At 42.6% G+C, this 72,089-nt stretch overlaps 3 protein-coding genes across 7 annotated transcripts; all 3 read left to right on the top strand.

The window, feature by feature from the left end:
• Nucleotides 1-9,782: 9,782 nt before the first annotated feature.
• On the top strand, nucleotides 9,783-12,716 carry rpl14 (ribosomal protein L14). The gene is made up of 6 exons (XM_021572404.1): nucleotides 9,783-9,941; nucleotides 10,575-10,676; nucleotides 10,983-11,077; nucleotides 11,469-11,568; nucleotides 12,426-12,479; nucleotides 12,625-12,716. Exons 1-6 carry the CDS (start codon nucleotides 9,939-9,941, stop codon nucleotides 12,685-12,687), a joined length of 417 nt encoding a protein of 138 aa, XP_021428079.1. The 5' UTR covers nucleotides 9,783-9,938; the 3' UTR covers nucleotides 12,688-12,716.
• A 3,920-nt stretch (nucleotides 12,717-16,636) lies between these two features.
• On the top strand, nucleotides 16,637-48,226 carry LOC110496477 (SNF-related serine/threonine-protein kinase). Of its 3 annotated transcripts, none has more exons than XM_036953069.1 (8): nucleotides 16,637-16,691; nucleotides 35,563-35,898; nucleotides 37,317-37,535; nucleotides 37,695-37,941; nucleotides 41,425-41,566; nucleotides 44,651-44,863; nucleotides 45,410-45,544; nucleotides 45,746-48,226. In XM_036953069.1, the coding sequence occupies exons 2-8, from the start codon at nucleotides 35,776-35,778 to the stop codon at nucleotides 47,103-47,105; spliced, it is 2,439 nt and encodes an 812-aa protein (XP_036808964.1). In that variant the 5' UTR covers nucleotides 16,637-16,691; nucleotides 35,563-35,775; the 3' UTR covers nucleotides 47,106-48,226. The 3 variants fall into 3 exon arrangements, with proteins under 3 accessions (XP_036808964.1, XP_036808963.1, XP_036808962.1); XM_036953068.1 differs by lacking the exon at nucleotides 16,637-16,691 and adding an exon at nucleotides 16,729-16,900; XM_036953067.1 differs by lacking the exon at nucleotides 16,637-16,691 and adding an exon at nucleotides 33,168-33,441.
• A 1,918-nt stretch (nucleotides 48,227-50,144) lies between these two features.
• On the top strand, nucleotides 50,145-54,775 carry LOC110496479. 3 transcript variants are annotated; one of them, XR_005037497.1, is made up of 6 exons: nucleotides 50,145-50,807; nucleotides 51,729-51,805; nucleotides 51,933-52,049; nucleotides 52,282-52,395; nucleotides 52,579-52,809; nucleotides 52,957-54,775. XR_005037497.1 is itself a non-coding variant. In XM_036953071.1 (2 exons), exon 2 carries the CDS (start codon nucleotides 53,066-53,068, stop codon nucleotides 53,714-53,716), a length of 651 nt encoding a protein of 216 aa, XP_036808966.1. In that variant the 5' UTR covers nucleotides 52,413-52,809; nucleotides 52,957-53,065; the 3' UTR covers nucleotides 53,717-54,775. The 3 variants fall into 3 exon arrangements, 1 of the variants encoding a protein (XP_036808966.1); XR_005037498.1 differs by having other exon boundaries at nucleotides 52,746-52,809; XM_036953071.1 differs by lacking the exons at nucleotides 50,145-50,807; nucleotides 51,729-51,805; nucleotides 51,933-52,049; nucleotides 52,282-52,395 and having other exon boundaries at nucleotides 52,413-52,809.
• Nucleotides 54,776-72,089: the final 17,314 nt, after the last annotated feature.

The following is a 72,089-nucleotide window of genomic DNA, read 5'->3' on the forward strand; positions in this document are numbered from 1 at the left end:
TTTATAGATGTAGACAGTGCAACATCTTCTACAATTGAACATGTAGTGTAACTACTAGCCAATGAGGCTCCCTGAACTAATGCCTAAGCTTTAGCTCACAGGGCAAACACAATCTTGTGGTGCGCAGTAGACCTCGGTTATAACACTGTTCGGTCATATAAGAACATATGTTTGGGGATATGATTGCCAAATTAAATTCAAATTTAACTGAAATGAATATGAAAAAAGTATTGAATCTGTAAACTAGGATTCTTAGGCTACGTTTACACAAGCAGCCTAATTCTGATACTTTGCCCATGTATTGGCAAAAGATAAGAATTAGGCTGCCTGTGTCAATGTAGCCTTTGTCCTTTAGTATCTAGTTAATGCAATATCTGCACAAGTAGCATTCAGAACATATTTTCCTACTATTTAAAATGTATACTGATGTGAATTCTAATGTATAAATGATGGAAGTTCACTGTTGAAAAACATAATCAGTGATTAACATTGGTACTACTCTGATGCTGTGACAACTTTTCCTGCATTGCAGAAAGCAGTTTCAGCATATCTGATTTAGCTTGGGACTTCAGTTCAGGCGGCATTTCACTTAGCGTTGAAATTATAATATAGCTAAGTAAGGCGTCACCATCATCACTACCTCCATTGCTACTGACCCCATGCTCTCTGGTATTATCAGCATTCTTATGGTTCTTGCTGGTGGCTTGTTCTACTCTGTGCTGTGTCCTCTTCCTTGGTTGGGCTGGTCCACTGGTAGAGCTGGAGCTTGGTTTAGGCGTAGTGGGGCCGCCCCCAGACTGTTTCACAGTAGATGTGGGTCTGAAGGGTCTGATGTGTGTGGTTACAGAAGGGGTAACGGTGCTGCCTGCTGCAGGGGTGAACAATGGGTTGAAACGACAGAGGTCTCTGTCTATCGACGCCTCACCACTGCCTCCAGTCTCTGCTTGTCCTCTCGCTACCAGACTCTTGGTGACATAATAGAAACCAAGTGTTTGCATTAATGGGTACACACACACACACACACGCTATACCATCTACTGCATCTTGCCATCTTGATGTAATTAAATGTATCACTAGCCACTTTAAACAATGGCACTTTATATAATGTTTTCATACCCTACATTACTCATCTCATATGTATATACTGTACACTATACCATCTACTGCATCTTGCCTATGCCGTTCGGGCATCACTCATTCATGTATTTGTATGTACATATTCGTATTCATTTACACTTGTGTGTATAAGGTAGTTGTTGTGAAAGTGTTAGGTTAGATTACTTGTTAGATATTACTGCATGGTCGGAACTAGAAGCACAAGCATTTCGCTACACTCGCATTAGCATCTGCTAACCATGTATATGTGACAAATAAATTTGATTTGACACACACACACAGGATTAAGTAAACCACATTAGGCCTATTCTCTGTGACATCAACATGCTATTTTAATCAGGAAGAAACTCTCTAGTACAGGTAGGAAGAATATACAATTAAGTCACAAGTAAGGCGTCACCATCATCACTACCTAACCCTAACCTACTGACCCCATGCTCTCTGGTTTTATCAGCATTCTTAAGGTTCTTGCTGTGGGCTTGATCTACTCTGTGCTGTGTCCTCTTCCTTGGTTGGTATGGTCCACTGGTAGAGCTGGAGCTTGGTTTAGACGTAGTGGGGCCGTCCCCAGACTGTTTCAGAGTAGATGTGGGTCTGAAGTAGGGTTGCAAATGGAGGATATATTACTGGAAAGTTCTAGAGTTTAACAGTAAACTAACAGAATTTTATGTAATTTATCACAAGATATCTAGTGGCCCTTGGGTGCTTTAGATTATCACAGGCGTCTGTAATTATCTCTGTCCCTCTGTGTGGCATCATCACATGTAAAATGTATTAAATAATTGAATAAGATGATTTTAAAATAAAAAAACAGAATGACAAAGCTGTAAAACATCCTAAATATAAACCATCAATTTAGTGAATATCGATGGTGTTTAATATGGGTTTCAGCATGAAATTAACTTTATATTTCGTTTTTTTTAAACTTGTAGTTATTTCTCTTTGTCAGTAACCGAGTTTCAATCCAACCTCTTTTTTTTCGAGTAGTAGGCCTACATGTCGGATAAGTAATGTCAGGACAGGCTTGATGGAAATTGATTTTTTTCTGTCAGTAAAATGTATGATGCGAGAAATGGCGGTTGGAAACACTAAATAAATACATGATGATGAACTTCACAGGTTGTTGAAAGTGCACAGTGCATGAGCTTGATGCTCCTTTCCAATAAATATAAAGGGTCTTATTCTGGTGACGATGCATTTACAGCTGTATGACCAATAAAATCTATAATAATCCCATGTAAACTACCCACACTGTATCTACTAGTTATTGATAAAGTGCAAATGTCAAGACCACAGTAGGCACATTTGTTATTTAACGCAACCATTTTTGAGGCAAAACTATAAAGCGATGGTAGAGTTGAAAATGCAATGGAAACACATTGAATTTTACATTTTAATTTGGTAAGTGAAAATGTAAGCGAAAAATATCTTCTTTTTTTGTCATGTGTGCTGTCATTGATTTTTATCACAAGTCAGTTTGGTGGAAACACCACTGGTGGGAAAATGAGCATATGTTCTTTCTGCGGATTTTAGAATATTCGTATGAAAATCTGTCGTCACTTGAATGGAAACCGATTTATAGATATAATAAATGAATAATATATAAACGATGAAAGGTTTTACAAGTTATTAAAGTATAAATTACCAAAATTACATAGATTAACAAAAGAATCTATGGCATTTACCAAAATTACTGAAGATTCCGATAATTTTAGGAATTTACCGGTAGCTTTGCAACCCTAGTCTGGGGTGTCTGATGGATGTGGTTACAGGAGGGGTGAAGGTGCTGTCTGCTTCAGGGGTGGACAAGGGGGTGAAACGACAGGGGAATCTGTCCATCGACCCCTCACCACTTCCTCCAGTCTCTCCTTGTCCTCTCGTGACGGCTAACAGAACCTTGGTGACATAATAAAAAAAACAAGCGTTTGCATTAATGATCACACACACAAAAACTGTACGCTGACCATTACAGGATTAAGTCAACCACATTAGGTCTGTACTCTGACATCAGCATATTTTTTAAGCAGGAGATAACTCAAAAATACAATTAACTCACAAGTAAGGCGGCACCTTCATCACTACCTCCCATACTACTGACCCCATGCTCTCTGGTATTATCAGCATTCTTAGGGTTCTTTCTGGGGGCTTGATCTACTCTGTCCTGTGTCCTCTTCCTTGGTTGGACTGGTCCACTGGTAGAACTGGAGCTTGGTTTAGATGAAGAGAGGCCGTCCCCAGACTGTGTTAGGGTGGACATCTGTCTGAAGGGTCTGATGTGTGTGGTTACAGGAGGGGTAAAGGTGCTGTCTGCTGCAGGGGTGGACAAGGTGGCGAAATGGTGGTATCTGTCCAACGACGCATCACAACTGCCTCCAGTCTCTCCTCGCCCTCTTGCTACCAGACCCTGCATTAATGGGACACACGCACACACACACACACTGAACATCACAGGATTAAGTAAACCACATGAATAAATAGTCAGTGATATTAGCATGCTGTTTTAAGCAGGAGAAAACTCCCTAGTATAGGTAGGAAGAATATTGTATTAAGTCACAAGAAAGTCCTCTAAATGTTCAGTGTGATTCTAATTGTGGTACTTCATTCAAACACACAGCTCACCTCTCCTCCTGGAATGTTGGTCGGTTGGGCTTTGTGTTTTATGAAGGGGGAGAGCCAGTTCAACTCCTGTAATATCTTCGGATCTTTTAGTCCAACACTTGAATTGCCGCTCTTGATCTTTGTATTATGCGCTCTGACATAGTTTTTCCTCAACTTTTTCCACGTTGTCCTGCAAAAGCTGAAGTCCATTTCTCTTTTACCTTTATTGAGAATATGAGCTACTATAATCCAATCATTATAATTAATTATTGGATCTCTTGAACTGTAAAGATTGGGGTATTTCTTAACCTCCCTGGCAAGCTTAATCTCAGACAAACTCATTTTCTTCTCCAACTGACGTGAGGTAAAACTCTGGTAAATGCGAGAGTGATGGATGTGGATTCTTTTTATACCTGAAGTGTGTCTATATTAGCATATCACTTATAATGAGGAAATGTATTGTGTTTGCATTCTACAGTAAGGGGGTAGGCCTATGTGGGTGTTTTACCACTTTCAGTTCCAGATTGGCAGAATCCTGGGCCTAAAGGCATTTTCAATGCAGTGTGGATAATGAAACAAATCCAGACATGTCAGTCTGTGGCTGCCAGTGTCCTGTTGGTTGAACACCGCAGCTCCTCCTCCTTTACCCTGAAGTTTCTTTTCAATCAAAACTTTTAAGATTTCCTGGAAGAGTCCAAATCAAGCTCTCTCCTCCTACACACCCAAAGTTTGCCTGAATTCCAAGTTTCTTTCTTTCATAACTGTACATGTGACCCAGCACTTCTTTTCAGTCTTATGTTGCAAAATTTGAAATGGTGTTTTTTACATTGGATAAAAGTACAGACAGAGCAGGAATGAAAACTTAGACAGCAGTGGAAGAATGCAGTTGTTGTTTATTTATCTTGTAAATCAGGTTACTGGGTTTGATTGAATATGTTCGGTATTGTTCATAGTTAAAACATATCCCACTGTCCACAGACGTTAGTTCAACCTCTATTTTTGATTTACATTTGGTTGAGTTTTCGACTAACGTGAATTCAATTTGAAATAAAATAAAAATATCACCCTTTCATTGTATTTGGGTTGAAAGGTGGGTGAAAAAAATGGGAGATTTCCTTACATTGACTACTTTTTGCAAATCCAATCAGTTTTCCAAGTTGATTCAACATCATCACATTGAACGTTTTGGTTGAAATGATGAGGAAAGAACATTGATTCAACCAGATTTTGATTGCTCTCTCTCTCCTGGGAGAAATCACTCTGAAATATATTTAAAAGAAATGGCAGTGGGATTAAATCAGCCGGATCAACTGCACCAATAAAGGATAAATAAACTAAATAAACAAATCCAAAATGCTTTATACCACAATCAATATTACAACAGGCTACTAGCCTACTACTGAAAAGACCCACTGAACAGGTGGGCCCATGGACTAGGCTTTTCCTCCTCACTTTATTGGGCCAGTAAACGAAAGCTGGCTGGGTCTAATCCCCGAGCTGACAGGTAAAAATCTGTTGTTTTGCCCCTGAACAAGGCAGTTAACCCAATGTTCCCTAGTAGGCCGTCATTGTAAATAAGAATTAGTTCTTAACTGACTTGCCTAGTTCAATAAAGGTTACGTTCATAAAAATAAATCAATGCAGGTTGGCCTTAAAACTGGGGCTCATCTGGGATCTGAACCTGGGACATCTCACTCCCTAAGTGAGAATCCTACCCTTAGACCAGGCTTTCCTAGACTCAGTCCTGGGGCCACCCCTGGGTGCATTTTTTGGTTTTTGCCGTAGCATTATACAGCTGATTAAAATAATCAACGATTGATGATGAACTGGCTATTTGAAGAAAAAAAAAAGATTTCTTCACTATTTTTTTCACTTACCATGAAAGTACCCTATGGTGCCAAGAGAGACATCCAATAGCCACTGCTAACCTAATACCAATGGAATTGATAAGGGCAAGCTCACCATGTTAAGAATTGCATGACCAGATCAACTAAAACTAGAGGTAGTTCTAAACAAGGTGAGTGGATTTGGATTGGGTCAATTCCATGTTGACTGAGATCATTAAATTCATAGACATTTGGGAAACTGTTTGTCCTCTTTCCGGTGCAGTAAAAGTGAATATTCTAGACTCAATCTCAAAAAGCATATCATCAAGCTGTGATATGTCTGACCCTAAGATGTGCCCTACAAAGGGTTCAAATTACACCTACAGTGACACAGTATGAGTATGAACAAATAGTAAATGAAACTATGGCCTTGTCTAGACATGACACGTCATGCACCTACACCAGGGATAGTCAAACAAAAATGTTTAAAAACACATCCCTACCCTCCCAACCTTGAGAGCAAAACATTTGTGGCACCCCCTGTGACAGTGAAGACAAAAAAAAATATGTTTTAAAGTTAATTCCCTGTAATTCTACACGTTTTGTCATGGTGCGGGGAGATGATTTTGCAATTTTATAACTAATTTTATGCAATTCTACTTAGTTTATCACGTATCAGGGAAGAACCAGATGCAGACAATTCACATAATTGATTAAAATGCCTTTATTAGTATGGTATGTTCAATAGAAACAAAGTTTTAAAAATCTGACGGGTTTCGGCTTACAATTTTTTTTAATCATGTTTTTTTATTTTTTTTATTGGCCAGCGGGCCTACAAAATTGGAGCCAGTTACTCATCCCTGGTCTACACCTACATGTAAATGTTTCTACCATGCCCACATTGTGTCCATATTCCCTTGTTCTGCGCTACATTCAAATGCCAGAATGGATTTTGAAAATGGTGGAACAGGCTAAATATGTTAATAGCACAACAACAATTTCATCAGTAGGCAATTACTTTAGCTAACTAGCTAGCAAGCTAACTAGCAAAGGTAAAGGGATTGCAAACAGGTTAGCATAACTCTAGCCAACAAAACATTTGAAATAAGCTAGCTGGACAGCATTTATTAGTTTATTAGAACTCCGAGGCATGAGTCAAATTCGCTAAGCAGTGTACTTCGAATCAGTGTGCCGATGCCTGTATCACTTTACGAACAAAACTAAGCTTTGAACGTCATTGATCACGTGCTTCTAATAAAGTGATACAGGCATCGGCACACTGATTCGAAGTACACTGTTAAGTATTGTGCCGCCCTCAAAACAACTGGGAACTCTGACATCTCTGACTACTAGGAACTCGGAGAAAAACAAGATCCGACTGGGAAAAATCATTTTGAACCGTCATCCAACTCAGAATTCCAAGTTAAGAACTCTGGTCTCTTTCTTTTTTTAAACATTTTTTTGTTGAATTTTACCCATTTTTCTCCACAATTTCGTGGTATCCAATTTTTTTTTTGTAGCTACTATTTTGTCTCATCACTACAACTCCCGTACAGGCTCGGGAGAGACGAAGGTTGAAAGTCATGCGTCCTCCGATACACAACCCAACCAAGCCGCACTGCTTCTTAACACAGCGCACATCCAAGCTTATCGATCTTCAGTCTGATGCAGTGACTGGACGAGCTGGTCATGGGTGCACCTCAGCCACGCTCAAGGTCCTAAACAATATTATAACCGCCATCGATAAAAGACAATACTGTGCAGTCGTATTCATCAACCTGGCCAAGGCTTTCAACTCTGTCAATCACCACATTCTTATCAGCAGACTCAACAGCCTTGGTTTCTCAAATGACTGCCTCGCCTGGTTCACCAACTACTTCTCAGACAGAGTTCAGTGTGTCAAATCGGAGGGCCTGTTGTCTGGACCTCTGGCAGTCTCTATGGGGGTGTCACAGGGTTCAATTCTCGGACCGACTCTTTTCTCTGTATACATCAATGATGTCGCTCTTGCTGCTGGTGATTCTCTGATCCACCACTACGCAGACGACACCTCTCCTTCTATGGCCTCCACCTGCTCTTAAATGCAAGAAAAACCAAATGCATGCTCTTCAACAGATCGCTGCCCGCAACTGCCCGCCCGTCTAGCATCACTACTCTGGACAGTTCTGACTTAGAATATGTGGACAACTACAAATACCTAGGTGTCTGGTTAGACTGTAAACTCACCTTTAAGACTCACATTAAGCATCTCCAATCCAAAATTAAATCAAGAATCGGCTTCCTAATTCGCAACAAAGCATCCTTCACTCATGCTACCAAACATACCCTCGTAAAACTGACTGTCGTACCGATCCTTGACTTCGGCAATGTCATTTACAAAATAGCCTCCACCACTATTCAGCAAATTGGATGCAGTCTATCACAGTGCCATCCGCTTTGTCACCAAAGCCCCATATAGTACCCACCACTGCGACCTGTATGTTCTCGTTGGCTGGCCCTCGCTTCATATTCGTCGCCAAACCCACTGGCTCCAGGTCATCTGTAAGTCTTTGCTAGGTAAAGTCCCACCTTATCTCAGCTCACTGGTCACCATAGCAGCACCCACCCATAGCACGCGCTCCAGCAGGTATATTTCACTGGTCACCCCTAAAGCGATTTCCTCATTTGGCCACCTTTCCTTCCAGTTCTCTGCTGCCAATGACTTGAATGAATTGCAAAAATCACTGAAGCTGGAGACTCATATCTCCCTCACTAGCTTTAAGCACCAGCTGTCAGAGCAGCTCACAGATCACTGCACCTGTACATAGCCCATCCAACTACCTCACTCCCATATTGTTATTTTTTATTTTTTGCTCCTTTGCACCCCAGTAGCTCTACTTGCACACTCATCTTCTGCACATCTATCACTCTAGTGTTTACTTGCTAAATTGTAATTACTTCGCCACTACGGCCTATTTAATGCCTTACCTCCCTAATCTTACCTCATTTGCACACACTGTATATAGACTTTTCTATTGTGTTATTGACTGTACGTATGTTTACTCCATGTGTAACTCTGTGTTGTTGTTTGTGTCGCACTGATTTGCTTTATCTTGGCCAGGTCGCAGTTGTAAATGAGAACTTGTTCTCAACTTGCCTACCTGGTTAAATAAAGGTGAATATTTTTTTTTTTTAACTATTCAAAACAATGTCACTGATGAGGTTCTATGCATCTCTAGATGAACAAAACTTTCCAAAGATTAGGAGTCATGCTCAGAAGGTGTTTGTACTGTTTGGGTCAACCTATGTATGTGAACAGACATTTTCAGTGATGAAATATAACAAGTCAATGCACAGATCATCTCTTACTGACTCTCACCTTTTAGAAATCCTGCGAATAGCGACGTCAGAAACTATACCTGACTTCACTGCTCTTAGCAATGCCCATCAGAGACGTCTCTCCTCACAATGATTGAGATGTTTAAATGTAATTTTGAGTTGTCTCTCTTTCTTGTGTTTTTGTGCATACCCGTTAACAGGAGTTCTGTCCATGGTGCTGAATGCACACTGTTCTTTTCCCTATGTATAGTTCATTACATGTTTAATAATGAAAATACCTACCAAAAGGAGAACATGGATGTGGTTTATTTCTGTGCATGTTAAAAAAGTAAAATAAGTAGCATATCTGGATGTGATTTACAGTAGATTTACAATATCTGTCAACACAGTCATACACATGATGTATAATCCTGTAATATGATTCTGGCCTGCTATGGCAAAAATATATCCTAATGTGGCCCTCCATGGGAAATAATTGCCCAGGCATGGTCTGTGGGCGAGAGATTCCAGATTCAAATTCTGGATGAGCCCCCTTTTAAAAGAGTATGCAGTAGATGAGATATTATAGCCTCCTAATATACTCCATATAGCATGCCTACTAAATACCTTGTCATTGCCACGATGGAAAAATACGTGGAAAGTCTCTAATTAGCAATAATTTGCACAAGCCTAGTACTACTGAATAGTCAACAAAAATGTTGTGGATTTCATATAAATGTTACATGTAGAACTATCTAATCATTTACATCAGGTGTACACTTTTTTTTTAAAGTACCAAACATGTTTAATCAAAGGAATCAATATAATGTAATAATGTGTATATATATATATATATATATATATATATATATATATATATATATATATATATATATATATATAATCAATATAATGTAATATATACGGTTTATATTTCAATCCAACACATTCCTCTGCACTAGGTGGCGTGGTGAGCATTCCGGATTGTAATATCCAACCTTGAAAAATACATCCCTCACGTGCGCATGCGTATTTACAGAACGGAACGCGTTACTTCGTCGACCGGAAGCTTTGACGTCCTTTCTTAAGAGGACTGCCATAATGGTGAGTTGGCCATGAAGCTTGTGGATTTAGAAAATGTTATTAAATACAATTGTCCTTATTGTTAAGCTACCTCAGTTAATATGTAAATAGATAACGTATCGCTATATTAGTGATGATTAAAATACTGTCAATGGATTTTGGACATTATTGAAATGTCGGGTGTTCAGTCTGCTACAACGTGGTGTACAGGCCGGTAATCAGGCTAACGTTAGTTAGCCCAACCATGACAATTGCATTGCAATGGCGAGCGCATTAGAGTTGCTATATCTTATCCTCCGGTCTTTTTTTTTTAAGTTTGGTTTTGTCGGTCCATTTTTGTATGTATGCTAGGTTGTGGGCTACAAGCTAGTATTCACTAGGACAGCTAACTAACCTTAACGTTAGTTAGCATGCTAATTAACGGTTAGCTAGTCTAGCGTTCATTGATTGTTTTGTGGTTTCCCACAAGCTGTCTATAACAGCCATGTTAAAGCCAAATCACATTTGTAAAACATGTAGTCAGTTAGGACAACCCAACTAAATTCATTGGGTATAAGAAACTAGTGACCACACGCCCACTGAAGGGTTTTGTTCACGATTGTCTTAGCTTGCTAGTTAGAGTGCCAGTAAACAACCCACATTATTTTCCTGCAGGTGTTCAAGCGCTACGTCGAGATTGGCCGCGTCGCCTACATCTCTTTCGGACCCCATGCAGGCAGCCTGGTGGCCATCGTCGATGTCATCGACCAAAACAGAGTAAGCATTGCATTGATGTCATCCTGACTTTATGCTAGAGGTCCCCAACTTTGGTTTAGGAGACCAACTGGTTGTGCAGGCTTTTATGCCAACCCTGCTACTCTACTCTTCACATGTTCAGGTACCAGTTTAGAGCCCAGCTCTAAATTGGTACCTGTATCTTGTAGTCTACTAGCATTTGTATGTCTATCCACCAACCCTTCTTCGTAGTCCTTTAATCAATTACCACATCTGTTAATTTAAGAATGGTTCAACTTGGTATCGGCATGTTTTGTTTATTTGAACTGATGGGTGTGTTTGTCTCAGGCGCTGGTGGATGGTCCCTGCACAGGGGTGAAGAGGCAGTCGATGCCTTTCAAGTGCATGCAGCTCACTGACTACGTCATCAAAGTACCACACAGGTGATTGAGAGGACACCATGTGTGTATTCACTAGGAACTAAACAGAAGCAAACTGAATGAAAGGGGGCGAGACCTACCCCTGTCCAATAGAAACCTGTTCGCAAAATATAAAGCTGTGGTTTGCACAAATAAATAAACCCAGGTCCTCATCAAGGCCTTGATTGGTGCAGTCAGTTGTATTACTGCTGGGCTGGTACAACATGCACACAGACACCTCAATGAATTGACTGTGGCAGCTGCTTTGTGTTTTCAAGTGAACTTTTTCTTATTGACTATTCTTGAGTCACAGACTTACAGTAACCACACAGAATATACTATGCTACTACTGTAAAGTTGGGGCTTGCCTGTGCATACTTGGGTCCCCTGGACAATAACCCTTCCTGTGTTGCAGCGCTCGTCAGAAGTTTGTGAGACGCGCCTGGGAGAAGGCCCAAGTCACCGAGAAGTGGGCAGAAAGCAACTGGGCCAAAAAGATCGAAGCCAGACAAAAGGTACTGATATTTTGTACATTTCGATTGGCCATTAGCTGTTAGTCGAAACAGCAACTCCTCCTGGGGTCCACGTATTTCTGACAGAATGGCTCTGGGTTGGGGTCTGCTTATGGGTAGCAGTTGGTTTCTCAATGGCCGAGGTTAAACATATTTTGTCAAATGGGACACGGAAACTTCAATAGGCTTTAGATGACTCACTGCCATACATTTGGGAACGACATCCTTGTTGTATATACTGTCAATGCCTATGTGTCCCTTCGGTCTTGCTTGGGTTGTCTTTGGGGTTTTGTTCCTAGAGTAGGTCCTGCACATCTTTAATTGATTTACAATATTTCTATACATTTGTTGACCCTTTTGGGTGTGTGGTGGAGCATCCAAATACTACTTGATCACTGATTGTGGCCTAACTCATGAGAAGGTGTTTTGGCATGCTATGCTACTGGATTGTTCCTCCAACTTAAAGTTAAATACCATTCAAACTATCTTTTGGTATTTGTTTAATTAGTGCACTGTTGATAGTCACTAAATGTTTTGTCAGCATTCAAGGTTTTGACATGTAGAACTTTGAAAATACTGTGACACTTTCTGTATTTTTAAAGTTGTATATCTTATCTTCAGTGCTGACATGCCAAACATTTGGGGACTTTATCCACATTTGGACTAATTAAACAAATACCAAGAGTTTGGGTGAAATTTTCCTTTTAAGGGTGATATCCACTAAACACCAAATGGGACAAAACAGGGAGGGACCTTCTTGAATTTGTCGAATACATAAATGTCTTGATTTCCGTTGCAGAACGTTTTGCTATAGTGCTACTAATCTCTGTTCCAGTTGTATAACTGTTATGTCTCTACAGAGGGCCCAGATGTCCGACTTTGACCGCTTCAAGGTGATGAAGGCCAAAAGGATGGTGAGTGGAGAACATTTATTACATCAGATTATTACTTATGTAGAGTATTTTGGTTTGCAAATTAAATGTACATCATGGTGGAAATGAATTGAATTTTAAGAAACTTGTCACTAATGATCCATGGATTTGCTGTTTATGTCCACAGAGGAACAAGATCATCAAGCACGAGGTGAAAAAGCTGCAGAAAGAGGCAGCGAAGAAGGCATGATCTAAAATAAATCCTCTGGCTGAATTGTTCTCCTTTGTCCTCTTGTATTTACTACTGCCCACCTGTCAATCACAGGACTATCTAAAAGCTGATGACACTCACCTCTAACATTCTACACACTTCTGAATTCACAACGTTGCACCTCCACCCGGGTCTTCATGCCATTGTTCTGAACATCCTCCAAGCCACTCTACCCACAGCGCAATAGTCAAATCACATTTTATTTGTCACATATGCCGCATACAACAGGTGGAAACCTTAACGTCAAACGCTTAATTACAAGACCTTAACCAACAATGCAGTTTTAATAAAATATTAACTGCATTTAAATAAAAATTAAAAGGCTATATACAGGGGATACCGGTATCGAGTCAATGTGCGGGAACAGCCAGTAGAAGTGTAAATGCAATAGTCCGGATGGTCATTTGATTGATTGTTCAGCAGTCTTATGGCTTGGGGATAGAAGCTGTTGGAGCCTGTTGGGACTAGACGTGTCGCTCAGGTACCGCTTGCCGTGTGGTAGCACTGAGAACAGTGATAAGTCTGACTGGTGGTTACCAGAGTCATTCTGAATGGGTGCCAACTACTGTTTAGTCTTAAGTTAAACTAGAGTGGCTCGAAATAAGATTACATTTATAAAGTAGTCAAATGTTTAGTGGGAACAACTTTGCCAGCATTATCATGTCATTAGCTAGCATAGTAAGTCAAACATAGCTAGCTAGCAATGCTACCGTTAACTGGCTAAAATCCGGTGTCCCCTCGATGTTAGCTCACGTTATACTGCATCTAAAGTCAATCTGGCGATATCAAAATGGTAACAACAGGTTTTCCTTATAATTACAGTATTTGCCTCCTGTGAATGGCATTGTATTTCCAAGCCACTAATGCACTTTTGATAGTCTTCATCAGCGCTCGTTGACGGTGCATTGAGTAGAATGCTCAGATGGGTATCAGTCCAAACCAAACGTGACGAACATGCAACCAATGAACAGCATTAAGACACTGCGACGACGAACCGTTAGAAGCAGTAGGTGGCCGTATTGTCTTTACCATAATATGGAATTACATCTGCTAAATTCTACACTACACACTGTGTGTTGAATCGCCACCCAGAATTTGATCTCTAATTTACCGTGGCCATCCCCTGCTGTTATCCGTTCATTGTGGTGTGTCAATGCTAAAGCCGCATCTGTCCAGTTTCAGAAGGGTGAAACGTAATATAACCTAGAAAATAGAAATACCATGAAAAGAGATTGCGAATCACACACACATTATGATTGTATAATCTGCATTGCAGACTTCCAGACCTTCAAACAATTACAGGTCACAGAATCACAACTGTCTGGGCTGATGAAGACTGCTCTAATTATTTACTGTAAGGAAGGGCTCACTTGAATAACACGAATGATTAACAAATCACTACTTTAGTTGGCATGAAATTATGGTCGTTAATGTACAGTTTCCTTTACTAATTCAGTTGCGAGAGTATCTGTTTAAAATGGTAACTAGCACCGTGGTATATGGTATGAGAAAGGCCACTGCTATTCTCTTTTCATCCACTATGTGATGGTAAAAGATTGAGAAACGTCAACAAGCTAAAATTGGGTTTGTGGTACTTTACTAAGTGACCAACGCTGTTCACATATTCTTAGGGGTAGACTTGCCTTATTGAAAGTTTAAAGAATATTCTAGGGTTATGTTCAAGATCTTAAATGAATGCACCAGGGAGAAGTAAGTATATTGTCAGTAGCACTACCCTGCTGTGTGTGGGGCTAGATGAAGAGGGCGGGTTCTTCTGGACTACAGACGAGATGGGGGGGTGGTTGTTTGAGGGTGCTTCTCTCACCATCTCTGGTCAGGGCGGGAGGGATGGGGAACCAAAAATGGAACAATCTGAGATGCTGCTAGGCTCAGGATAATGAGGGGGGTGAGAACAGCTTCTATCTAACAGAAGATAAGAGATTGTTGGCCAATTTGACACATCCTCTAAAGATAGTGATCAGTTGGCAGTGTCTCGCTACTATGTGAAAGCTGCAGAACACACTTGGTTCACTCAAGGTCTTCAAATGCCCTGTTTTTTTTATATAGAAATACACTACATGACCGAAAATATGTGGACACCTGCTCGTCGAACATCTCAACATCTGTCGGAACTAGAAGCGCAAGCATTTCGCTACACTCGCAAAATCTGCTAACCATCTGTATGTGACCAATAAAATTGTATTCCAAAATCATAGGCATTAATGTGGAGTTGGTCCCCCCTTTGCTGCTATAACAGCCTCTACTCCTCTGGGAAGGTTTTCCACTAGATGTTGGAACATTGCTGCAGGGACTTTATTCCATTCAGCCACAAGCACATTAGTGTTGTTGGGAACTGATGTTAGGTGATTATGCCTGGCTCGCAGTTGGTGTTCCAATTCATCCCAATGGGATACAGGTCAAGGCTACGTGCAGGCCAGTTACGTTCTTCCACACCGATCTCGACAAACCATTTCTGTATGGACCTCGCTTTGTGCAAGGGGGCATTGTCATGCTGAAGTTTGAAGCACAGAATCATCTAGAATGTTATTGTATAGTGTTAAGATTTTCCTTCACTGAAACTAAATGGCCTAACCCGAACTATGAAAAACAGCCCCATAATCATTATTCCTCCTCCACCAAACTTTACAGTTGGCACGATGCATTCGGGCATTTAGCGTTCTCCTTGCAGCTGCCAAACCCAGATTCATCCTGCCAGATGGTGAAGCGTGATTCATTACTCCAGAAAACACATTTCCACTGCTCCAATGGAGGCAAGCTTTACACTACTCCAGCCAACGCTTGGCATTGCGCATGATGATCTTAGGCTTGTGTGCGGCGGCTTGGCCATGGAAACCCATTTCATGAAGCTCCCAGCAAACAGATCATGTGCTTCCAGAGGCAGTTTGGCACTCGGTAGTGAGTATTGCAACTGAGGACAGACAATTTTTACACGATAAGCGCTTCAGCACTCTGCGGTCCCTTTCTGTGAGATTGTGTGACCTACCACTTCGCAGCTGAGGCGTTGTTGCTCATAGACATTTACACTTCACAATAACAGCACTTACAGTTGACCGGGGCAGCTCTAGCAGGGCAGAAATTTGACAAATTGACTTGTTGGAAAGGAGGCATCCTATGATGGTGCCACGTTGAAAGTCAGAGCTCTTCAGTAATTCTACACACAATACCCCATAATGACAAAGCAAAAACAGGTTTAGAAATGTTTGCTAATTTATAATAAAACAATTAAAATAAGGACACAAGTATTCAGACCTTTTACTTAGTACTTTGTTGAACCACCTTTGACAGCGATTACAACCTCAAGTCTTCTTGGGTATGACGCTACAAGCGTCGCACACCTGTATTTGGGGAGTTTCTCCCATTCTTCTCTGCAGGTCCTCTCAAGCTCTGTCAGGCCAGAAGGGGGGGGGGGTGCTGCACAGCTATTTTGAGGACTCTCCAGAGATGTTCGATCAGGTTTAAGTCCATACTCTGGCTAGGTCACTCAAGGACATTCAGAGACTTGTCCTGAAGCCACTACTGCGTTGTCTTGGCTGTGTGCTTAGGGTTGTTGCCCTGTTGGAAGGTGAACCTTCGCCCCAGTCTGAGGTTCTGAGAGCTCTGGAGCAGGTTTTCACCAAGGAACTCTCTGTACTTTGCTATGTTCAATTTTGCCCCGATCCTGACTAGTCTCCCAGTCCCTGCCGCTGAGAAACATCTCCATAGCATGATTCTGCCCCCACCAGCTCTACAGACAATTCCTTTAACCTCATGGCTTGGTTTTTGCTCTGACATACACTGTCAACCGTGGAACCTTATATAGACAGCTGTGTGCGTTTCCAAATCATGTCCAATCAATTTAATTTACCCCAGGTGGACTCCAATCAAGTTGTTGAAACGTCTCAAAGATGATCAATGGAAACAGGATGCACCTGTGTTCAATTTCGAGTCTCATCGCAAAGGGCCTGAATACGTATGTAAATAAGGTATTTCTGTTTCTAATTTTGTGTATGTAGATTGCTGAGGGTCTTTTATTTATTTAAGCCATTTTAAAATAAGTCTGTAATGTAACAAAATGTTATGGGGGAAAACCAAATCACTTTGGATGTATTGTTGCTGTTAAATTTACACTGACGTTGATACCATCTACAAGTCAGCGCTGAGGCATTGACTGATCAAATCAAGCTCCTCGAAGGTAGATCACAGCAATATCATTCCGCCACAGCTTCCCATGTTAATAGACGTATTGTAAATAGTAATTCTGTGCCTGTTAGTTTTTGCACTCTCAAGGAACCCACTTAGCGCATCTATGCTATTAATAGTTTTATATCATCGTTTTGCTACATGTGTTCATAAACATGGGTATTGTCATAGTAATCGTGTGCACATTTACCTGAATTCTACTATTAGCTCAACTTTTAATCCAACCAGGAAGCCTATTGTGGATAGCATATCCAGTTCTGTTGACTCTTCTGTCACCATGGATACTTCGGCTGTTTTCAAATCTCGCAGAGCGGTTGGATTGTACATTTGCGAATAATGTCTAAATTGGAATTTCTGGATGCATGACACTAGCTGAGACGTTCTGGTTATCTCAGTGGCCTGGCTGAATAGTTTGATTATGGTTAAGGACGTTGCCATTGCTGACGATGTTAGACAAAAGGGGGGGGGGGGGGGGGCTTTACGTAAAATCTCCAAAGTGTGAGCTGTTGGTTATAAAATTGTCTGTAAACCAAAATATGCATATATGCACAACAGCTGCTTCGGCCGAGGCTGTTTGGTATTATTTCTGATTTATTTAAACCATTTCTGATATCTGAACTGGTTGTGTTGGGAGATCTAAATCTTGATTCAGATCAGTTTAAGAATATTTGTCTTGAGTTCAACTCTGCTCAGCTAATAACGAAACCCACTCGGATTAATGTAAAGAAAAACTAGCAAACTCCTCATTGACCTTATCCTGGCTAACCGTCTCTATAAGTATTTGGCTATTGATGTTTTTGCAAATGATTTCAGCGACCACAGCCCTGTTGCTTGCTTGCAATAGTGATACCAAATTGAAAAACGATCATATCATTTTTAAATGTCACCCCAGGAATTTCTTCATGATCTACATTATTCTGAGCTTTTTTTCTACTATATAACTCCATTCCAGACCCTGTTTGGAAATTTTTTATTTTCTCTTCCATTTTTACGTCTCTGACTGATAAACAGGTCCCTTTTCAAGTCAAAAACCGAACTAATTCACGGTTCTCTCGGGTACTTTCAGACCTCTTGATAAGAAATCAAGCCTGGTTCAAGGCTAGACAAACAGTCTCGTTAGCTGATTGGCAGCTATTTAGGCAATTGAGAAATAAGTGCACCGCTTCGGTTAAACCGGCCATATCAAACTACTTCGCTGTTGCAGACTGTTATTGATCCCTCTAAATTCTGGAAAACCATTAATTCAATGAAGCGGGCTAATTCCTCTATACCACCCCACCTAAGCAAGTAATTTGACTGAAAAAGTTCAGATTTGTGATGCTTCTTATCAGCATTTATTTTTATTATTATTATTATTATTTTTTATCTCAACTGGTTTTCTGTTTGAAATAAATGCTGGTCATACTGGTCTTGGCAACATACAGCCTCCAGTTGCCTCGATTAATTATCAGCCAACCTCACGTGACTTGGGGAATAGTAGTCAGGGTTTTTCTTTTTGGCAACTCACAAAAACAGAAGTTCTTGCTGCCTTATTAGCTATTGACACAAAGAAGTCATTAGGGGCTGACAATTTGGACCCCTCTTTGCTTAAGTATGCAGTGCCTGTCATTGCTGCCTCAGTTACACCATTTTTTTTATTTAGTATCATGAAATATTCCAAAGGTGTGGAAAGCAGCTTTTGTGCTACCACTCTACACGGGCGAGGATAGTAGTGATCTCGATAATTATCAACCTATTTCCAGGCTCCGTCTTGCGAAAATGCTAGAATCATTGGTCAACAAACAGCTACATTTCTATCTGTAACTTATATTATTAATGTTTAATCAATCTGGAATCAGACCTAAACATTAGCTTGTTGTAAATTATATTTCAAAGGCCTTAGATTCTACAAAGAATTGTGCTTCCATGTTTGTAGACTTGTGAAAAGCTTTTGATACTGTAAACCATTTTATTCTGTTGAATAAGCTGTACTCAATAGGGTTGGGTACTGATGCTTGTTTCATAATGATCTCAAGGACATAACTCAGGCCATCAAGGTAGATGGGGTCAAATCTGAGTTCTTTGAGTTACAGTGCCTTGCGAAAGTATTCGGCCCCCTTGAACTTTGCGACCTTTTGCCACATTTCAGGCTTCAAACATAAAGATATAAAACTGTATTTTTTTGTGAAGAATCAACAACAAGTGGGACACAATCATGAAGTGGAACAACATTTATTGGATATTTCAAACTTTTTTAACAAATCAAAAACTGAAAAATTGGGCGTGCAAAATTATTCAGCCCCCTTAAGTTAATACTTTGTAGCGCCACCTTTTGCTGCGATTACAGCTGTAAATCGCTTGGGGTATGTCTCTATCAGTTTTGCACATCGAGAGACTGACATTTTTTCCCATTCCTCCTTGCAAAACAGCTCGAGCTCAGTGAGGTTGGATGGAGAGCATTTGTGAACAGCAGTTTTCAGTTCTTTCCACAGATTCTCGATTGGATTCAGGTCTGGACTTTGACTTGGCCATTCTAACACCTGGATATGTTTATTTTTGAACCATTCCATTGTAGATTTTGCTTTATGTTTTGGATCATTGTCTTGTTGGAAGACAAATCTCCGTCCCAGTCTCAGGTCTTTTGCAGACTCCATCAGGTTTTCTTCCAGAATGGTCCTGTATTTGGCTCCATCCATCTTCCCATCAATTTTAACCATCTTCCCTGTCCCTGCTGAAGAAAAGCAGGCCCAAACCATGATGCTGCCACCACCATGTTTGACAGTGGGGATGGTGTGTTCAGGGTGATGAGCTGTGTTGCATTTACGCCAAACATAACGTTTTGCATTGTTGCCAAAAAGTTCAATTTTTGTTTCATCTGACCAGAGCACCTTCTTCCACATGTTTGGTGTGTCTCCCAGGTGGCTTGTGGCAAACTTTAAACAACACTTTTTATGGATATCTTTAAGAAATGGCTTTCTTCTTGCCACTCTTCCATAAAGGCCAGATTTGTGCAATATACGACTGCCAAGCCTTTTCACATTTAAAGTCTGATTGTCAAGCACTGCAGAGGTCACTATTGAATCTAAAGTTAATGCAAACAAAACAAAAAGCATGCTTTTTTTCTAGGTCCCATAACCCAGATTTAAATGAATTTGGAATGACTAGTTTGAACGGTACACAAATTGAGTTCCTTCCTTCCTAAATATTTCTTGGTATCTGGCTTGATGACAAACTGTCATTTAAAGAACATGTCATTGAGCTGGTGAAGAAGTTGAAGTTCAAGGTTGGTTTCTTTTACACAAATAAAGCATGTCGAACTTTTGATAATTGGAAGGAATTTGTCCAGGCTATTTTTATGTACATTTTAGATTAAGGTGTTATTATATCTCTCAGTTCAGAGTATTGGAGACCTATGTTTATAAATGTCTTCTTTTGTTAATATGTTTTGTAAAATTGTCCAGGCTATTTTGTCCATTTTAGATTTTTTTGAATGTTATAGAGTGATCAGATGAATTACAATTATTTGCTGCCAGTAAGATTGCACCTAAATCAACCATTTATTGGATCATCAAGAACTTCAAGGAGAGCGGTTCAATTGTTGTGAAGAAGGCTTCAGGGTGCCCAAGAAAGTCCAGCAAGCGCCAGGATCGTCTCCTAAAGTTGATTCAGCTGCGGGATCGGGGCACCACAAGTACAGAGCTTGCTCAGGAATGGCAGCAGGTAGGTGTGAGTGCATCTACACGCACAGTGAGGCAAAGTCTTTTGGAGGATGGCCTGGTGTCAAGAAGGACAGCAAAGAAGCCACTTCTCTTCAGGAAAAACATCAGTGACAGATGGATAATCTGCCAAAGGTACAGGTATTGGACTGCTGAGGACTGGGGTAAAGTCATTTTCTCTGATGAATCCCCTTTCCAATTGTTTGGGGCATCTGAAAAAAAGCTTGTCCGGAGAAGACAAGGTGAGCGCTACCATCAGTCCTGTGTCATGCCAACAGTAAAGCATCCTGAGACCATTCATGTGTGGGGTTGTTTCTCAGCCAAGGGAGTGGGCTCACTCACAATTTTTCCTAAGAACACAGCCATAAAGAATGGTACCAACACATCCTCCTGAGAGCAACTTCTCCCAACCATCCAGGAATAGTTTGGTGACGAACAACACTTTTTCCACAGCATGATGGAGCACCTTGCCATAAGGCAAAAGTCATAACTAAGTGACTCAGGGAACAAAAGATCGATATTTTGTGTCCATGGCCAGGAAACTCCCCAGACCTTAATCCCCTTGAGAACTTGTGGTAAATCGTCAAGAGGCTGGTGGACAAACAAAACCCCACAAATTCTGACAAACTCCAATCATTGATTGTGCAAGAATGGGCTGCCATCAGTCAGGATGTGGCCCAGAAGTTAATTGACAGCATGCCAGTGCAAATTGCAGAGGTCTTGAAAAAGAAGGGTCAACACTGCAAATATTGACTCTTTGCATCAACTTCATGTAATTGTCAATAAAAGCCTTTGACACTTATGAAATACTTGTAATTATACTTCAGTATTCCATAGTAACATCTGACAAAAATATCTAAAGACACTAAAGCAGCAAACTTTGAAAATTAATATTTGTGTCATTCTCAACTTTTGGCCACGACTGTAGAACTCACATTATGTTTTGTATCAAAAAGTGGGTTGGGCCTCTTTGTATGTAAGGAGAGAGCAGCATTTTCTTGTGGTTATCTACAAAGCACTCATGCTGAAACTTCCTATGTATCTATCATAAGTAATTGCATTTAGACTTAGAAATGACCAAACCCGGTCTCCGGCTTGGACAACACTGGAGGCCCCTTCAGTCCTCAGAGAGTTGGGTGGTAAAGCTGCTTTTCATTTTATTTGCACCCTTTATGTGTTTAAAATATAGGGCTCCTGAGTGACGCAGCGGTCTAAGTCACTGCATCTCAGTGCTAGAGGTGTCACTACAGACCCTGGTTCATTTCCAGGCTGTACCACAACTGGCCGTGATTGGGAGTCCCATAGTGCGCACAATTGGCCCAGTGTTGTTAGGGTTTGGCCGGGGTAGGCCGTCATTGTAAATAATAATTTGTTCTTAACTGACTTGCCTAGTTAAATAAAGGTTTAATTAAAAAATAATAATAATAATTGTCTTCATATGTTTGATTTATTTGTGCAGTGCTCATCTGTAAAATAGACCTTAAAAGAGAACAGGAGTTAAAGGACAACAACACCAAACCACTAATTACTGTGTTAAACAGTGTTAAATAACACGTGCATTTTTTGTTGTTTTTTTGTGAACAAATGTTTATTTTGTCTGTTATAACAAGGTTGGTAGAAATGTGAAAATTGTTGTGAAAATCAACGACAAGCAAGCAAACATAGCTACACACAATAATACCAAAGTCAATATCAGCATGTGAAGTAAGTAGCTAGCTAGCTGTAAAATTACCTAAACTATCAATTTGGGGGAATGTATCTCACCAAGTTCAACTTGCAGTTCTCCGCCCAGAGCGAGTGCATAGCATGTTGCTATGGTAACACCGACCCTTTCCCATGTTTCCCCACAGACACACAGGGCGCATTGCGAGATGGTACTTGAAGGAGAAACTGAGTTGAATAATTTGCTACACTGTTTAGATTGTGCACATCATCTAAATGAAATATATACACTGTCATGACAATATAAATGGATGGATGTGTTCTAGACAAGTATGCCCATACCATATACTGGCTGAATTGTTGATCTGGAGGTAATGACATGTGATGGTGTGTTATCCTCTATTTGTAGTGACAAGAACCATGTAGCTATGACACGTTCCTACACGACTTCCTGATTTTACAGCTGGACCGTTTACAAGTTAAATCATGGAGAAAATCGTTTGGCTTTCACAAACAGGCTTTCACCAAATTGACAAGAATTTAATAATTTTTATTTCTGGAGGTGGATTATCCCTTTAAACTCGGTAACACCCTTTTGGATGCAGACAAACCAGGTTCAAAAACCCAGGTTCACAGTCAGGGCATTAACCTAACTAGCTTCAGGACTCTGCTGAATATATGTCCCTGGTCCTACTTACTGATATCTCAGTGAAGTGTTGTACATATTACATAACAGTCAGTTATTAGCCCTGCCAGGCCTGTTTTAGTTCACACTAACAGTCACAGGACACTAATAGGGCAGGGGGAGGGTCAGATGTGTGCTAGTTATTAGTCCAGCCAGATCTCCTGTTCATTGCCCTTTCTAGGACAGGTCATTTTTTGGTTAAAAAAGGCAGAACAAAAATGTATTGATACAAAGTTAAGTCAGACCAACAGAGCACTCACATGGATTGCAGAGAGACCTATTTCATGTAATTAAACAGATCTGACTCGTTAAGCAATGTAAGAGGTGAATAATTACAAGGCTAATCAAGTGTTCTCTAGTCATGGCCCTGGAGAGGAGCAGAAACAAGATGACATTGACAGACATAGTCACCCTGTTCCTAGCAAACAGTGTGTGTGTATATATATATATATAGTTTTGTTATTATTTTGTTTTTTCTTACATGATTTACGCAGAGTATTTATTGCATTATTACCTACAGCTGAGATATTAGATATGCTGGTGAGTGACAGCCTTTCAACCAGAAATTCAACTTTCCTTTATTTGTACCCCCAAGGCACTTCCACTCATCACAGGGGCTGCTCCAGAGAATGATGGAGAAAGAGGAATACGGAGTGGGCTTTTAGTCCCACTCCGGAGGCATGCATACAGTGCATTCAGAAAGTATTCAGACCTGTTGACTTTTTCCACATTTTGTTACAATACAGCCTTGTGCTTAAATGTACTAAATTTGTTTTTCCCTAATCAATCTACACACAATACCCCATAATGAAAATGCAAAAACAGGTTTTTATAAATGTGTATTTTCTTTTTATAAATTAGCAAACATCACATTTACATAAGTATGCTGACCCTTTACTCAATAGTTTGTTGAAGCGATTACAGCCTCGACTCTTCTTTGGTATGACGCTACAAGCCTGACACACCTGTATTTGGGGAGTTTCTCCCATTCTTCTCTGCAGATCCTCTCAAGCTCTGTCAGGTTGGATGGGGAACGTCACTGCACAGCTATTTTCAGGTCTCTCCAGAGATGTTAGGTCCGGTTCAAGTCTGGGCTCTGGCTGGGCCACTCAAGGACATTCAGAGACTTGTCCCAAAGTCACTCCTACGTTGTCTTGGCTGTGTGCTTAGGGTCGTTGTCCTGTTGGAAGGTGAACCTTTGCCCCAGTCTGAGGTCCTGAGTGCTCTGGAGCAGGTTTTCATCAAGGATCTCTCTGTACTTTGCTACGTTAATCCTTCCCTCCAACCTGACTAGTCTCCCAGTCCCTGCCGCTGAAAAACATCCCACTGCATAATGCTGCCACCACCATGCTTCACTGTAGGATGGTATTGGCCAGGCGATGGCTTCCTCTAGACGTGACACTTGGCAATCAAGCCAAAGAGTTCAAACTTGGTTTCATCAGACCAGAGAATCTTGTTGCTGATGGTCTGAGAGTCCATAAAGTCCTGATTGGTGAAGTAATGCAGAGATGATTGTCCTTCTAGAAGGTTCACCCATCTCCCCAGAGGAACTCTGGAGCTCTGTCAGTGACCATTTGGGTTATTGGTCACCTCCCCGACCAAGGACTTTGTCCCCCATTGCTCAGTTTGGATGGGCGGGCCACCTCTAGGAAGAGTCTTGGTGACACACATGTTTTGGTACCCTTCCCCAGATCTGTGCCTCGACACAATCCTGTCTCTGAGATCTATGAACAATTCCTTTGACCTCATGGCTTGGTTTTTGCTCTGACATGCACTGCCAACTGTGGGGACTTATATAGACAGGTGTGTGCCTTTCCAAATCATGCCCAATCAATTTAATTTAACACAGGTGGACTCCAAACAAGTTTGAGAATCATCTCAACTATGATCAATGGAAACAGGATGCATCTGAGCTCAATTTTGAGTCTCATAGCAAAGGGTCGGAATACTTATGCAAATAAGGTATTTCTGTTTTTAATTTTTAATAAAGTAGCTGAAATGTCTAAAAAACAGGTTTTGCTTTGTCATTATGAGGTATTGTGAGTAGATTAATGAGGAATTTGTATTTATTTAATCCATTTAAGAAGGATCAAATCAAATTTTATTTGTCACATGGGCCGAATACAACAGGTGTAGCCCTTACAGTGAAATACTTACTTACAAGCCTTTAACCAACAATGCAGTTTTAAGAAAATACCTAAAACATACAAAAATAACAAAATTGAGATAAGAATAACAAATAATTGAAGAGCAGCAGTAAATAACAATAATGGGGCTATATACAGGGGGTACCGGTACAGAGTCAGTGTGCGGTGGCACCGGTGTCAAGGTAATATGTACATGTAGGTAGAGTTATTCAAGTGACTATGCATAGGTAATACAGAGAGTAGCAGTAGCGTGGAAGAGGCGGGGGGGGGGGGGGGTTCAGGAGGTTGATTAGCTGTTCAGGAGTCTTATGGCTTGGGGGTAGAAGCTGTTTAGAAGCCTCTTGGACCTAGACTTGGTGCTCCGGTACCGTTTGCTGTACGGAGAAGAGTCTATGACTTGGGTGGCTGGAGTCTGACCATTTTTTGGGGCCTTCTTCTGACACTGCCTTGTATAGAGGTCTTGGATGGCAGGAAGCTTGGCCCCAGTGATGTACTGGGCCGTACACACTACCCTCTGTAATGCCTTGCGGTCGGAGGCCGAGCAATTGCCATACCAGGCAGTGATGCAACCACTCGATGGTGCAGCTGTAAAACCTTTTTAGGATCTGAGGACCCATGCCAAATCTTTTCAGTCTCCTGAGGGGGAATTGGTTTTGTCGTGCCCTCTTCAGAACTTTCTTGGTGTGCTTGGACCATGTTAGTTTGTTGGTGATGTGGACGCCAAGGAACTTGAAGCTCTCAACCTGCTCCACTACAGCCCCGTCGATGAGAATGGGGGCGTGCTCGGTCCTCCTTTTCCTGTAGTCCACAATCATCTCCTTTGTCTTGATCACATTGAGGGAGAGGTTGTTGTCCTTGCACAACATGGTCCGATCTCTGACCTCCTTCCTATAGGCTGTCTCATTGTTGTCGGTGATCAGGCCTACCACTGTGTCATGACGTTGGCCTGTGGGTGAGGTTTATGATCCCCACATAAATACCTTTCTCCCTTTCCTCTCTCTTGACTCTACAGAAGGACTCTTGAAAAGCCTTTGTTAAACATAGTCTGGGAACATTAAAAGGTGGGGGGAAAGGAACCATATTTCAGTAATCCAACCAGTTGAAAATATGCTTTGGGACTTAATGAATATAATGTCAGTTCAGTTGGCGTCTGAGACATTCTTACTAATGATAGGATGACATAAACTGTATCTTGGAAAATCTACACATTATAGTTATCAGATTCACATGAAATTGTTGCGCAATTTAAATGTTTAAATATGAAACTATTTGTGAAAAGATTAAATGTAATTTTAGCTTCCAAATGAGAGAATTGGGTTTTCATGAGTGAACTATGCTCACCTCAGTGGCCCTGCCCATGTGAACAGACATTGTTTATAAACTATGAAACACGTCCTTCTCTCCCCTCCTATATAAAGCCCTTGCCGAAAATGTAACTTTCTGTTCCGAGGACGTTAGTGCGACAGTCCTACATTTAAAAGGGCTCAGAGAATAAGCTGTTCCAAGGACGTGTGGACTTAAGATCCCCACGTTGAAAGGACAAAGACCACCTACAGAACTAAGCCAACCTTTGTTCTCTAACGAAATTAGCATAGAATTTCAATGTGAAGTTGACAACCTACATGCTGGAAGGATGAATTTTGACTATACCAGCCAGAATATAGCATGAGCATATAGCATGGAAACTTGGTATGAACTTTGAACTCTTATTCACTCCAGAAGTGATACCTCCTAGCCGTTGAGTTAGCAGCAGTCGCTAAGCGTGGGCTAGGAGAGGACGGACAGAGTATCCATTCTACCACGCTCCAGTTCACCACTAGACAGTCTTCAGAGGACCAGAGATTCATAAAGGACAAACCGGCCTTTCATCGACGACCAATCTACCGAAGCGCAGCTCAGATTAAATATTTATTGCATTCTCCTTTTTCAAATGGGCGGTTATGTAGAATGCATAAGATTCTGTATTTACAATAGTATAGCTTCTCCCTTTGTTCCTCAGTCTTCCCGCTCTTTCACTCAAACCCAACCCCCTCTCTTTGTGTAACCAGCCGTCGTATCTGTTCCGTCCACCAGGGACGTTTTCTTTGACATAATTTGTAATCAATGTATGATCAATTCTGTGTGATTATTTAGTAAATAAATAATTTAACCAAATTTTGTATTGCTGATTCAACTTGTTAGCCAGGGTTTGTGAAGATATCTGAAAGTTGTAAATTCTTGGTTGAGACTAAATAAGGTGAGGATTAAATATTGACTGCTATTGATGTAAAAGATGACCAGGTCTTTAAGAGTTTAACTACACTTTCTAGTTAATTATCTACCTGATTAGCTTATTCGGGTAATATTAATTACAGAGAAATTATTTCATATGCATGTCATATCACTTAATCCGGCATAGCCAAAGACACGACAACTGTTGTGTCATCAGCAAACTTAATGATGGTGTTGGAGTAGTGCCTGGCTGTGCAGTCATGAGTGAACAGGGAGTACAGGAGGGGATTGAGCACGTACCCCTGATTGGCCCCTGTGTTGAGGATCAGCGTGGCGGATGTGTTGTTACCTACCCTTACCACCTGGGGGTGGCCCGTCAGGAAGTCCAGGATCCAGTTACAGATGTAGGTGTTACGCGCCCAGGGTCCTTGGCTTAGTGATGAGCTTTGAGGGCAGTATGGTGTTAAACGCTAAGCTGTAGTCAAAGAATAGCTGTAGTCAAAGAATAGCATTCTCACATAGGTGTTCCTTTTGTCCAGGTGTAAAAGGGCAGTGTGGAGTACAATAGAGATTGCATAATCTGTGGCTCTGTTGTTGTGGTATGCAAATTGAAGTGGGTCTAGGGTTTCTGGGATAATGGTGTTGATGTGAGCCATGACCAGCCTTTCAAAGCATTTCTTGGCGACATATGTGAGTGCTATGGGTCGTTAGTCTTTTAGGCAGGCTACCTTAGTGTTCTTGGGCACAGGGACTATGGTGGTCTGCTTGAAACATGTTGGTATTACAGACTCAGTCAGGGAGAGGTTGAAAATGTCAGTGAAGACACTTGCCAGTTGGTCAGCGCATGCTCAGAGTACACGTCCTGGAAATCCGTCTGGCCCTGCGGCCTTGTGAATGTTGACCTGTTTAAAGGTCTTACTCACATCGGCTGCGGAGAGCGTGATCACACACTCGTCTGGAACAGCTGATGCTCTCTTGCATGTTTTAGTGTTACTTGCTTCGAAGCGAGCATAGAAGTTATTTAGCTCGTCTGGTAGGCTCATGTCACTGGGCAGCTCTCGGCTGTGCTTCCTTTTGTAGTATGTAATAGTTTGCAAGCCCTGCCACATCCAACGAACATCGGAGTCGGTGTAGTATGATTCGATCTTAGCCCTTTATTGACGCTTTGCCTGTTTTGTGGTTCGTTGGGGGGCATAGGGGGATTTCTTATAAGCTTCCGGGTTGGAAATCACGCTCCTTGAAAGCGTCAGCTCTACCCTTTAGCTCAGTGTGAATGTTGCCTGTAATCCATGGCTTCTGGTTGGGGTATGTACGTACAGTCACTGTGAGGACCATGCACTTATTGATAAAGCCAGTGACTGATGTGGTGTACTCCTTAGTGCCATCTGAAGAATCCCGGAACAAATGCCAGTATGTGCTAGCAAAACAGTCCTGTAGTTATAGCATCTGCTTCATCAGACCACTTTTTTATAGACCGAGTCACTGGTGCTTCCTGCTTTACATTTTTGCCAAATGGAGGGCGAGGGAGAGCTTTGTATGCGTCTCTGTGTGTGCAGTAAAGGTGGTCTGGATTTTTCCCCCTCTGGTTGCACATTTTAACATGCTGATAGTAATTAGGTAAAACTAATTTAAGTTTCCCTGCATTAAAGGGACCGGCCACTAGGAGCACCACCTCTGGATTAGCGTTTTCCTGTTTGCTTATGGCGGTATACAGATCATTGAGTACGGTTTGGTGCCAGTCTGTGGAGGTATGTAGACAGCTATGAATAAAACAGAGAACTCTCTAGGTAGATAGTGTGGTCTACAGCTTATCATGAGATACTCTACCTCTGGCGAGCAAAACCTTGAGACTTCCTTAGATATCGTGCAACAGCTGTTGTTTACATATATTGTTAGGACCCCCTCCCCCTGTCTTACCAGAGGCTGTATGTTCTATCCTGCCAATAGTGTATAACCTGCCAGCTGTATGTTCTTAATGTTGTTGTTCTGCCATGACTCGGTAAAACATAGGATATTACAGTTTTTAATATCCTGTTGGTAGGATATACATTCTTTCAGTTTGTCCCATTTTATTTTCCAGCGATTTTAACGTTAGCTAGCTGGACAAAAGGCAGAGACAGATTAGCCACTCGTCGCCTGATCCTCACAAGGCACCCTGATCTTTATCCGCAAAATCTCAGTTTCCTTCTCCAGCGCATGACGGGGATCGGGGCCTGGTTGTGTGTCTGTAGTATATCCCTCCCATCTGACTCTTTGAAGAAAATCGCTTTGTCTAATTTGATGTGAGAAATCGCAGTTCTGATGTCCAGAAGCTCTTTTCGGTCATAAGAGATGGTAGCAGCAACATTATGTACAAATCAAGTTACGAACATTGCGAAAAACAAACAAAATAGCATGGTTGGTTAAGAGCCGATAAGACTGCAGTCATCCCCTCCGGCGCCATCATGAGCAGGTACAGAATAAGGCTGTAACATAATGGCTGTGATAGGAAATAAACTGAGGATGGATCAACAACATTGTAGTTACTCCACATTACTAACCTAATTGACAAAGTGAAAAGGAGGAAGCCTCTACAGAAAGAAAATATATTCCAAAACATGCATCCTGTTTGCAAAAAAAACCTGATTCAGCCTGCTTTTCAGGGAGAGATGAATTCACCTTTCAGCAGGACAATAACCTAAAACACAAGGCCAAATATACACTGTAGTAGCTCACCAAGAAAACTGAATGCTCCTGAGTGGCCGAGTTACAGTTTTGATTTAAATCTACATGAAAATCTGAATATGTTTGAATTTCCTTTTATTTTATTTTTGGAATTTGTGTGCATTGTTTTGTATTGTTAGGTATTACGGCATTGTTGGAGCTAGGAACATAAGCATTTCGCTGCACCTGCGATAACCTTTGCAAAATATGTGTACTCGACCAATCCAGAAAAAGTTATGTTATTACAACTGTTTAAAGTTGTTGCAATAACACCTATTTTTCTCCAAAGGTCATTCATCTACATCTGTTATTATGTTGAGAATAGAACAGCAGAACGTGTGTGTGTGTCCCGGATTTCCTCAAAAGTCCCCATAAGGATAGTAAAACAAGGGAAATCTCCTTTGTGAGGACATTTCCCAGGTCTCCACAAGGACAAATACTTTTTAGGGGTTAGGTTTAGGGTTACAATTAGGGGTAGGAGTTAGGGTTGGGGTTAGGTTTAGGGTTAGGGTTACAATTAGGGGTTAGGGTTAGGTTTAGGGTTAGGAGTTAGGGGTAGGAGTTAGGGTTAGGGGTAGGAGTTAGGGTTAGGGGTTAGGGTTACAATTAGGGGTAGGAGTTAGGGGTAGGAGTTAGGGGTAGGAGTTAGGGTTAGGGGTAGGAGTTAGGGTTAGGGGTAGGAGTTAGGGTTAGGGGTAGGAGTTAGGGGTTAGGGTTAGGGTTACAATTAGGGGTAAGGGTTAGGGTTAGGGTTACAATTAGGGGTAAGGGTTAGGGTTAGGGTTACAATTAGGGGTAGGAGTTAGGGTTAGGGTTACAATTAGGGTTATGGTTACAATTAGGGTTAGGAGTTAGGGTTAGGGTTACAATTAGGGGTAGGAGTTAGGGTTACAATTAGGGGTAGGAGTTAGGGTTAGGGTTACAATTAGGCGTAGGAGTTAGGGTTAGGGTTACAATTAGGCGTAGGAGTTAGGGTTAGGGTTACAATTAGGCGTAGGGGTTAGGGTTAGGGTTAAAATTAGGCGTAGGGGTTAGGGTTAGGGTTACAATTAGGGGTAGGAGTTAGGGTTAGGGTTACAATTAGGCGTAGGGGTTAGGATTACAATTAGGGGTAGGAGTTAGGGTTAGGGTTACAATTAGGCGTAGGGGTTAGGGTTAGGGTTACAATTAGGCGTAGGGGTTAGGGTTAGGGTTACAATTAGGCGTAAGGGTTAGGGTTACAATTAGGCGTAGGGGTTAGGGTTAGGGTTACAATTAGGCGTAAGGGTTAGGGTTACAATTAGGCGTAGGGGTTAGGGTTAGGGTTACATTTAGGCGTAGGGGTTAGGGTTAGGGTTACAATTAGGCGTAGGGGTTAGGGTTAGGGTTACAATTAGGCGTAGGGGTTAGGGTTAGGGTTACAATTAGGGGTAAGTGTTAGGGTTAGGGTTACAATTAGGCGTTAGGGTTAGGGTTACAATTAGGCGTAGGGGTTAGGGTTAGGGTTACAATTAGGCGTAGGGGTTAGGGTTAGGGTTACAATTAGGCGTAGGGGTTAGGGTTAGGGTTACAATTAGGCGTAAGGGTTAGGGTTAGGGTTACAATTAGGCGTAGGGGTTAGGGTTAGGGTTACAATTAGGCGTAGGGGTTAGGGTTAGGGTTACAATTAGGCGTAGGGGTTAGGGTTAGGGTTACAATTAGGCGTAGGGGTTAGGGTTACAATTAGGCGTAGGGGTTAGGGTTACAATTAGGGGTAAGGGTTAGGGTTAGGGTTACAATTAGGCGTAGGGGTTAGGGTTAGGGTTACAATTAGGCGTAGGGGTTAGGGTTAGGGTTACAATTAGGCGTAGGGGTTAGGGTTACAATTAGGCGTAGGGGTTAGGGTTAGGGTTACAATTAGGCGTAGGGGTTAGGGTTAGGGTTACAATTAGGCGTAGGGGTTAGGGTTAGGGTTACAATTAGGGTTAGGGTTAGGGTTAGGGAAAATATGATTTTGAATGCATATCAATTTTAGGTCACCACAAGGATAGTAAAACATATACTGTGTGTGTGTGTGAGTCAAATCAAATTTTATTGGTCACACACATGGTTAGCAGATGTTATTGCGAGTGTAGCAAAATGTTTGTGCTTCTAGTTCCGCCAGTGCAGTAATATCTAACAAGTAATCTAACAATTCCACAACAACTACCTAATACACACAAATCTAAGTAAAGGGATGGAAAAAGAAGATGTACATTTAAATACATGGATGAGCAATGATGCAATAGATGGTATAAAATACAGTATATACATATCGAATGAGTAAAGTAGCATTAATAAAGTGTCTGTATGTAGGCAACAGCCTCTGTTAGTGATGGCTGTTTAACAGTCTGATGGCCTTGAGATTGAAAATTAGCTTCTGTCTCTCGGTCCTAGCTTTGATGACCTCACCTTCTGAATGGTAGCGGGGTGAACAGGCAGTGGCTCGGGTGGTTGTTTCCTTGATGATCTTTTTGGCCTTCCTGTGACATGGGTGGTGTATGTGTCCTGGAGGGCAGGTCGTTTGCCCCCGGTGATACGTCGTGCAGACCACACCACCATCTGGAGAGCCCTGCGGTGGTGGGTGATGCAGTTGCCGTACCAGGCGATGATACAGCCTAACAGGATGCTCTCGATTGTGCATCTGTAAACTTTTGTGAAGGTTTAAGGTGACAAGCCAAATTTCTTCAGCCTCCTGAGGTTGAAGAGGCGCTGTTGCGCCTTCTTCACCACACTGTCTGTGTGGGAGGACCACTTCAGTTTCACTTCACTTCACTTCAGCAGAACGAGGAGGGCCCAGTAAGACCAACCCTTAGATGAGGCTCCTCTGCAATGTTGACTTTATCACCAAGGTTCCTCTGGCACAATGATGGCCAGGACTGGAATATTGGGAATGGAGATGTTGAATGAATTACACTTCTTCCTCCCTGCTCTTTCACTCTACACATACTCACACTGCACCTGCATAAAGCGCCTCTACAGTGATTACAGTGTTTTGGGCTAGTAGTTTTCCATTTTGTGTTTATTTGCATTGATATGAGGGTGCTCGAGTTTTTATTCGATATATCGTGTGTGTGAAATACAGAAATACATCTGGTGTGGTTTATTTGTTGTTGATGTTTGCAGGTTTACGTACTTCTGACGTCAGAGATGACTAGAACCGATGCGCCCCAAAGCAGAGCGAGAGAGAACTGCTGCATCTATCAGATTCACACACGGAAGCTTTGAATTAGCCGCAGTTATTTTCAGTCCTCAATCTAACTAAATCTAGTGCTATTGACAAGGCTGAAGATTGATGTTATCAGAGCACGTTGTACAGCCTAGTTGCCTAATCGACGGTCGTTCTTCGAGGCAGTCTGCATTGAATGACTTATAACGAATGAACGCAGCGGGAAGGTCAGAATTAGCCTACATTGCAACTCACCGCAGCGCGGTAAGTCAACTAAATACCGTAACCGTCCACACACAGGTAGCCTATAGGATCTTTATGTATTTGCTTTTAGTGGCGTCCTTATGTTTTGTATCTGCCAAACAAGCCCATCAGCCTATACTGTGTAGGCTATTAAAATTATACTGTACCTTTTATTTGTGTATCAACACTGCGCTTGCCTACCTCGCCAATGCCATTGAAAAGCCATGGCTTTGCGGGGTTCTTTGTCGGTAACAAATAACATTCACCATATAGCTTTGACAGCCTGTCACATTTTGGATGAGGAAGAAAGGGTTGACACATGCGTTGTCCTGTGTTGACATGAATGGTCCAGACCTCTTGGCAGAGTGACACACTCAGATAGCCTACAGGGAGGCCAGATATTTTGTCCCCAAAATATAGTCACTTATCTCAATTATTTAGTCTTCCAAAAATAGTAGCTAGGGTTCTGCAGTTGTTGTTTGTCAGCTTTGTAATGCCAGGCCAGGGTTGTTGATTTTTCTTCTGCCATATCCTACTTAAATAAGAAAAACAATAATTATTAAATATTAGTAATAAATCATTATTAATAATGCAGTTATTATACAGTGAACAAAACATATAAACGCAAAATGTAAAGTGTTGAACCCTTGTTTCATGAGCTGGAATAAAAGATCCCAAAAATGTTCCACACAAAAAGCTTATTTCTCTCAAATGATGTGCACACGTTTGTTTACATCCCTGTTAGTGAGCATTTATCATTTGCCAAGATAATCCATCCACCTGACAGGTGTGGCATATCAAGAAGCTGATTAAACAGCATGATCATTACACAGGTGCACCTTGTGCTGGGGACAATAAAAGGCAACTCTAAAATGTGCAGTTTTGTCACACAGCACAATGCCTCAGATCTCAGATGAAGTTGAGGGACCATGCAATTGGCATGTTGACTGCAGGAATGTCCACCAGAGCTGTTGCCAGATAATTTCATGTTAATTTCTCTACCATAAGCCGCCTCCAACATCGTTTGAAAGAATTTGGCAGCACGTCCAACCGTCCTCAGAACCGCAGACCAATGTGTATGGCGTCGTGTGGGTGAGCGGTTTGCTGATGTCAACGTTGTGAACAGAGTGCCCCATGGTGGTGGTGGAGTTATGGTATGAGCAGGCAAAAGATACAGATAACGAACACAATAGCATTTTATCGATAGCAATTTGAATGCACAGGGATATCCTGACGAGATCCTGAGGCCCATTGGCATGCCATTAATCTGCCTCCATCACTTCATGTTTCAGCAAGATAATGCATGGCCCCATGTTAGAAGGATCTGTACACAATTCCTGGAAGCTGAAGATGTCCCAGTTCTTCCATGGCCTGTATACTCACCAGACATGTCACCCATTAAGCATGTTTCGGATCCTCTGGATCAATTTAATTGACTGATTTCTTTATATGAAGTGTAACTCTGTAAAATCTTTGAAATTGTTGCATGTTGCATTTATATTTTGTTGTTCAGTATATATTTGCTGACATTGTGGAGAGTGGTTGAAGTGTCTATTGGAAATGTAGACCCTGACCCTTCATAGTACAGTGTGTCACAGTTGTGCTTACAGGGTAATCAATACACACTACTGGAACAGTTATACAACACCCTGCCTGCCCTACTGCTTGCCTGCCTGTCTGGTTGGAATGTGTCCTCACATTGAGGTAGCCTTGCCCTACCCAGGGCAGGGTTAGGGTTCATACCAGTAGTCTGAAATGTCCTTTCTTCCCTTGCCCAGTTCATCTGAACTGATCTGACAATGTGAATGCAAAAAGGTGGATACGTGCACACACACGGACACACCTGAATAGTCACCTTTTAGGAATGTTCTTGGGAGCAGTTTGGTCATGTCTCTGTGGTTCCTGGCACCAGAGCAGGAATTCCTGTAAGGGGAACATTTCGCCTATCTGGAAGAAGTATTGTATAATCAGACATATGCGTGTGTGTGTCTAAACCTTCCCTATGGTGGTTGGAATGGTTCCTATGTGTGTGAAAATGATCAACTCTCTTTCTCCCCTGTCTTCCCACCCCCTTCCTCCCTCTCTCCCCACCCCCTTCCTCCCTCTCTCCCCCTCAACCCGCACTTTCTTTCGCTCTCACAGGGCTGGAACGCAGACTGCACCATGAGTTCCAGTTCACTAGCAGAAGACTGATCTAAGATCAGAATCTAAAGCCAAATTCATCATACGGCGGTAGAGGTCTCCCGTAGGCACAGATCCAGGATCAGTTCACCGTCCCAACTATCCAGACTCTAAAATGCAAAACTGATCTTATATCAGCATATAGGGCCAACTTCATCCCAATCCCCAGCAGCCATGGCAGGGTTCAAGAGGGGTCACGATGGGAAGATCGCCGGGCTCTACGACCTGGACAAGACGTTGGGACGAGGACACTTTGCCGTGGTCAAACTAGCACGCCACGTCTTCACGGGAGAAAAGGTAGCTTGTCTGTCTGCCTGGTCTTTTCAAATCAAATCAAATTTGATTTGTCACATACACATGGTTAGCAGATGTTAATGCGAGTGTAGCGAAATGCTTGTGCTTCTAGTTCCGACAATGCAGTAATAACCAACGAGTAATCTAACCTAACAATTCCACAACTACTACCTTATAGACACAAGTGTAAAGGGATGAAGAATATGTACATAAAGAGATATGAATGAGTGATGGTACAGAACGGCATAGGCAAGATGCAGTAGATGGTATAGAGTACAGTATATACATATGAGATAAGTAATGTAGGGTATATAAACATAAAGTGGCATTGTTTAAAGTGGCTAGTGATACATGTATTACATAAAGATGGCAAGATGCAGTAGATGTAGCAAGATGCAGCAGTTTAAATGAGTACAGTATATACATATACATATGAGATGAGTAATGTAGGGTATGTAAACAATATATTAAGTGGCATTGTTTAAAGTGGCTAGTGATACATTTTTACATCAATTTCCATCAATTTCATTATTAAAGTGGCTGGAGTTGAGTCAGTATGTTGGCAGCAGCCACTCAATGTTAGTGGTGGCTGTTTAACAGTCTGATGGCCTTGAGATAGAAGCTGTTTTTCAGTCTCTCGGTCCCTGCTTTGATGCACCTGTACTGACCTCGCCTTCTCGATGATAGCGGGGTGAACAGTCAGTGGCTCGGGTGGTTGTTGTCCTTGATGATCTTTATGGCCTTCCTGTGACATCGGGTGGTGTAGGTGTCCTGGAGGGCAGGTAGTTTGCCCCCGGTGATGCGTTGTGCAGACCTCACTACCCTCTGGAGAGCCTTACGGTTGTGGGCGGAGCAGTTGCCGTACCAGGCGGCGATACAGCCCGACGGGATGCTCTCAATTGTGCATCTGTAGAAGTTTGTGAGTGCTTTTGGTGACAAGCCGAATTTCTTCAGCCTCCTGAGGTTGAAGAGGCGCTGCTGCACCTTCTTCACAATGCTGTCTGTGTGGGTGGACCAATTAAGTTTGTCCGTGATGTGTACGCTGAGGAACTTAACTTACTACCCTCTCCACTACTGTCCCGTCGATCTGGATAGGGGGGTGCTCCCTCTGCTGTTTCCTGAAGTCCACAATCATCTCCTTTGTTTTGTTGGATGTTGAGTGTGAGGTTATTTTCCTGACTGGGAAGATACTGCATTTCTGGTCCAGAGGGAATACTACTGGTTCTAAATGTTTCTACTGGCAGTAAATTTATTGATTAATGTAAAGTAATTGATTGGCTAGCAATCCTGTAATTATTATTCCATATCAAGGTGACACTTAAGTTCAGACTGGACCTTCTAGCCAGTGGCTATATGTCCTAGGAGAAGGATGATGATTCTGATGAAGAACATGATAATAATAACCATTATTTCCACTCCAGGTAGCCGTGAAGGTGATCGATAAGTCCAGACTGGACCCAGTAGCCAGAGCTCACCTGTTCCAGGAGGTCAGGTGTATGAAGCTGGTGCAACACCCCAACGTGGTGCGTCTGTATGAGGTCATCGACACGCAGACCAAGCTCTACCTAATCCTGGAGCTGGGTGATGGAGGGGACATGTACGACTGCATCATGAAGCACGACGGAGGACTCACGGAGGAGGTGTGTGTGTGTGTGTGTGTGTGTGTGTGTGTGTGTGTGTGTGTGTGTGTGTGTGTGTAAAAAGGACTACAGCAGCATTGTAAACACCCTCTACCCATAAAAACATAATATCATGATCATCAACACTAAAGCTGAAGATGTCTTAACTCCTCCCTCCAGGTGGCGAAGCGTTACTTTGCCCAGATCGTCCATGCCATCTCCTACTGCCACCAGCTCCACGTGGTGCACCGTGACCTGAAGCCAGAGAACGTGGTGTTTTTTGAGAAGCAGGGCCTGGTCAAGCTCACTGATTTTGGCTTCAGCAACAAGTTCCAGCCAGGGGAGAACCTGGCCACCTCCTGTGGCTCTCTGGCCTACTCTGCTCCAGAGATACTGCTGGGAGATGAATATGACGCACCCGCTGTGGGTGAGTGTCTGTTGGGGGAACTGTGTTTGTGTTGGGGGGAGGGAAGGAGGGTGTGTGTGTGTGTAGGAGTGTGTCTGTATTTGTATGTATGAAGGGACTGATTTCAGACTGGATTGTTGTGATTTATCAACAGTGGCAGGTTGTTATTGCAATCTTTACTTCAGAAAGATTTGAGACATACTGTCTTTTCTGTGTGGTGCTGTCTTTCTCTCTATCTCTCTCGCACTCTCTTTCTCGCTCGATTTCTGTCTTTCTTTGCGTGTGTGCGTGTGTGTGTGTGTGTGTTAAACTCTCCAGAATCCATAGTCCAGCGTGTGTTCTTCCCAGTGGGAAAAGTGCATACAGTCCTCTATCTGTCCCAGGTGAACTGCTAGATCCTCTAACAGACCAGGCTAATAATGACCCTTACATGCAGTTGGCTTTTGGGTCAATTCCATTTCAAAGTCAATACAGTTAGGAAGTATACTGAAATTCCAAGACAATTTTTTTTCGAATTGAAAATGTGGAATTGGGATTTCTGTTTACTTCCTGTATTGACTGAATTGGTCCCAATAGAATGGACCCCAACCTTGCTTGGCAGACAAACTGGGACACTTTCACAACTATCAGACTACTAACGACAGAGGTATTGCAGAGGGTAGTGCCTTAGCTGGTTATAGTATTAATAAATTAATATTAATATCACTTTATTGGTTAGAGCATTGGGCCAGTAACTGAAAGGTTGCTGGATCGAATCCCCGAGCTGATAAGGTAAACAACAAGGCAGTTAACCCACTGTTCCCCGGTAGGCCATCGTTGTAAAATAAGAATTTGTTCTTAACTGACTTGGTTAAATAAAGGTTAAATAAAAACATGTATTGGTCAACACAAGGTCCAACCTAAATTTTACTTTAGCTTTCAACCCAACCCCTTTGAAAGACACACATGCAGAGGTTGGAATCCAAATTATTTTCCAATCGTTTCGTTCTGAACAGAACCATTATTTTGTTTTGTTCCGTTCCGCTGTTCCGACCAGCAAAATAAAGTTCTGAACCGGTTCAAACTCAAAAACAAGTAACAATTTATTGTAACGGCTGTTGGAAGGAGAGGACCAAGGTGCAGCGTGGTATGTGTCCATATTTATTTAATGAACACTGAAATAACAAAAAATAACAAAGCAAACGACCAAAACAGTTCTGGCTGGTGCAGACACACAACAGCAAACAACTACCCACAAATCATAGGTAGCCTGTTTTCCCACTAAGTATGGTTCTCATTCAGAGACAACGATCGACAGCTGCCTCTGATTGGGAACCATACCAGGCCAAACACAGAAATACAAAACATAGAACAAAAACATAGAATGCCCACTCCAACTCACGCCCTGACCAAACCAAAAATAGAGACATAAAAAAGGAACTAAGGTCAGGACGTGACATTTATATTGTTCCATTCGGTTCCTTTTTAAACCTCGGAAATATATATATTTTTTAGATTTAGCTTGACATGAAATAACTTCACCAATCAGTGCGGATAGAGAATCTTGCTATGGAGCGGGCAAGCTATTTACATGCATTGGACAGACAAGTGTAGGGCACGAGATACAACTGGAACTTTGCGGGTGGGGAGGGAGAGGGTGGAAAAGCAAGGTTGGCTTGAAGCGCTGAGCCTCTTGTTGTTTTGACACTTAAGTTCAGACTGGACCTTGTAGCCAGAGGCTATTATCTGAATTAGGCCCACAGAATTATACCTACGGAGGAGCGGCTTCTATGAAAGAACTTTGAATGTCTTTGAACTTCAAAGAGTTTGCATAGCTAACGTTGGAACAGAGCTAGCTAACTATGCTTTTTAAAATAACTATTATTTTCTGGAACAGTATAGATCACTTTCGTTCTAGGATCTGATCCCTGAACCAGTTCCAACCCCTGATACATATACAGGTTTTGGAGAGAGGTGCGCCAGACTTTCCCCGTCGGACCCGGGATTCAAACTGCCAACCCTCTGGTTGATCGCACGCCTCTCTAACTTCTAGGCAACTATCCGGTCTATATCTCACTCTATCTATTATCTTCTGAATGGAGAAGAGGTAGATAACAACTCCCAAATCAAATATCAATACACAATGAAATTGGTTTCTACACCATAATGTGTTTCTCCTAGCACCTCTGGTGTAACGACACCTCACAGAGGGACTAAGTGATGGATATAAAATGAAAAAGAAAGAGGGAAAACAAGAGGGGGAGGGGAGAGACTGAAAGGGGAAGAAAGAGAGCGAGAGAGACAAAGGGAATCAGTATTCATCCCCTGCACCCAGAGGCCAAGGCTTCAGACCCAGAAAGAAAGAAAGAAAGAGAGGGAGCATTTCACATTTTTCTGACTGAGTGGAGACGCAGGGCCAGTTTCTGTCTTGCTCTCTATTTTATCCTTCTCTTTTGTGCTGAGCAGATGATCCGATTTGTGTTTGTAGTTGCTGACGCCTCTGGTTATGTGTGTGTGTGTGTGTGTGTGTGTGCTGTTGATATCACTCAGCAATGCGGTGATTGCTGAATGTAGCCCATCTGGCAGAGGTTGAGGGATGTCTAAGGAAATGGTAGGGGCACTGATTGTTATGGGGCGAGGGTTGTATCTTAACACCAGGCCTGTAATAGAGGATGCAGAGGGTGTTACATCACATAGCTGTCTCACTAATAGCAGTTCTATAGCTAATAAGAGAGACACTGACAAGCTCTCTTTTAAATATGTATCCAAGAAACTGTCAGCCAGATGGTTTATAAATAAAGTTATCCAGAGGCTGTCAGCCCACGGGTTTATAAATAAAGTTATCCAGGAAGTTGTTTGCCCTATGACAAGGTAATGAGGGACTGGGGGCACGGTTGCTAGAATACCTGGTGACGTGAAAACAGGCGATAGCAATGTTTTGTTGTCCTCTCTTACTGCAGTGTGTGTGTGTAGATAGTTGTTCTGTTAATGGTTGTTCTGAATAAGAGAACTGTTTCATGTACTGTAACATGACGTGTGTTAGAGACATTGAAGGATGAACATAAACCCATTTTGTGTGTGTGTGTGCCTGCATGTGTGTTGGTTCTTATGTGTGTGGGCTTGTATCCATGCATGAGCGGAACGTTAATGTGTGTGTGTGTGTGTGTGTGTGTGTGGTCAGGCAGATGCCCTAGGCCAGTGTGTGTATTTATGGAAGTGTCCTGGTCAGATGATTCATGCCTCTTCTGAGTAGAAGCAGGTTGTTCTTATGTAGGTCAGTGGAAAAAACATACAATACCATGCATTGCTTTCTTAGTCTTTCTGTATTTCTCCCTCAATCTTTTTCCCCTCTTTCTCTGTCTGTCTTTCTTACTCTCACTTGTCCTTTCTCTCTCTCTAACTGTTTCTCTGTTTCACAAGTGAAATGTAGCTGTAGCTATACACCTTTCTCCAGGTATATGAAGGACCAATAAGAGGGGCTAACCTCTTTTTTTTTTCTCTCTCTCTCTCTCTCTCTCTCTGTAGATATCTGGAGTCTGGGGGTGATTCTGTTCATGTTGGTGTGTGGCCATCCACCCTTTCAGGAGGCCAACGACAGTGAGACCCTCACCATGATCATGGACTGTAAATATACAGTAGCATCACACATCTCCTCAGCCTGCAGAGAGTGAGTCACACACATGCACGTACAGCCACACTCCATTTGAAAGTACTCTGTAGCTGCTGCATATTTCATGCCCATAGATGTGTGAAGAGCGAGAGTGGAGAGCAGAGGGGATGAGAGGAGAGAGGGAACGTGGAGAGCAGAGGGGGAACGTGGAGAGCAGAGGGGATGAGAGGAGAGAGGGAACGTGGAGAGCAGAGGGGATGAGAGGAGAGAGGGAACGTGGAGAGCAGAGGGGGAACGTGGCGAGCAGAGGGGATGAGAGGAGAGAGGGAACGTGGAGAGCAGAGGGGATGAGAGGAGAGCGGGAACGTGGAGAGCAGAGGGGATGAGAGGAGAGAGGGAACGTGGAGAGAGAGAGGCATAGTATAAAAAGACAGTATCTCTCCTCTCCCTCTGCAGTAGTACCCCAGCCCCAGTCCCAGCCCCAGTCCCAATGCTGTGTTAAGTTGAGTGTATCTCTGATGTTTCCATTAAAACATCAGGCTAATCTATTTTTAACATTGTTCTGCTGCTGCTGTATTGAACAACAGCTCTCTGCTGTGTGTGTGTGTGTGTGTGTGTGTGTGTGTGTGTGTGTGTGTGTGTGTGTGTGTGTGTGTGTGTGTGTGTGTGTGTGTGTGTGTGTGTGTGTGTGTGTGTGTGTGTGTGTGTGTGTGTGTGTGTGTGTGTGTGTTCAGATGGCTTCTGACTAGGCTAGTCCTCATTATACATATCACACCATCGCCAGGCTAGCCCTGTCAGGGGTAGACATATATGAGATGCAAAGCCGCTATTTATTAAAGTAGAACTGACAACTTTTTAGCAACATGAAATCTTACTCAAATCTGTTCATATATATCCCCACAAAGAATGTCAGCTTTTTTTATATAAACTTTCGGATAATCGAGAACTTGAAAATGACCATATCTAAGTGTTCATAAGTTCATGTTTGGGAATGATGTGTATATATAGTAAGGCATTTGTGAAAATTAGATAGCAATATAGCGTGGGAAAGCGGAAAGCGAAAGCGTTTGGACAATTAAGACACTGCAGTATAAATAAAACCTAATAAAAACATCTGTCTTGTCCAGGACCGGAGTCTACGCAGACCGTTGCGCCATAGCCAATCAGAGCTACAGTAGGCCTATATGCAAATAAGCCATTTGGCACTCTAGCCTGCCATAATTCACTTTGAACTGGACTGTGTGTTTACGGGCAGTAGCAACAGCGCAACTTTAGATCATTAGAACACATTCACCACAAGCCAGAAAATACACCTGAATGGATTTCTGCAATTATGTAAATAACACAGGAGTCCTACTACATTTGGGAACTTCACAGTCCTATTCGATCAAACAACCATGAAAAGGTAGGCTCTCTCCCCCTCAGTTACCTATACACATCAACAACACCAAGATCAACAACTAATACTAGCCAGAATGAGATGAGCTAAAAATCTAACGAGGGAACATTAGATAAACCCCCTCAAACTGCTTCAGCTAGTTGTCTGTCAAAAGCACTGATAAACGATGGGGAATAGTAGCCTGCTCGTCCTTCTGCAGTTTGCAGACAACTGAATGGGAACTTGCCTGCCCGTCCATTTGATCCATGCCAAATACATTTGATTGGCAAATAAGAGATACGCTAACTGTGGACAACAGTTGTTCAAGTTCAGCATAGCAAGCTATCAAAACGATTCACATGTCTTGCTAGCTAACCTGCATCTCTAACTGTAGCTACCAAAAAACAATATGAGGGGAAAAAGTCGGTCACTCATCCACTCTCCAATGACATGACATTCTCCCAGCAGCTAGCTACCTAGCTAATGTTAGGCTCCATGTTTTTAGGTTGCTAAATAAATAGCTAGCTACACAAATAGATACACTATCCCATGGGTGTCAAAATCAATCAGCACACCTATGTACATATGATGCTGTATATAGCATTTTAACATATTAAAACAAATCATGTTTGTTCAGCCTTTGCAGCTATGCTTGCAGATGTGCATAATATGGTGCGACCCTAATAAAAAAGTTTTTAACTCCAAATAACAAAAACGAAGCAATAGGTTGTTGTAACATTCAAACTTAAAACATGTTTTTCATTTTTTCTGCACTGCATGGATCACCTGTGCGGTTGAATGCAGCATTGTTGTATGGCGCTCTCAAAATGTATCGTCGTTGAGTAGCCAGCCTAGACTACTGCTCAAATGTTTCTATAATAGACCTACATGTTTGTCCTTTGGATGGTGTTTTGTTGCAGGTTTTGTTATTTGGTTATTCATTGTCAAGCTTTAAAAACCAAAGCCAGACTGCAATATTTGAATAGTCTAGCTAGGAATGTGACATGTGTCTGTTCACTTTCCCTCAACTGCACACTGTAAACGGGACACAAGAAAGCAGCGCGATTGAAGTTGAATTCACCGATGTACGCGCTTCAGGCTGTAATTTCATAAAGTAGATGACTCAAATGTTGACTCATTTATAATCGCTTGTGTTTGACACATGTGCACTAGCTTATTAGCCACGTTATGATTAACTTGTGATCGTTGCCCTTGATATTTTGATTGTATTGATGTTCCCAGCCTTAGTTACATTCGTCCGTTTTAGTCCAAAATATTGAGTCATTGAAACTGAAACAGTGCATTCCGAATGGGTGGAAGCAGCAAACAATGTACCAGGCCATCTGTGATTTACATACAACCTGACTGCAATATTTTTTGGACTACCAAGAAATGTATTGGTGAATTATATTATTCATGTATTGAACTGCATCCATCTATTCTGACAACAATGTCTTACCATACGTCAATTAATTTTTGGTCAAATAGAACCTATTTTTAAAACCTCTTATAAAGTTGGTTTTGAAGCATAAACTGGGAATTTGATATTTTTTACTGATTTTATGATTGTCTGTTTTGTTTCATATCTGCAAAGTAATTAAAACGCTGCCAGTTCCATTTTAAGCCTTGTATTAAGATTTGATTTAACCTCTATAGTTACTATGGTAACCGAAATGTAATAATGAAATTACCATAATTAATTAACTGCACCTTCATCTCCCTCACTCCTCTCTATCTTTCCATCTCTCCTTCTCTCTCTCTAGTCTGATTGACTGTATGCTGCAGAGAGACCCTAAGAGGCGGGCCACTGTGGAGTTGATCCAGGGCCATGATTGGCTGCAGGGAGTCGACCCCTCCCCTGCCACCAAGCTGACCACACCCCTGGTGTCGTACAGGAGCCTATCAGAGGAGGAGCACGGCAGTATCATCCAACGAATGGCACTAGGTGGCATCGCAGACAGGGACACAGTCACAGAGTAAGACACGCACACACACAAAATGAACGTACTGCAATTCTACAAAGGCCTCTCCTTTCCATTTCTGTTCACACAGTCCTGTCATTAGGTTGTGATGATCATTATTAGTGACTGTCCTGTCATTAGCTTCTGGTAATGATGATTATTAGTGACTGTCCAGTATCGCTGTCCTCTCGCATCACTATGCCAGCTGGCGTGACGCTAAATTGATTCCCCACTGTCGTCATCAGCTTATTTATCATTAGCAGCCCTCTGAGCGCCTGTTCTGCAGCTGGTGTCACGTTAAATTGATTCCCCACCCCTGTCTTCTCCGTTGGACTGACAGCAGTCATGACTGTTTCGCTTCGGATCTGCTTGTGTGTGTGTGAGGTTGTTGAGGGTAGCTAGTAGTTATGGTAATCTAGTTTATAAAGTATGTTCTGATGTATGTTCTGAACGTGTCCTCTCTCTCTCTCTCTCTCTCTCTCTCTCTGCCTTTCTTTCTCTCTACCTTTCTCTGTCTCTCTCTTTCTCATTCTCTCTCCCGCTCACCTCCCCTCTCTCTAGAGCCTTGGAGTCTGACCAGTATAACCACATCACAGCTACATATTTCCTGCTGGCAGAGAGGATACTGAGGGAGAAACAGGAGAGGGATCAGAACAACCACACATGGTCCAGCCCCAGCCACAAGGCCCAGTTCAGGTACTGTAAATATACACACACACACTCACACACAACGCAGAATGTTGTGGGCTGTGTTTCTGTCAGTCTGCACTGCACTCAGCCCAAGGGGGGGGTGCTGCTGTCACAGTAAATAAACAAGTAGAGACAGAGAGGGAGGGAGCTGCCACAGTAAATGTTGTTAAAACTCTCTGCTCCCTCTCTCTGCTTAACCCTCTTCAGGCAGTCTTGGCCCACCAGAGTGGACGTGCACCAGGACATGGGGGACGGTTTGGGGGGTACCCTCATCTCCCACCCAGGGGGCCCCCAGTCTCCCGCCCGCAGTGCTGAGAGCCTGGTCCACCACGGACCCAGACCCAAAACATCCCTACTGGAACTCAACCACAGACGGTTGGACAATAACACACAACCCACACACACTCTGACCCTCCAGGCTGATGACACACACACTACAAACAAAGCACTCCCTCCTGTCGGTACAACCAGAGAGCACCAGGACAGGGGCCTCCGGCCTCCAGTCAAGCCCCACTCCATCCCCCTCAGGCTGGGCTCCCTGGCCTCCCCCACCCCCTCTAAACCACGGAGCCCCAGCCTCTTCAGCCTAGATGAGGAGGAGGAAGATGAGGAGGACGAGGAGGATTCGTCTCCCTCGCTTCTCCCTTCTCAGGTGGTTCTCCGGCATAACGTTGCCTCATCTTCATCCTCCCCTTCCTCTGTCTCTAACCGACTGACTTCTCGTAAGAGTGCACCCGTCCTCAACCAGATACACGAGGAGGAAGGAGAGGAGGAGGAAGTAGAGAAGGATAACAAGGAGGAAGGAATGATAGAAGGAAAGAAGTGTGTGTTCAAGCCAGAACAAGCTTTCCTCAGCCTCCACACTGGGATATTGACGTCGTCAGGTGTGTCGTCCCCAGCAACGGTTACCAAGGTGGCAACAGTTGCCATGGCGTCTCCCACCTCAGAGAGGAGAGATGACAATGACTCTGTGAGCCAGCGGAGACCTGACATGGACACGACAGGACCAAGACAAGGAAGACCTAGCTTTGCCAGTGGTGGGGGAGACAGAGGTTGGAGTGGGGGAGACAGAGGAAGAGAAAGCCCCTCTGCTGATGGTACAGGGGCGGGACTAGGCTCGGCCAAAGCAGCCAGCGGATTGGTGGAGAGCCTGAAACTGATGAGCCTATGCCTGAGCTCCCAGTTCCACAGCCTGACAGCTGGGGGAGGAGGGGTAAGGGGGGGGAGCTTGGACCACCAGGACCAGCCAGTGTGGAGGATGTGTATGGGGGGCTCTACCGGCAGCCTGGATAAGGTCTCTCTCCTGGGGGGTCCGTCGCCCGGAGGGACCCACCACCTCCAGCACCACCCCCTTGACCACTTCGCTGACCCACAGTTCGAGGCCCCGTCCTCGGGCACACTGAGGCTGAGTGAGCTGGACCTGGCCAGGGAGCATCACCAGAACCTGAAGAACAGAGTGCTACAGATGCCTCTCAGTGATAAGACTATGTCAGTCAATATACACAGGAGCCCCAAAGAGGGTCTGCTCTGTCCCCCTTCACCGCACAGCTGCTGCCAAGTCATATAGACCACATCTATCATCCTCTCTACCCCCCCCCCCCCCCCCTTCCTGAGGTGGAACAGCATACTTATAGTTGCACAATGACAATCTTTAGTTCATCCATGTTTTTAGACAATCCTATTTCAGTTATTTTAATGCTGACTGAAAATAGGTGGGGACATGACCTCGTGTTGTGAATGAAATGAGAAGTTTAAAAGATAATATCATATTAACCATCAGGGCATCTGCTGTAATTGATTGAAATGCAGTCTGTTACAACTACATTATATGTCATCTTCTCTTCACACACTCTCCATTCGTGACTCTGTAAATATGTTTAAATACAAAGTAGTACTTTAGTAGTACAGTACTTCTATTAGCAGTGCTTCCAGTAGAGCTGTGATGAGTTCTAGTCAGACCCTGACCACTATCAGGGTTGGGCTCAATGCCATTTAAATTCAGTCAATTCAGACAGAATTTTGTCATAAAGAAGAATTGAGGAAAATTGGACTTGAAATTTCAGTTTACTTCCTTATTTGACTGAATTGAAATTGAATTGACCCCAACCCTGACCACTACAACCCCGTAGAGTGTTCCAAGCCAAGACATTAACAGTATCACCCCTGCAAGTGTTGCTCTGTTGTGATGGTGTTTGACATATTCTTGTGCGATATCTAACTATCTAAGTATGTAGATGCCAGTGCATGTGTTCTATTGTACAAGACGACCTCTAGAGTTTAAACATCCACCTGGGGACTGTTCCAGGAAGCAGGATCAATGATTTAGCCAGCTAACTGTCCTAAATATTCTAAAATAACTTCATATTTTCCAGAAATATAGATTTGAAATTAGCATGGTGTAATTGACTTGACAACCAACAACAGTTTAGCTTTCAAAAGGAACCAGAAAAATTAAGATATATCTGACTGTTTTTAAAGTTAGCTGGCTAAATGAATGACACTGCTTTTTAGAACACCCTACCTGTACTGCACTATGACACTGTAATGGCCTAAAACTATGTCACTCCGCCTCACACAACAAATTGTACATCAACAACAACCACAACAATATATATTCCAATAGATATGTATTGAGCCTAATGTACTGTATGTATATGGTAATGTATAAAAATAAACTGATGTGAATAAGAATTATGTTAATGTTGTTATGTTTCTTTCTTGTGTAACAGGGGTGAATATTATTCGCTTCCTTGCTCACCCTTCCTCAACTAGGAGTGATCTTACTTCCTCTGCCTCGCTAACACACGTCACCGACCACTTGACAATGTCTTGGCCAGTCGTGCCACCGAGAAGGGATCGAGTAGAGACATTTTAAGTTGGAAAGTGAGGTTGCGTTACAATATAACTGTTACATTTGGATGTTTTCTTGTGTTGGGTTGGTGTTTTAATCTTTGCTGATATATAACCAAGCACAGACTGCTACTGCAGGTAACAAAGATGAAATGTATTGAAAGGCAGAGTGAAAGAGAGAGAATAGAAGAAAGAGAGAAAGATACACCACGTGAAAGTGTGCCTGAATTGAAAGGACAAAATGTGAGTCGGAGCGAAAAGGAGAGAGAAAAAAAGACGGAGAGAGACAGATGGAAAGGAAGAGAGAGATGGTGGGGGAGAGAGACAGATGGAAAGGAAGAGAGAGAGAGAGATGGTGGGGGAGAGAGACAGATGGAAAGGAAGAGAGAGCGATGGAAAGGAAGAGAGAGCGAGAGAGATGATGGGGGAGAGAGACAGATGGAAAGGAAGGAAGAGAGAGAGAGAGAGAGAGAGATATGGTGGGGGAGAGAGACAGATGGAAAGGAAGAGAGAGAGAGAGATGGTGGAGGAGAGAGACAGATGGTGGGGGAGAGAGAGATGGAAAGGAAGAGAGAGAGAGATGGAAAGGAAGAGCGAGAGATGGCGGGGGAGAGAGACAGATGGAAAGGAAGAGAGAGAGATGGCGGCGGAGAGAGACAGATGGAAAGGAAGAGAGAGATGGCGGGGGAGAGAGACAGATGGAAAGGAAGAGAGAGAGATGGCGGGGGAGAGAGACAGATGGAAAGGAAGAGAGAGAGATGGTGGGGGAGAGAGACAGGTGGAAAGGAAGAGAGAGAGATGGCGGGGGAGAGAGACAGATGGAAAGGAAGAGAGAGAGAGAGATGGAAAGGAAGAGAGAGAGAGATGGTGGGGGAGAGAGACAGATGGAAAGGAAGAGAGAGGGAGATGGCGGGGGAGAGAGACAGATGGAAAGGAAGAGAGAGATGGTGGGGGAGAGAGACACAACAGCAGGTTCTTCAGATGTAGGTGTAATGTGGCAGTAGTCTAAAACACTAAGTAAACTGGAATTGTCCCCAGGACACCTAGTTACTGAGAGGGGGTAGTCATTCAATATGCAATCTAGTCACAGTGTGTGTGCTTGTGCGTGTGTGTTTGTGTGTAATAATAATCCATAATTTGGTGGGTGCTTCTATTTGTCCTATTGCACACATGTACACGTGTGTATTATACACATGTGAATTGGAAGTGTGTGTGTGTGTGTCATCACAATTAACTGGTGTAATCATTAGGCCCTGTCACTGAAAGTAACAAGGCTTTCACAGCAGAGAGAAAGTGAAAGGAAGAGAGAGATCAAAAGAAAGACTGCTTCCTCTGTATTATCATTCTCCAACTCTTTTTGTCATTGTCATGTTGCCAAACAGAAACACACTAACATTGTGCTTGGATGTCTGCCCATATCTATAGAGCTAGCTAGTTATCTGTCCACTGACTGACTTTGGACCCAGGGTCTGTACAGAGCACACCATTCAAACTCTTCCATAATGACAAGGTGACTGTTATGTAGCAGTATTGACTCTTGACACACTGAACCTGTGAACATACACTCTCTTCAACGACCTTCTGTCTGATAAGGGAGTGGAGAGGAAGAGAACCACATAGAGAGAGTGAATGAATGAACCAATCACTGTACTTCATTGATCCCCAAAGGGGAAATGTGTTTTTTCACTGGCTGCAGAAAGGGAAGGTCACAGAAGGTCAGGACAGCCTACTCCTTTCCCACCTTTCAGATCCAACCGGCATTATAACTAGTACGAACAACCGATAATACTCTGGTTAGAACACACTCACACATCATTTCTTGCGATTCCAAGGGTTACGAAGACGTCACCGGTCTCCATGGCTTTGCTGTTGCCAAGATACGGCTCTCTAGGATGGGATGTTGTGGCAGGTGAGGTGAGGCGATAGGGACAGAGGTGACATAAGAGTGTCAGTGTTACATATTAAGGCGGGGTTGGCTCCACTTTAGACTATAAGAGAAGAATGTAGGCATCAGGGTTGAGGTCAAGTCCATTTCAAATGAGTCAGTTCAGCAAGTGAATTGCCAAAGTTTCTGCAACAAGATGCCTTTCTTTAGTAAAACACTGGTGCCAGCCTATTTGCAGTGCCAGCCTGTGTGTGTTGTGTCAGTGATTTGCATTGCTCATCATCCCTTACAGTAGCATAATTTGCATGGTGATACTTCAGCACCACCTTCAGGAATAGTTCCGTCAGTGTGTGTTTGTGTGTGTGTGGTAACTAGACAAAATGGTTTGACTATGATTGGAACAGAAACACACACACACACTGACTGAACTGGTGGTTACGATCAGAGACACTTTACACGTACGTGGTGGATTGAGACGAGAGAGGAGAGAATTATAGATCTAGACTAGATCTGATTACAATTTCAATTTCTCAGGTGAGTAGATGTTTCTGTCTGAAATCTAAACTTATTCCCACTACTTTTCAACATATGGCACCTTAATCCTAATATTTAGTGCACTACCTTTCAAGATAGGGCACCTTATTCTTAATTTATAGTGCGCTACCTTTCAAAATAGGGCTCTGGTCCAAAGTGATTTACTATATGAGGAGTATAGGGCTTTGGTCATTGTAGTGCACCAAATAGGGAGTAGGGTGTCATTTAGGATTTCTTGTATTTTATTTACTGGACATAATACTTAGACTGGCAGCTGAGTCAATGTTAGTCATCTTCAGTGAAACGCATCACAGAGAGAATACATTTCATCTGTTGAATCCTTCAAAGTGACGACCAGAAAGTAGGAATTGTTTCCAGATAATTGATCTATATATTATTTAGTATGCTAGCCAGTAACAGCTAAAGTAGACCAGTAACATAAGGCATTATGGAAGTACTGTTGCTACAACTGTAAAGGTTTGTTGATCATGTTTGATCTGTTTTGTGTTTGATAGTAGTAAAAGGAGACCGAAATAGGTGTGTATGGGCATGATGAAAGTGTTTCTATGAGATATAACCACCTCGTTATGAGAGTGTTTTAGGTGAGCATTTTGCACTACATAGAACTATAGAATAAATAGTGTTGAATTTCCTCATACTTAAGATGATCATGCGTTCCATGACTGAGGTCAATGACATGAAGAGAATGTAACAAATTGACACCCTCCTGATTGCTAAAATATTATATAGGTCCATGTCTGTTCCTGTCTCTTTGCCCCCCCCCCCTCTTTCATGGTCAAATACACAAGTTGTATCACAACCCATCCACTCACGCACAGTTTTTCTGTTAATTTAGAGTGTACAATTTTAAAACTTGAATTAACTTATTTAAAACCATTTTAAGTGTGTTTATGTGTTTAGAGGTCTTAGGAGAGAGGAGGGGACCACTGCCTCTAAAATGAATCTCACTGGGGAACATGCATCCCCAATGTTGAGAGGTGAGATTAATCCAAAGCTGTTGATGACTGTTGTCCATCGCAGAACTCAGCAGTGGTTTTACATCATCATTAGGCTAGATAAGAATAGAATAGATTAGTGTCTAAAGGTCTGTCTGTTGTGTTGAAGCCTAATCCAGCAGGAGAGACCAGACTCAACTGTACCGAGCTGTGCGTCCATGAAGAGTAACCAGTCTATGGATCCACTTACTGTGTCCAGAGAGAGAACCTCTTCTACTAAACTAAAGTAAGTGGGGTGCTCTTGAGCCAAATAGGTTCCCCTAATGTACAGACATAGTGTCCATCTATAAATGTATCAACGAAAGAAGGCTAATAAAATTTGTTAGACATACCTGTAATGCTCCAACGAGAAACCTATCAAATAACTTGGAAATAATTTAAAATAACGTTTGTAGAGATGTATTTTGTGACACCTCAACATCTTCTAAATAGCTCTTGTCTGTGTGTGTCTTTTCCAGGGCACATCAGAAGAGACCAGTCTCACCTGCACACAGCTGTGTGTCCGTGAAGAGTGACCAGTCTATAAATCATCCAATCATGTTCAAAGGTGGAGACTCTTCTACTAAACTACAGTAAGCGAACATCAAGATCCTCGACATAACTAGTGTATTGTTTAGGTATGCATGTCATTCTCCAATTAGAAACTTATAAAATAATTAGTGAAATAAAATAAAGTGTAAAGATTGTATGCTCAGTGACACCACAACATCTACTTAAGGTCGACATAGATATTTATTGTCTCTGTGTTTGTCCAGAGTTCATCAGGAGAGATCAGAGTCACCTGTTCCCAGCTATGTGTCCATGAAGAGTCACCAGTCTATGGATCCACCTGTAATTTTCAGAGAAAGAGACTACTAAAACAAAGATGGGGCATGAAAATGTCTCAATTCAGTCATTGTCACTTGTTGCTTTTTTTCAACAGACAAGTGACTCTGGTCTATGGATCATCCAATCCTCTGAGTTGGAAACATTACTACTGGACAAAGGTAAGACATTAGGGCACTGGTTAGTGAGTTACCAACACTGTCTATATTGATTAATTATATTCTATTGGGCCATGTTACCAACAAACACAAGTGGTTCCAAGTAAAAGTCCACTAAAGCTACAGCCCTTGTTTCTTTGTGTTTTCCAGGGTCGACCAGGAGAGACCAGACTTGGATGTTCTTCATGGGCAAGGAGAGGAGACCTGTCAAATCTTCCATGCACTACAGTCACAGAGAGCCAACACTGAGTCTGAGTCTATGGTGGCAGCTAACTCACCTAAGGGCTCTGAACCCAGCAGCAGTGGCTCTGGTCCAAACAGCATGCAGGAGCACTTAAGGAAGAATAAGGACATATTAGGGAAGCAGCACAGTCCCATTGATTACCTTAGTATTAGCTCAGAGAGTGGTGATAACCCTGGTTCCTTTATGGATGTCACACTGTCCAAGCGTGAGGGCTACACTGTTCCCCTGCAGTGCCACCAGCATGAGGCAGCCATGATCGGAGACGCCTTCCGGAGCCATGGCCAGGTCTGTAACTTTATAGTTGTCTACCAGAGTCAGCCGTCTGTTCCAGGAGAGGACGTGATTCTACTGACAGGGGTGGCCGGCAGTGGGAAGACCACTTTAGTGAGACGACTGCTGGTTCATGTCTGGATCAGGGCCTCAGACTCCCAGAAGCTAGAAGCTCTATCCTTCAGAGAGCTCAATCTACTCAGTGAGCCTCAGAGCCTGCTGGAGCTTCTCCTAACGCACTTCAGGCACCTGTTCTGGACAAATTTGTCAACTCCCAACATGGCCAGATCCTGCTCATCTTGGACGGGCTCAATGAGCTTCCCCCTTGACTTTGAGGGTCGCCTCGGCCGGCACCTAGCAGCTGACTTAGAACTGGTGTGGACCAGGGGAATCTGACTGTTTAATTAAAACAAAGCATCGCGAAGGCGCAAGGTGGGTGTTGATGCGATATGATTTCTGCCCAGTGTTCTGAATGTCAAAGTGAAGAAATATGGGTCTTTCAGTCAAGCATGAACATGTGAGGGTGGTTACACCAGACTCAATGATTTGCTGCGGGGCTATTGTAAACAAATCCTGACCTTGACAGGAAGCCAATTTGAGAGTGATGGCTCAAACGCATCCTTGGCTTTGGCTGGGAGGGGGGGGAGTTAAGTCCTGTGAGACGGCTGATGAAAGTGTACTGCTGGCATCAGTTTGATCACAGAGCGGCTGTGGTGAAGCGTTTAAACACGCGTATCCCATATACTTAGCTAACTCTAAAACCGCAAAGGTTTGAATCGAACGCTGGCTTCGGCTGGACCCGCTAACAGTGGAGCACTAAATGGAGATGGAATGTGCTTAGCGGTTATGGACACTGCCAGGTCTCAGGTCCGCCAGGGTGCGAGACTCTACACATTCTATGTGTGAGCTGTCCTCCACACTCCTTGGTGCATGTAGTGGAGATGGCATGTGCCTTACCATTAACTGACACTACCAGGCCTCAGGCTTGCCTGAGTGTGGGACACCACATATTGTAGGTGAGGAGGTCTCCTCTACGCTCACTATACTCGAGGAGGAGACTAAACCCATTGGCCCCGCAGTGATAGGGCTTTGCATGAATCTGGCTCATGGCCTACGAAGTGTGGAGAGGTATCTCCAGATGTCTGGGGAGAGAGGCCTATATCTGATGTGGGTAGTACCATCCACGCCCATTGATTTGCTGTGGAACCATAAAATGGACGGAAGAAGCCCAGGTTCTCACTGGGCACGGATCACTGAATGTCAACTTGATGAAATTCAAGAGGAGCGTACCCACCTGTAGTAATCCTGCTCAGTACGACAGGAACCGCAGGTTCAGACATTTGGTGTATGTGCTTGGCTGAGGAGCCAATGGTGCGAAGCTACCATCTGTGGGATTATGACTGAACCCCTCTAAGTCAGAATCCCCCCTAAACGTAACGATACCGTAGCGCCGCAGATCTTCGGTTGGCCTGGGATAGCCTGCCCGGGATAGCCGTTCGTGAAGGGATTGGGGTGCGGCCGGATGAATTGCCGCCCCTCTCCTGATGCTCGCTGCATTTTTGTGGGGAACCTGGTGCTAAATCACTCATAGACAACCTGATTCTGGGTCAGGGTTTCTTACGTAGCAGAGCAGCTCACTCGCTGCAATTTATTGAAATTCAGCTCTTGCACAATCAATGATTGGAGTCAGAATTTGTGTTGTTTTATTAGTCCACCAGCCTCTTGACGATTGACCACAAGTTCTCAATGGGATTAAGGTCTGGGCAGTTTCCTGGCCATGGACCCAAAATATCGATGTTTTGTTCCCCGAGCCACTTAGTTATCACTTTTGCCTTATGGCAAGGTGCTCCATCATGCTGGAAAGGGCATTGTTCGTCACCAAACTGTTCCTGGATGGTTGGGAGAAGTTGCTCTCGGAGGATGTGTTGGTACCATTCCTTTTTCATGGCTGTGTTCTTAGGCAAAATTGTGAGTGAGCCCACTCCCTTGGCTGAGAAGCAACCCCACACATGAATGGTCTCAGGATGCTTTACTGTTGGCGTGACACAGGACTGATGGTAGCGCTCACCTTGTCTTCTCCGGACAAGCTTTTTTCCGGATGCCCCAAACAATCAGAAAGGGGATTCATCAGAGAAAATGACTTTACCCCAGTCCTCAGCAGTCCAAACCCTGTACCTTTTGCAGAATATCAGTCTGTTCCTGATGTTTTTCCTGGAGAGAAGTGGCTTCTTTGCTGTCCTTCTTGACACCAGGCCATCCTCCAAAAGACTTCGCCTCACTGTGCGTGCAGATGCACTCACACCTGCCTGCTGCCATTCCTGAGCAAGCTCTGTACTGGTGGTGCCCCGATCCCGCAGCTGAATCAACTTTAGGAGACGGTCCTAGCACTTGCTGGACTTTCTTGGGCGCCCTCAAGCCTTCTTCACAATAATTGAACCGCTCTCCTTGAAGTTCTTGATGATCCGATAAATGGTTGATTTAGGTGCAATCTTACTGGCAGCAATATCCTTGCCTGTGAAACCCTTTTTGTGCAAAGCAATGATGATGGGACGTGTTTCCTTGCAGGTTGACAGAGGAAGAACAATGATTCCAAACACCACCCTCCTTTTGAATCTTCCAGTCTGTTATTCAAACTCAATCAGCATGACAGAGTGATCTCCAGCCTTGTCCTCGTCAACACTCACACCTGTGTTAATGAGAGAATCACTGACATGTCAGCTGGTCCTTTTGTGGCAGGGCTGAAATGCAGTGGAAATGTTTTTTGGGGATTCAGTTAATTTGCATGGCAAATAGGGACTTTGCAATTAATTGCAATTCATCTGATCACTCTTCATAACAATCTGGAGTAAATGCAAATTGGCATCATACGAACTGAGGCAGCAGACTTTGTGAAAATTAATATTTGTGTCAATCTCAAAACTTTTGGCCACGACTGTAGAGACCAGAAGTCAGAGGTCACCAGGTCAATGTTTCCCTGCCTGGAGGTCAGGAAGGCCCCAGGGAGACGGCCCAAGTGAATAGTTGTGTGAGTGACACTGTCCTTCAGGGGGGCAGAGCAGGCAAATGAATGTGAGAAAATGGACAGATAAAAGAGTGTGCAATGTGTAGGCCCACTTGAGTGTACATTCTGAACCTTGTTTGAGGTGTGTGGGTCACATGACCAAGGAGCTATTGAAATTCTAAAGATTACAAAATGTATGTAAAATCGTGTGAGATGAAAATGGACAAACTAAAGGATGTGCCATATATATTGCTAGTGAGTGGATGTTCTGAAAGTAGTTTGATGGTTGTAGATCATAAGACTAAGGAGCTATTGACATTTTAATATTTTAAAAAATGATCATAAAATCTCATGAGATGCAAATGGACAAACAAAAGGCTGTGCAATGTGTAGGCCCAATGAGTGTACATTATGAACCTTGTTTGAGGTGTGTGGGTCACATGACCAAGGTGCTATTGAATTTCAAATGCAACGTGTGTCTATGCCATCGGGTTAACTAGAACCAGTTTTGAAGGTTTTAGGAGTAACGGTTAAAAAGCTACTGAAATGAGAAAAATTGGATTTATCATTATGTTGATGGTCCTTAACTGCTGTTAGTGGACGTAAGGAAAACTACAGAGAATATCCGTCAAATATCCAACCTGAATCTGTCTTTACCTCGTTTGCCTGAGGCTGATGCCGCGCAGGTGCTTGTACTCATTCTTGTGCACATGCATATTGTCACGAACCGGCTCAAAGCCCGTAACAAAGGGAGACAACGTGGAGATAAGGAGTAACAAAATATATATTTATTAACTAAAGCCACTAAGGAAAATATACAATGGTGTGTGTAATCAGTAATCAGTAGTGTAAGTGAGTGTTTTGCATGCATGAATGTGATAATGCAGGGTGTTGAAAGGTGCCAAAGCAAACAAACCGCCACCAAGAACCACAACACAATCAACAAAGGTGTCTGCATGGAGAGAGTCTTCCCATGAATGTGGAAGAGGTCTATTTATCCTGGGAGACACCTGGCCCAGGTGTTTCCCATGAAGCTGACGACCCTCCCAACTCCGCCCACCGGCATCCTAATAAGGAAACAACTCACTCGCATTCAAATGCGCACGTGCACACACACATGTAAATAGTGCCGCACATGCACTGAAATGCATATAGTTGGCCTAGCTGTTTTGTTTTTTGTTGTCTTTTATGTATTTTATTTTGGCATTGTTGTTTCTCTTTTTTCTCTTTTGTAAATTTTGTCGCTCTGGACGGGAGACGGTTAGATGACTGAATGTAATGTAAACGTTGAGCGGCTTCACTGCATGTACATTGTATGTTTTAATATTTGCATGTGATTTTCATGATTTAAAAAAAGAGAATAAAAAAAACAAACACGTTATAGCAATATGTCAGTCGATGACGTGTCATGCAACCATTGGTTGATGCATACAAAGTCTGAGCAGGTGACTGCAACCACAGTTTTCAATCGTGTCCTTTTAACTTCATATCCCGCCTTATCCTTTGACTGTTTTTGTTTGATAACTTTGTACCTTTTTGAGTTAGCTTTTTACCATCATTATGATCTTGGAATCTGTTCAAATAACCTGAAAAACAATCAATCCCTTATTACCCAAACCTTGGAACTGCGTGACAAACTGTAAATGTGTGATAATTGCAATCAAGAAATCTCAAAAGTTGCCCAGTTTCCCTGATCTTGCTATGGCAAACAAGCTGGTTTTACCATACTGTAATTATCATTTCTGCAGAGTGATTGTTCTCAACTGAAACTCATAAAGAACTACCCAAGAAGCATTAGGCTCTGTCTGATATGCACTTTTAAACACCTGAGGAAGCTCCACTCTTTTCACTGGCACTGTAGCCTTGACCATGGCATTTGTTCACTGACATCCCCTCCCTCCATACTTTCATTCATTACATATTTTTATTTCACATTCCTGAAGCTGTTCTGTTGGATTTCTGCTACAGTCCTTGAGCACATGGTCAATACAGATAATATAGAAAAGATGCCCAAAACTCTGACTGAAATGTACACATACTTCCTGGAATTTCAGTCCAAATAGACAAATGTGAAGTATAAAGGGGAAGGTGAGACTAATCTATGCTGGCACTGGGGAAACTGGCTTTCGAACAGCTTGAAAAGGCAATCAGATTTTCTATGAGGATGACCTGACTAAGTGTGATATCGACATCAGTGAAGCATCATTATACTCAGGATAGTGCACGCAGATCTTCAGAGAGGAGCGTGGGCTGTACGTGGAAAAGGTGTACTGCTTTGTGCCATCTGACCATTCAGGAGTTCCTTGCCGCTCTGTATGTGTTTCTCTCATTCAACAACAGCAATGTTAATCTAATGACAAAAAAGAAACCAACCTCACAAAAACTTCTGAAGATGTTCAATGAAAATCCTACAACCAACAAGAGTGCAGTGAACAAGGCCTTAGAGTGAGAATGGACACCTGGATCTGTTCCTCCGCTTCCTTCTGGGCCTCTCTCAGGAGTCCAATCAGACTCTTCTACGAGGGCTACTGACACAAACAGGAAACAGAGAAATTAGGTAACAGTCAAGTACATAAAGGAAAAGATCAGGGAGAATCACTCTCCAGAGAGGTGCATCAATCTGTTACACTCTAGTGGAGGATGTTCCTGAGGTCAGGAAGTCTCGGAGAACTCTTCCCTGCACAATGTTCAGCTCTGGTCTTTGTGTTGCTAACTTCAAAGAAGGAGCTGGAATGTGTTCAATCTGAAGAAATGCTCCAGATCTGAGGTTGCTGCCAGTAGTCAATGTCTCCAGAACAGCTCTGAAGTTAATCAATACCTAACATAGACATATGACAAAGATCAGAAGAAACCATTAATTTGTATTACAAAATTTATACAATTATATGTTAATATAAATTACATGTTAATTGATAAGCTTGGCCTATGTATGTCTTATAGGTTGAATCAATGTAGCCTCACAGAGAGATGTGGTGTAGCGCTCACCTAAGTTCTCAACTCAAACTCCTCACACTTAAGAGAACTGGACATTGAGAGACAATGACCTGCAAGATGCAGGAGTGAAGCTGCTGGCTGCTGGAGTCCACACTAAACTGGAGTCCCTGAGGTTGCTATTCCACACTGTAAACTGGAGTCCCTGAGGTTACTATTCCACACTGTAAACTGGAGTCCCTGAGGTTACTATTCCACACTGTAAACTGGAGTCCCTGAGGTTGCCATTCCACACTGTAAACTGGAGTCCCTGAGGTTGCTATTCCACACTGTAAACCCAGAGGTTACTATTCCACACTGTAAACTAGAGTCCCTGAGGTTACTATTCCACAGTGTATACCCTGAGGTTACTATTCCACAGTGTAAACCCTGAGGTTACTATTCCACACTGTAAACCCTGAGGTTACTATTCCACACTGTAAACTATGAGGTTGCTATTCCCCCCTGTAAACCCTGAGGTTACTATTCCACAGTGTAAACCCTGAGGTTACTATTCCACACTGTAAACCCAGAGGTTACTATTCCACACTGTAAACCCTGAGGTTACTATTCCACACTGTAAACCCAGAGGTTACTATTCCACAGTGTAAACCCTGAGGTTACTATTCCACACTGTAAACCCTGAGGTTACTATTCCACACTGTAAACCCAGAGGTTACTATTCCACAGTGTAAACCCTGAGGTTACTATTCCACACTGTAAACCCTGAGGTTACTATTCTACACTGTAAACCCAGAGGTTACTATTCCACAGTGTATACCCTGGGGTTACTATTCCACAGTGTAAACCCTGAGGTTACTATTCCACACTGTAAACCCAGAGGTTACTATTCCACACTGTAAACCCTGAGGTTGCTATTCCCCCTGTAAACCCTGAGGTTACTATCCCCCCCTGTAAACCCTGAGGTTACTATTCTACACTGTAAACCCTGAGGTTACTATTCCACACTGTAAACCCAGAGGTTACTATTCCACACTGTAAACTCTGAGGTTGCTATTCCACAGTGTATACCCTGAGGTTACTATTCCACACTGTAAACTCTGAGGTTACTATTCCACACTGTAAACCCTGAGGTTGCTATTCCACACTGTAAACCCTGAGGTTACTATTCCACACTGTAAACTGGAGTACCTGAGGTTGCTATTCCACCCACACTGTAAACCCTGAGGTTACTATTCCACACTGTAAACCCTGAGGTTACTATTCCACAGTGTAAACCCTGAGGTTACTATCCCCCCCTGTAAACCCTGAGGTTACTATTCCACACTGTAAACCCTGAGGTTACTATTCAGACAGTACACGCAGAGGTTACTATTTCTCACTGTAAACCCTGAGGTTGCTATTCCACACTGTAAACCCTGAGGTTACTATTCCACACTGTAAACTGGAGTCCCTGAGGTTGCTATTCCACCCACACTGTAAACCCTGAGGTTACTATTCCACACTGTAAACCCTGAGGTTACTATTCCACAGTGTAAACCCTGAGGTTACTATCCCCCCCTGTAAACCCTGAGGTTACTATTCCACAATGTAAACCCTGAGGTTACTATTCCACACTGTAGACCCTGAGGTTACTATTCCACACTGTAAACCCTGAGGTTACTATTCCACACTGTAAACCCTGAGGTTACTATTCCCCCCTGTAAACCCTGAGGTTACTATTCCACACTGTAAACCCTGAGGTTACTATTCAGACAGTACACGCAGAGGTTACTATTCCACACTGTCAACTGGAGTCCCTGAGGTTGCTATTCCACACTGTAAACCCTGAGGTTACTTAGAAGTTGACAAACTGCAGAATGAGAGAAAATAAAAAAATGTAAACAATGTTTCCATCCAGCAATTTTTATGTGAATAAATTAAATGTTGGATAGAAAAAACAGGCCTGATTGAAACAGTATAATTGTTGGTAAACGAGTTGACAATGGTTTAATAATCCAACAGGGGCAGTCTAGACAGGTCAAGGCAGGCAGGGGTCAGTAAACCAGAAGTGGGGCAACGGTACTGGAAGGCAGGCAGGCTCAGTGTAAGCAAAGGTACAGGTCAGCAGGCTCAGGGTCAGGCAGAGTGGTCAGGCAGAGTGGTCAGGCAGAGTGGTCAGGCAGAGTGGTCAGGCAAGCGTCAAAACCAGGGGGGGCGAGAAAAAGAGAGACTGGGACAGCAGGAGCTGAGAACAAAAATGCTGGTTGACTTGACAAACAAGATGAACTGGCAACAGACCAACAGACAACACAGGTATAAATACACAGGGGAAAATGAGGAAGATGGGCGACACCTGGAGGGGGTGGAGACAATCACAAAGACAGGTGAAACAGATCAGAGCATGCACACTGAATAGTCTATTCAGCTACAGATTAAATAATAAACTTCACAGGGTGGTGAAAGTGCACAGTGATGATGAGCTTGATGCTCATTTCCAATAAATATGGAGGTTCCTAATTTATGCTGGTGACATGATGATCAGTGCTTAGCATTCAATTGACAAATGAAAATGATCTTGCTCTTATCCATGTCATGAAGCTTAGGCCTCAACACTCCATGTGCTATATCTGCGAGCTTGTGACTACAGTGCACATGCCAAGACCAGAGTGGGCACATTTGCTGTTTATTGCAGACTTTTTGTGCCAAAATCATCGACAGAGTTAAAAATGGGATGGAAACACATCGTATTTAAAAAATTGTATTCAATAAATTCTAAGTTATTAGACGAAGCGCTTTTTATTTGCAAGAAGCCAGTTTGATGGAAACAGACCACTGCAGTTTAATTTGGCATATTTTATGTGAGAATATTAGAATATTTACTTGAAAATCTTTCAACAAAATGACGGAAACCTGAGTATAGACATGAATTGCTTATTCAATTAACATAAAAATGGTTTTATATGAATATGTGTATAAACTTTCAATAATTATTTGTTATTTTAATTCATTTAAATGTCAAGTGTAAACCTGTACAGCCAAGGGGTTACATGTGTATAATGGGTAGCAGTAGTGTTAATGAAATCATGATAAACTCTCTGCAGGCTGTCAGGTTGTCTGGTCACAGAGGAAGGATGTGCTTCTTTGGCCTCAGCTCTCAAACTCTTCACACCTGAGAGAGCTGGACCTGAGCTACAATTACCCAGGAGACTCAGGGGTGAAGCTGCTCTCTGCTGGAGTGGAGGATCCACAATGGAGACTGGAGAAACTCAAGGATGCAGAAAGTGTGTTGTTGTTGTGTCCATGATCCCTTTACCCCAGCCCCTGTCCTGCTTCCTTACTGAAGAACAGTATGCGTGTAATGCATTAGGCTCCCTCACTCATAACAAACCATAATGCACTCTTGAAATAATGCATTAAGTGTTGCTATATTACCTTATGTAAGGTGTGTTAAGGGGACATGACTGTTAGTAAGCTCTTACAATCCACTGGGCACAATTTAATCTATGTTATTTCCACATCATTTCAGCATCACAAAATCTATGTAATGATATTAAATCAACGTGCAAAACTCATTGAATTTGAAAAAGTCATCAAAGAAATGAAACTCCCCAACACCTGGTACACGGGCACAGATCACATGGATTACGGCAGCCCCCCTGCACCTCTCTGCTTCAGAGGGGTTGGGTTGAATGCGGAAGTCACATTTAGGTTGAATGCATTCAGTTGTGCAACTGACTAGATATCCCCTTTACCTAATTAATTTATAAATAGGCTTTCACTAGAAGTTCTGGATAATTGAAAAACATCTAAATATTCTAATATGTATGATTCTGTGTCTCGGTATCCTTCATCAGATTCCTGTGATCTCACACTGGACCCAAACACAGCACACAAATGACTCCCTCACTCTGAGAAGAACAGAAAGGTGAATACGGCAATAAAGGTTCACAAGTATCCTGGTGAACTGCTAAGAGTGGTCTGTCATCAGGTGCTGTGTAGAGAGGTTCTGACTGGGCGATTCTACTGGGAGGTAGAGGGGAGTGGGTCACTGCCAAATACAGGAGTAACATGTAAATATGCATACTGTGCAGAAAAGGACAATGGTGTTTGTTATGATGTAATGGGATAAAAATAACAATTCCTGGAATCTGTATTGTGCTGATGGCGGTGCCTACATGGTCAAGCACAATAATAAAAGCACTGATTTACAGTGTATTCACCCCCTGTAACGCTCGTCGTTGGTAGAAAGAGAGGAGGACCAAGGTGCAGCATGGTAAGTATTCATATTCTCCTTTTAATGAAAACGAATACTTGCACAAAAACAACAAAACACGAGAACGAAACGAAAACAGTCCTGAACGGTGAAATACAAACATAGAACAGAAAATAAACACCCACACAACACAGGTGGAAAAAGGCTACCTAAGTATGATTTTCAATCAGAGACAACTAACGACACCTGCCTCTGATTGAGAACCATATCAGGCCAAACGCAAAAACACAACATAGAAAACGGAACATAGACAACCCACCCAACTCACGCCATGACCATACGAAAACAAAGACATAACAACAGAACTAAGGTCAGAACGTGACACCCCCTTGGAGTTTTTCCTATTTTGTTGCATTACAACCTGTAATTTAAATAGATTTTTATTTGGATTTCATGTAATGGACATACACCCAATAGTTCAAGTTGGTGAAGTGGAATGAAAAAAATAACTTGTTTGAAAAATTTAAAAAAAATAAAAAACTGAAAAGTGGTGTGTGTATTCACCCTATTTGTTATAAAGCCCCTAAATAAGATCGGGTGCAACCAATTACCTTCAGAAGTCACATAATTAGTTAAATAAAGTCCACCTGTGTGCAATCCAAGTGTCACATGATCTGTCACATGATCTCAGTATATGTACACCTCTTCTGAAAGGCCCCAGAGTCTGCAACACCGCTAAGCAAGGGGCACCACCAAGCAAGCGGCACCATGAAGACCAAGGAGCTCTCCAAACAGGTCAGGGACCAAGTTGTGGAGAAGTACAGATCAGGGTTGGGTTATAAAAAAATATACAAAACTTTGAACATCCCACGGAGTAACATTAAATCCATTATTAAAAAAATGGAAAGAATATGGCACCACAACAAACCTGCCAAGAGAGGGCCACCCACCAACACTCAGGGACTAGGCAAGGAGGGCATTAATCAGAGAGGCAACAAAGAGACCAAAGATAATCCTGAAGGAGCTGCAAAGCTCCACAGCGGAGAATGGAGTATCTGTCCATAGGACCCCAGGCCAACGTCATGACAACTTTAAGCCGTACACTCCACAGAGCTGGGCTTTACGGAAGAGTGGCCAGAAAAAAATAAGCAAACATGTTTGGTGTTTGCCAAAAGGCATGTGGGAGACTCCCCAAACATATAGAAGAAGATAGTCTGGTCATATGAGACTAAAATTGAGCTTTAAGGCCATCAAGGAAAACGCTATGTCTAGAGCAAACTCAACACCTTTCATCACCCCAAGAACATAATGTTTTTCATCAGCAGGGACTGGGAAACTGGTCAGAATTGAAGGAATGATGGATGGCACTAAATAAAGGGAAATTCTTGAGGGAAACCAGTTTCAGTCTTCCAGAGATTTGAGACTGGGACTGAGGTTCACCTTCCAGCAGGACAATGACCCTAAGCTTACCGCTAAAGCAACACTCGAGTGGTTTAAGGGGAAACATTTAAATGTTGTGGAATGGCCTAGTCAAATCCCAGACCTCAATTCAATTGAGAATCTGTGGTATGACTTAAAGATTGCTGTAAACAAGCGGAACCCATCCAACTTGAAGGAAATGGAGCAGTTTTTCCTTGAAGAATGGGAAAAAATCCCAGTGACTAGATGTGCCAAGCTTATAGAGACATACCCCAAGAGACTTGCAGCTGTAATTGATGCAAAAGGTGTCTCTACAATGTATTGACTTTGGGGGGTGGATAGTTATGCACGCTCAAGTTTTCTGTTTTTTTTTTGTCTTATTTCTTAATTGTTTCACAATAAAAAATATTTAGCATCTTCAAAGTGGTAGGCATGTTGTGTAAATCAAATTATTATACAAACTCCCCAAAAATCTATTTTAATTCCAGGTTGTAAGGCAACAAAATAGGAAAAATGCCAAGGTGGGGGGGTGAATACTTTCGCAAGACACTGTAGCTGTTCCCTCCTTCCACTTCCACAGAGTAGGGGTGTATTTGGACTGGACAGCTGGTACACTATCCTTCCACAGCATCTCCTCTGACAGACTGACCCACCTGTACACATTCCATTCAAACATTCACTGAGGGGTTTGGCCTTGGGGTTGACTCCTCATTTTCCCTGTGCTTCATAAAATAGACCCCTGGGTCCTGGAGGGACACACACACAACACAGATAAATACAGATGCCCACATTTTAGTCATGAATATAACATATGTAAACAGACTGAAGTTGACAGACATTGTAAACTAGATTTACTTAATCAATAGAGTTTATCACACTGTGCTGAGAAACCAGGAATATGTTTTGTGAATAATAATGTGTATATTATGTTTATCTGTCAGATTGTTGACACAATAATCCTGCTTCTTTATAAACTGTTGCAATAACAGTACTATGACTTGAATTTAAACCATGTCACATATATACTAAATAAAGAGCAATAAAGGTGTTTTTAAAACAGATTTAAAAAACACGATTTTAGGCTACTCTAATTTCTAAGAAGAAAATGTAATGTTCATAATGAAGTGTAGTAATGAGAGGTTTATTTCACTGTTCCACCTTCCACTGACTCTCTCCTTCATTTCACAACTCAGGCTGACCCAGTGTCCACATTACTGTCAAAATAAATCAATGCTTCCCGCTCCCCTCCCTTGTTCCCATACACTGTCACGAGATATGTATTTTATAGTGGATTAGAATGTGCGGTGCATTTGGAAAGTATTCAGACCCCGTGAATTTTTCCACATTTTGATACTGTCATTATCGTCGTAGTGAGGAGACCTAAGCGCAGCGTGGTGTGAATGCATACTTTTAATGAAAGAGGAAAAACACGAAGTACACCAAACAAACAAACAAACTTAACAAGACGACCGTGACCGCTATAGAAACTGAGTGCTAACATGCAACATCACATAGACAATAACCCACGAACCACAATACAAAACAGGCTACCTAAATATGGTTTCCAATCAGAGACAACGACAAACACCTGCCACTGATTGAGAACCATATCAGGCCAAAACACATAGAAACAGACTAACTACACATGCAACATAGAATGCCCACTCATATCACACCCTGACCAAACAAAACATAGAAACAAACAACGCAAATAATGGTCAGAGTGTGACAGATACGTTACAGCTTTATTCTAAAATTGATTAAATTGTTGTTTTTTCCTCATCAAATCACAATACCCCATAATGACAAAGCAAAAAGTGTAAGGACAGATGCTGCGAGACAAAAATCAAGTACAGGGAGTGAATATTTAATGAATACAGACAGGAAACAAACAGGAAACAAAACACGAATAGCGTCTGGACAAGGACATAACGACATTAATTCTGACCCGGGAAAGAAACTGAGGAAGTGATAAATATAGGGGAGGTAATTAATAACGTGATGGTGTACAGGTGATTCCAATGAAGCGCTGATGCGTGTAACAATAGTGACATAATGATACGTGGGCGTAATGATAAGCAGCCTGGCGACCTCGAGCGCCAGAGAAGGGACGCGGGAGCAGACATGACAAAAACAGGTTTTTAGACATGTTTGCATATTTACATATTTTTAAAAACAGAAATACATTTACATGAGTATTCAGACCATTTACTCAGTACTTTGTTGAAGCACCTTTGGCAGCGATTACAGCCTCGAGCTGTTACGCGGAGCAGGTGAACCCAAGAGCAGACTCAGACTCAGACGAGGTAACCAAGGTATTTACTGAAAAACAGTGGGAAGATGGGGTGCAGCCCAGGGAAAGCGGATTGTAGGGAGCCAGGTGCTGAGGCTGAGGCTGGAGCGAGGGGAGTTGGGGCTGGGTAAGCAGATCCGGAGAGGAATCCAAGGAAGCAGTAGAGTGGGGGGTCCAGGACAGGGTAGCAGGACTGACGAGACGTGGGACTGGAGACAGGGCCCAGAGTCAGAGCGGACAGAACTGTAGCAGAGAGGAAAACAGCATCAGGCAAGGGAAAACAGGCACAACACGAAAACAGGATCTATGCAGGAACAAACTGCTAAAAAACGCAGACTGTCTGAGCAGAGGTTATGATCTGGCAGCGTGGAAGTGGCAGGGCTGAGTATTTGTAGAGGTCTTGATTATGGAACAGGTTGCAGCTTGTGGGGATCTGCTCTGCCTCCAGCACACCTATCTCTACCCACACAATCACACACACACACACGCACACGCACACACACACACACACACACACACACACACACACACACACACACACACACACACACACACACACACACACACACACACACACACACACAGAGAGAGGGAGAGAGCACTGGGGGAGTGGGGGCAGGTTAGAGAGACACAGGATGATCAGTAGAGGGCGTGGCAGGCGAAGATGTAACACAAGTCTTCTTGGGTATGATGCTACAAGCCTGGCACACCCGTATTTGGGGAGTTTTTCCCATTCTTCAATGCAGATCCTCTCAAGCTCTGTCAGGTTGGATGGGAAGTGTCCCTGCACAACTATTTTCAGGTCTCTTCAGAGATGTTCGATCGGGTTCAAGTCTGGGCTCTGGCTGGGCCACTCAAGGACATTCAGAGACTTGTCCCGAAGCCACTCCTGTGTTGTCTTGGCTGTGTGCTTAGGGTCATTATCCTGTTGGAAGGTGAACTATCGCCCAGTCTGAGGTCCTGAGCGCTCTGGAGCAGGTTTTCATCAAGGATCTCTCTGTACTTTGCTCTGTTCATTCCCCCCCCCCCCCCCCCCCCCCCCAATCCTGACTAGTCTCCCAGTCCCTGCTGCTGAAAAGCATCCCCATTGCATGATGTTGCCACCACAGGGATGGTGCTAGGTATCTTCCAGTTGTGACGCTTGGCATTCAGGCCAAAGAGCTCAATATTGGTTTCATCAGACCAGAGAAACTTGTTTCTCATGGTCTGAGAGTCCTTTAGGTGCCTTTCGGCAAACTCCAAGCGGGCTGTTATGTGCCTTTTACTGAGGAGTGGCTTCCGTCTGGCCACTCTACCATAAAGGCCTGATTAGTTGAGTGCTGCAGGTTGTCCTTCTGGAAGGTTCTCCCATCTCTACAGAGGAACTCTGGAGCTCTGTCAGCGTGACCATCGGGTTCTTAGTCACCTCCCTGACCAAGGCCCTTCTCCCCTGATTGCTCAATTTTGCCGGGCGGCCAGATCTAGGAAGACTCTTGGTGGTTCCAAACTGGGCACCACTGTGTTATTGGGAACCTTCAATGCTGCAGACATTTTTGGTACTGTCGTGGATATTCTACACAGGGACATTCGAAGTCAATATAAAACAAGTATGATTTATTATCAGCGCGCTGGAGAGGTTCCAACCAACTCAATGCACCAAGTACACATGTCGATCAGGAGCTCTCTCTTTTGGGGCAGTCCTCTTATCCCTTATATACTCGTTAAAGACACTTTGCATAGGCATAGTTCATAGGGTTGGTTTCTGCATGTGTCTGGCACCGTCTCCTATCTTAACTTGTAGAACATATTCTGGGCGTTCTGCCAGATCGTCCTAAGGAGGGGGTCATGTCGCACCCCCTCATATCTTTACCAAGCACAGGCAGGAACCAAGGATTATTTATGACACTAAAACAAGATTAACATTTTCAAGGCTGTCTCTTCACATTATAAAAATGTCCATCAAAGTACCCTTCCCCAGATCGGTGCCTCGACACAATCCTGTCTTGGAGCTCTATGAACAATTCCTTTGACCTCATGGCTTGGTTTTTGCTCTGACATGTACTGTCAAATGTGGGACCTTACATAGATAGGTGTGTTTATTTCCAAATCATGTCCAATCAATTGAATTTACCACAGGTGGACTCCAATCAAGTTGTAGAAACAAGGATGATCAATGGAAACAGGATGCACCTGAACTCCATTTCGAGTCTCATAGCAAAGGGTCTGAATTCTCATGTAAATATCGTATTTTTGTTTTATATTTTTAAAACATTCGCAAACATTTCTAAAAACCTGTTTTTGAATTTTCATTGTGGGGTATTGTGTGTAGATTGATGAGGAACAAAAATGTATCTAATCCATTTTAGAATAAGGTTGTAACATAACAAAATGTGGAAAAAGGGAAGACTTTCCCGAATGCACTGAATATGATGTGAAAACTGTTTTTCAAATGGGACTCACCTATTTGTTAAGACAAAGCTAACATCCATGGAAAAGACTATACGTTCGATTTCCCTCATTCGTGTGGCACGCAGTGTTGGCAAGTTTCTCCGAAAAGTCCAACTTCTGGGAAGGCTACCCTCCCCTCTCCATGAAACCCTTTCATTCATGGAAATGAAACTTTGTGACAAAGTTGTGAGTTGTTTTATTTTTATAAAATGATATGCCAAAAGTAAAATATTATTTCCTGTGAACTTGGTGCAAATACGTCACTTGGACCTTTGACTGTAGTTACAGTGTTTATTACAGAATGACAGCTCAGTGAAGATAAGATTATTCAACCTTCAATATCACTATGAAGACACAGACACACAACCACCAGTCCTCCTAGTAGCCAGCCACATAACTTTGTGACATTCATAACGTTTTTCAAACTTGATAATTAAAATAAAGAGAAATACAGTTTCATGGAATATTTCAAATGTTTAGTTTTTTTACTCTGATTAGTAGCCTACCCTATTTTACTATTTAGCCAGAGGGACACCTTGTCGCACGTTGGTTGGAATGTCGTTTTTTCTTCATTTAATTTAAATAAAACATGTACTATTTAAATAGCTAGACTACTGTAGACAGAGGACCAACGTTCCTGCAAAAACAAATCAGCACTGAGCAAATCTGCTGAGCACAAACTGTGCAACTTCCGGCACACGTTTATTGTGAACACTGAGGCTGTGCTCACTTTAAGTAAGTAGGCTACTGTGGCATAATGTAGGCCTACCAGAGTGGCCTTCCGTCAAAAACAATGGAGAAAAATGCGTCCTATAATATTTTAACATGCAAATAGCTGTTATATCATGAACCCTACAGCAGCAGCCAATGTGTGGAGTTCAATGTAAGACTTTTGAAAAAACATTTAGGGCTTAACATTAACCTGTTTATCACAAGTGGTCCTGCCATTATTACAGAGAATCAGACAAATTAAGCTACTATTGGCTACTTAGCTTATTCAAGACCGTCTCAAAATACAACACTGCACCTTTAAGAAATAAAAAAACGATTTACCTGACACACTGTTCAAAGATGGCTATAATGAAAAAATATATGCAGTAGCTATATAAAAGAAAAACATATATATATGGAAATGCCCTCCCCATTGTTGACTAGAAATTATCTATAACTGGGATTATAGCTCACTAACTAGCAAAGAAAATGCACAAATGTTCACAGGTGGCACATGTAGCTCTCACTTTGATCTCAGAACAAACACATCTACTCGCAAATGGGCATACTGTAGCCTATACAGTGCCTTGCGAAAGTATTCGGCCCCCTTGAACTTTGCGACCTTTTGCCACATTTCAGGCTTCAAACATAAAGATAGAAAACTGTATTTTTTTGTGAAGAATCAACAACAAGTGGGACACAATCATGAAGTGGAACGACATTTATTGGATATTTCAAACTTTTTTAACAAATCAAAAACTACTTTCAGTGCAGCAAACTCTCTCCAGAAGTTCAGTGAGGATCTCTGAATGATCCAGTGTTGACCTAAATGACTAATGATGATAAATACAATCCACCTGTGTGTAATCAAGTCTCCGTATAAATGCACCTGCACTGTGATAGTCTCAGAGGTCCGTTAAAAGCGCAGAGAGCATCATGAAGAACAAGGAACACACCAGGCAGGTCCAAGATACTGTTGTGAAGAATGGATTTGGATACAAAAAGATTTCCCAAGCTTTAAACATCCCAAGGAGCACTGTGCAAGCGATAATATTGAAATGGAAGGAGTATCAGACCACTGCAAATCTACCAAGACCTGGCCGTCCCTCTAAACTTTCAGCTCATACAAGGAGAAGACTGATCAGAGATGCAGCCAAGAGGCCCATGATCACTCTGGATGAACTGCAGAGATCTACAGCTGAGGTGGGAGACTCTGTCCATAGGACAACAATCAGTCGTATATTGCACAAATCTGGCCTTTATGGAAGAGTGGCAAGAAGAAAGCCATTTCTTAAAGATATCCATAAAAAGTGTTGTTTAAAGTTTGCCACAAGCCACCTGGGAGACACACCAAACATGTGGAAGAAGGTGCTCTGGTCAGATGAAACCAAAATTGAACTTTTTGGCAACAATGCAAAACGTTATGTTTGGCGTAAAAGCAACACAGCTCATCACCCTGAACACACCATCCCCACTGTCAAACATGGTGGTGGCAGCATCATGGTTTGGGCCTGCTTTTCTTCAGCAGGGACAGGGAAGATGGTTAAAATTGATGGGAAGATGGATGGAGCCAAATACAGGACCATTCTGGAAGAAAACCTGATGGAGTCTGCAAAAGACCTGCGACTGGGACGGAGATTTGTCTTCCAACAAGACAATGATCCAAAACATAAAGCAAAATCTACAATGGAATGGTTCAAAAATAAACATATCCAAGTGTTAGAATGGCCAAGTCAAAGTCCAGACCTGAATCCAATCGAGAATCTGTGGAAAGAACTGAAAACTGCTGTTC

This window comes from Oncorhynchus mykiss, chromosome 18 (genome assembly GCF_013265735.2).
Source record: "Oncorhynchus mykiss isolate Arlee chromosome 18, USDA_OmykA_1.1, whole genome shotgun sequence".
Taxonomy (NCBI): Eukaryota; Metazoa; Chordata; class Actinopteri; order Salmoniformes; family Salmonidae; genus Oncorhynchus; species Oncorhynchus mykiss.

Bases quoted from the DNA above. Each gene is read 5' to 3' on its own strand.
- rpl14 (XM_021572404.1), top strand. The intron at 10,677-10,982 runs GTAAGCATTGCA...TGTTTGTCTCAG, and splicing joins ATGTCATCGACCAAAACAGA to GCGCTGGTGGATGGTCCCTG. The intron at 11,078-11,468 runs GTGATTGAGAGG...CCTGTGTTGCAG, and splicing joins GTCATCAAAGTACCACACAG to CGCTCGTCAGAAGTTTGTGA.
- LOC110496477 (XM_036953069.1), top strand. From the start codon at position 35,776: ATGGCAGGGTTCAAGAGGGGTCACGATGGGAAGATCGCCGGGCTCTAC. The intron at 35,899-37,316 runs GTAGCTTGTCTG...TTTCCACTCCAG, and splicing joins ACGTCTTCACGGGAGAAAAG to GTAGCCGTGAAGGTGATCGA. The intron at 37,536-37,694 runs GTGTGTGTGTGT...TCCTCCCTCCAG, and splicing joins ACGGAGGACTCACGGAGGAG to GTGGCGAAGCGTTACTTTGC.
- LOC110496479 (XM_036953071.1), top strand. From the start codon at position 53,066: ATGGTGGCAGCTAACTCACCTAAGGGCTCTGAACCCAGCAGCAGTGGC.